This window comes from Cornus florida, unplaced genomic scaffold, assembly GCF_030987335.1.
Source record: "Cornus florida cultivar Cherokee Brave unplaced genomic scaffold, ASM3098733v1 CherokeeBrave_3.0.0_Hap2_Chr05, whole genome shotgun sequence".
In the NCBI taxonomy this organism is placed as follows: Eukaryota; Viridiplantae; Streptophyta; class Magnoliopsida; order Cornales; family Cornaceae; genus Cornus; species Cornus florida.
In genome coordinates this window covers 70,603,269-70,675,357 of record NW_026775575.1, presented here as the reverse complement: position 1 = coordinate 70,675,357, position 72,089 = coordinate 70,603,269, and the positions used below count along the sequence as shown (strand labels likewise).

General features: G+C 34.9%; 5 protein-coding genes and 1 long non-coding RNA gene across 6 annotated transcripts; all 6 read left to right on the top strand.

The window, feature by feature from the left end:
* The first annotated feature begins 1,933 nt into the window (after positions 1–1,933).
* LOC132310207 (ethylene-response factor C3-like) lies at positions 1,934–3,027 on the top strand. Its single transcript, XM_059808412.1, has one exon. It carries the CDS (start codon positions 2,079–2,081, stop codon positions 2,757–2,759), a length of 681 nt encoding a protein of 226 aa, XP_059664395.1. The 5' UTR covers positions 1,934–2,078; the 3' UTR covers positions 2,760–3,027.
* A 23,109-nt stretch (positions 3,028–26,136) lies between these two features.
* LOC132306802 (inorganic phosphate transporter 1-4) lies at positions 26,137–31,034 on the top strand. The gene is made up of 2 exons (XM_059804375.1): positions 26,137–26,266; positions 29,026–31,034. The coding sequence occupies exon 2, from the start codon at positions 29,088–29,090 to the stop codon at positions 30,717–30,719; it is 1,632 nt and encodes a 543-aa protein (XP_059660358.1). The 5' UTR covers positions 26,137–26,266; positions 29,026–29,087; the 3' UTR covers positions 30,720–31,034.
* A 1,241-nt stretch (positions 31,035–32,275) lies between these two features.
* Positions 32,276–38,940, top strand: LOC132306803 (uncharacterized). The gene is made up of 6 exons (XM_059804376.1): positions 32,276–32,379; positions 32,474–32,568; positions 34,597–34,697; positions 36,181–36,250; positions 38,243–38,295; positions 38,474–38,940. The coding sequence occupies exons 1-6, from the start codon at positions 32,367–32,369 to the stop codon at positions 38,577–38,579; spliced, it is 438 nt and encodes a 145-aa protein (XP_059660359.1). The 5' UTR covers positions 32,276–32,366; the 3' UTR covers positions 38,580–38,940.
* Positions 38,941–40,306: 1,366 nt separating this feature from the next.
* LOC132306801 (uncharacterized) lies at positions 40,307–42,544 on the top strand. The gene is made up of 2 exons (XR_009482103.1): positions 40,307–40,610; positions 41,749–42,544. It is a non-coding gene; the product is annotated as an uncharacterized LOC132306801 (long non-coding RNA).
* A 7,753-nt stretch (positions 42,545–50,297) lies between these two features.
* Positions 50,298–52,161, top strand: LOC132309437 (F-box/LRR-repeat protein At3g26922-like). Its single transcript, XM_059807746.1, has 4 exons — positions 50,298–51,224; positions 51,323–51,399; positions 51,487–51,547; positions 51,737–52,161. Exons 1-4 carry the CDS (start codon positions 50,438–50,440, stop codon positions 51,937–51,939), a joined length of 1,128 nt encoding a protein of 375 aa, XP_059663729.1. The 5' UTR covers positions 50,298–50,437; the 3' UTR covers positions 51,940–52,161.
* A 15,357-nt stretch (positions 52,162–67,518) lies between these two features.
* Positions 67,519–68,940, top strand: LOC132309436 (uncharacterized). The gene is made up of 4 exons (XM_059807745.1): positions 67,519–67,677; positions 68,080–68,341; positions 68,396–68,478; positions 68,614–68,940. The coding sequence occupies exons 1-4, from the start codon at positions 67,519–67,521 to the stop codon at positions 68,938–68,940; spliced, it is 831 nt and encodes a 276-aa protein (XP_059663728.1).
* The last annotated feature ends 3,149 nt before the right edge of the window (positions 68,941–72,089 follow it).

Below are 72,089 nucleotides of genomic sequence, written 5' to 3'. Positions count from 1 at the left end.
AATGGAAAATTGAGTTGGTGAGGTGTCTCTATCAAACTAGTGCAGTCCTTAATTGTGGGAGAGAGGGAGTTTCTTCAAGAAGTCACAAATTTTATCCTACTTGAGGAGAGACTTCGAATGGTGTCAAAAGGTCACCAAAGAGGGTGGCTGAATCTGGACCATTAACTTCCCTGTCAAACACAAGTGGGCTATCTACCTACGATGTACACCCCTCTATCTGTACCTTCAGTCCATTCCAGTTACATCTCTATAAGGTATAAACTAAATATTGAAATTCACACATCAATTTAATTACACTGTTGTTATTTGTTATATATATACACATATATATATACACACACACCGGAGCTTAAGATTGGCTGGGCAGCTCAATTTCTTCTAAACCCATGGAGCCTAGCTAGGGTTCCCCTTTACCAAGGCATTCACTTGCATAATACTGGGAACAGTGGGTTAAAAAAAGTAAAATCGTATTATTATTATTATACAAAAAATAATTGTTCTGTGATGTTCTCTCACAAACTTTTAACGGTATAATACTGATTAATGAAATAAAAAAAAAACACTTCACCGACACCTCATTTTTTAAAGTGAATGATGAAAGTTTGAGTCCCCAAAAAATAAAAATTTGTGTTTTTTACCAATAATAATAATATTAAATAAATAAACCAATCAATCCTTGTATTGACTATCAATCCAGGTAAAAAAAAAGTGTTTGCTTTTGTAAAACAAACCCTATGTAATTCTTTGAAAAATAGTTTTCTATCAAAATACTTTATCGGTTAGATTTTTATCCTTTGTATGCCCATAAAGGGAACTGAATTAACATAACCACATGTTCACGTATCATTCAATCTTTTTTGTATTAAATAAAAATAATAAATAATAAATCTTAACATATTATGTTACAAAGGCGTTATGTTGTAGCTGTATCTCATCAATTTTTTAAAATAAATGATAAGGGTTTGAGTCTCAGAAATTTAAAAGTATGTGTATTTTTTGTCAATAATAATAATAAATAAATAAACCAATTGATCCTTGACAATTATCATATAATTTGGGTGAATTGCATAAAACCTTATCAACCTTTTTTCTTTTTCTTTTTTTTTGATAATTCAAAAAACACTCTCTTAGTATTATCCTCACCCAAATCAAGAAAGATTGTATGCAATTTGACTGATTATATATAATATAATACATAGTATAAATAATATAATAAGTCAAAAAGTAACTCTTCCTATTAGTATGCTCTTTTTTCTTTTTCTTTTTTTATAAAAATACTTAAAATCAAAGTTTACAACAGAATGCTACGAGTCAATGCAATTTGTCTTAATAATTATTTTTAACTAACTCAAATTTAAAGGATCCGTCTACGAGTCAATGCAATTTGTCTTAATAATTAATTTTAACTAACTCAAATTTAAAGGATCCGTTTGATTAGTAAAAAATTGATGGTTGAAAAAAAAAAAAAAAAAAGGTGAAGTGAAGAAATTCGCCAATGTGTGTACACGGAGAATCTACGCAGCACAAGACCAAGATCCGGATTCTAAATCGAAAGACTAATCTCGGATCTAAAACAACTAAACTTTCAACTTGTCATCCTCATTTGCCGCTTACAACATTTTCCTTGCCCCGATTGACACGACAAAGACACACAAATCCAAAGGTGACACGTGGACAAATCGACAAATTAAATATGCTTACAAGTCAAAGATGACATCATCAGTTGACGTCATCCAGTCACCCCCATAATTTGGACCCTCGCCGCCTCGGGTCATTTGACCACACGTGCCTGAAAACGGACAACCCATCCACACTAGACTCGACCCACTTGATCAATTATCAACATAATAATACCAAAACATCCAATCTGCCCAAAAAATGTTCACCTCTCAACCTCTAATAAATTTAGTGATACCTTATATTAATCAAAATACGCACGCACATAATACAAAATCTTCCCTCGTATTTGTGTATATATAGGGTGGGTGTCTAAAACTTGTCCAAGGGAACACATTTCATATTTTGGTCACTAGGACCAACCAAAGCCAGAGAAACAAAGGAAACCATTCAGTCCAAACATGGACTATTCTTCCATCCCATACCCAAATTCCGAGCACTCGCCGGAATCCTCATTCGGATCGCCGGCCCAATCTCTCTCGTGGGACGAGCTTCTCTTCCACCACAATTCCCTCCCATTCAATTTCAATGACTCCGAGGAAATGCTTCTTTTCGATGTCCTGGCCGAGGGAGCAAGGGAAAGGGACTCGTCCGAGGCCAATTCCAATTCTTCCGGTGGAATTAAGGAAGAGGAAGTGACTTCCAACCCGGCGGAAAGGGAATTCAAGAAGGAAAAGTCGTACAGAGGGGTACGCAGGCGGCCTTGGGGGAAGTTTGCGGCGGAGATAAGGGATTCCACTAGGAATGGAATCCGGGTTTGGCTGGGAACGTTTGATAGCGCTGAGGCGGCCGCCTTGGCCTATGACCAAGCCGCCTTTTCGATGAGGGGAGCCAATGCCGTCCTCAATTTTCCGGTGGAGATGGTCAGGGAGTCCCTTAGAGACATGAAGTACGGTTGTGATGAAGATGGTTGCTCCCCTGTGGTGGCGCTAAAGAAGAGACACTCCATGAGAAAGAAATCAATGAGCAGAAAACACACAGTCAAAGAGGTGAAGGTAGAGAATGTGGTGGTGTTAGAGGACTTGGGTGCTGAATATTTAGAGGAGCTACTTAATTCTTCGGTGTGTGCTACTTCTTGGTGAATAAACACCACACCACCTCGATCTTCAAAATATTCCCTTTTTTTTTTTATGTATCAATCCTTAATTAGTTTCTTTGTTAATTACTTTTTCTTTTTTGCCTTTTTTTCCATTTTGATTTATCTTTGAGAAGCAAAGATTTCAAGTGGAGTTGATCCAATTCAAAGTTGGTTCTCCTTGATTTTTTATTATTATTATTTTTTCTTTTTCTTGTAAAGTGATCTGTAACATATTGGCTATTTCAAATTCTCAACTATTGGAGATTGAATTATTTTGCTCTGGTGACATATTTCTTTGTAAATTTAAATATAAGGAGTAGCACTTATTAAAAAAAAAAAAGTTGTTCATGATTAGAAATGGTTTAGTGGCTTCGTGATTCTTGGTTGTCACATCAGTTGCGATCGGCGCAATAAAATTGGGCAAAAATCGATGTAAATTGGCCGAATCAATTGATTTTTATGTAAATATATAATAGTATCGTATAGGGTGGTAAATTACGACACGACACAATATAAGTGAATTTGGATTGACCTTAAATAGGGTAACACGAATAACCTATTTATTTAACTGTGTCAGGTTAGAATTGAGAAGGTTTAACACGTGTAACCCGTTCATACACATTTAATTCAACATATCATAATCATGAATATGACATATGTAATATGTTACCTTGTTTAAACTCAATTACTATGGAGAGTTAAGTCGTTTTAACATAAATCTCAGCTACGCTGATTTTTTTTCTAATTTTGAATATTTTGATTAATTGTGATAAAAAAATTTTAATATTTATTATTTGATTGAATATTAAATGTCTCGTTTTGATAGACAAGTCATTAAACAAATTAATATATTAACTCGTTTAATAAACAAGTCGGATTAATGTTAAAAGTTCTTGACATGATTATTAAATAAATTAAATTTTATTTTATTTATTAAAATATTTTTAAATTGATACAATACTAATATAATTTACGAATACAAATTGTTGCCCCAACTACGGTATCCTTGAAATAGGGTTACGAACCTAACTATGCATACAACAAACCAGGGGGGCTTTGATATTGATGGAGCTGTCATTGTCTGACTAAAAGTCTAAAACGTATCGCGCAGGGGTAGCAAAAGAAACATGAAAACCAAGTACAAATGAATGATAAGATTCGTCAAACAAGTTGCATATCTCCATTAGTGAAAGTGGCACCAACTCACGAGCTATAGTCACTCGAAAACAAGGACCATCATTGTCCGAGTCGCTAGTCTTGCATAGTCCGCAAAAGTGGACGACTCAAACAAAACCTACAAGGACCAGGACCATTATTGTGGACGACTCGAGAACATGGCCGTTATTGTCCTTACCCGTCTTGCATAGAATAGTCAGAGAGGAGGACTCCAAACAAATCTTACATTTAACGTTATTTTACACAAAAACTTCAAACTTATACCCTCGTGCTTAATATTACCAGCATTTACCATTAATGCTACGATGACCCCATAATCCGTGAAAAGTTTTTGTTCTTTCATAATCTAATTTATAAGCAAAAATCTACAAGGCAGTTCTTAATTTTTTTAAATTCGGTAGCGTAATGCTGATTTTATTTTATAATTAATCTAGACAAAGTTCATGATCAAGCTAAAACTGAACTAGGATCATTTAAACAAGAGTGATTATAGAGAGTCCGACAGTACATTCTGACTAATTTTATGTAAGTAAGGACTGATGTTATCATGATATCATGCATATTAATGACGTCGTGATGATGTCAACCCTCACTCTCGTAGATCAGTTAAATTTGTCAAACTTTCGGACTCCAAATCATTATCATTTAAACAATCATGATACATATATATATATATATATATATATATATCAAAATTATAGGAATTTTCATGATAGTGAATTCCTTGTATTGCCTATATATGGAGCCCAATGTCAAACAGAATTAGACATAATAGAACTCAAGCCAAGGTTGGGGCGGATCAGGTTTGGTTTTTAATCGAGGCCCAACCCATTGATGGGCTTTGTACCAGTCTAAGCCCATTTCAGAGTCCAGAGGCTAAATCCAAACTTTTTAGGAACCCAACTTTCTTACATAATTAAAATCTAATAATACTCTGTGTGTGTGTGTGTGTGTGTGAGAGAGAGAGAATTTTAGAGTGGTTCGGTATTTTTAGAAGAATTTCTGTTTTTAACGAACTTAAAATAAATAAATAAAATACAAAAACATTTTTGATTCACAGTTTTCTAGAAACTCAATTGAGAAAAGGTTTGTTTTCACATTTTAGATAACATAGTTCTCATAAAATAGTTATCTATATATATATATATATAATTTATGTCTTAAAATTATTTTCAGAAAATTAAATCAAAAAGGTAGCCCAGTTAAAAAGGTTGCTTGTCGACATGTTGTGAACAGAATGCATAGGCATGGGCCTAGATGAAAAAGACCACAGACGTCCTGCGACACTGGGCTGGGTTGGGCTTTCATTTCAATCTGTTGGGCTGACCAATTTAACAACGCCACACCTTCTCACCATACAGAGGCCTATTAAATGTTAGACTAACAGGCCTCTGGAGTCTGGATACTACCTAGGAAGCACATATGCCTCTTTTAAGGTGCCGTAGATCCTCAGACTCTTCGCGAATATGTAGATACGGTTCAGACACGTGTTGAATATGATTAGAAGTATTTCATTTTTTGGTCCTGGACATGACAATGATACATTTTGGACACTTCACAATGAAGCAGAGTAATTTTGTAATTTTTTATACAAAAATGAAATTCAATGCAATTTAAAATATATTATGGGTTAATTAAAAAAATAATATAAAATTTAAAAATAAACAAATATCTTACTCTAAATTCTAAATTAGTGATTTATCTATGATTATATGGAGAAAATGGCAAAAAATACATTATATATTTAAATAAATGTCTATTATATTATATTTTTGACGTATCTATATTAGTATATTGTATTCGTATTTTATTTTTTAAAAATTTACCATATCACTGTGTCGTACTCGTACTCGTACTCGTATTCATATTTGTACTTCATTAAATACTACCCAATCAACTTTTTAGCATTCACCCAACCCAACATCATAACATTCATTTTCACCCGCACATAAATAAAACTGTGCAGCATAGTCAAGTTAGCTGAAATGGGAAAATGCACATTAGCTTCAACAGTGACTCCTTAAAGGATTCCCATTGGCCTCTAGTCACGTGGAGGGGGAAAAATCTATCTATATAATCAAACTTTCCCATTTGAAAGAAAACATCTGAATCATTTTCTTCATTCTATAAACATGAATGCATAAATAAATAAATAAATAAATAAAAACAATCTTACTTAGTTGGTACATCATCGTGACATGAATATAACATAAAACGTGCTACTTAGGCCCAATTCTTTAACTCTTCAGCCTAAGTGTTTAGATTGAAGAATGCTCTCGGTCCAACACTTGAGTTGAAGCGTTAACACGTGTACATAAGAAAAATTAAGAATAAAAGAGAAAAATTAAGAATGACTAATTACCATAAAGACAAATCGAATCCACAAATTCAAACAACATTTCCACATATATGCTGCAATGTTAAGCATGCATACAGAAAAATCCATAAAAATCATCAAAGTTCACAAAAATATCTGTGCGTAGTTGACAAATAATATGTGGTATGGTTATGATGATTATCAACAAAAATATCTTTCATTTTTGTATTGAGAGACACTGTGCTTGAGGACCCAAAGAAACAGCAAGTGACTTTAATGGAAAATCACATCCAATAATGGGGTGACACATATATCCAACATTGCCACCATCTCAAATTCAAATTCAAGCCTATCTCAATATATATATATATGGTTGATTGTCATTTGTCAATCAACCATCTCAATATATATATATATCATTTATCTCAAGTCTTAAGACCGGGTGACTGACAATGACTACAATTAAGTTGGCTTTCCTGTGAAAAATCATGTGTTGCACATGGGCCTTTATCATTATCTGAATCTGTGCGCCACATTTCTGACCTAAAAATAGGGCCATCCTCATCTCTATTGTGGTCTCCTTCAGTCAGATCCTATGCAACTGAGGTGTGTTCAGCCAATTAAAATCTCTTTTCAATGCCTTAGATTTACCTATTTTTATTCAGATTTGTTCTTAATACATTAAAACATATTTAAAGAAAATAATAAAATTGTCGAAATTCGACTATTCCGTATCTGATCATATAGTAGTGGATCCTGTTGAGAAATAATATATAAATAATAAGGGGTGCTAATTACAGTCGCGTCCATGACTATGAAATCTTAGTCGTTACTTTAGTTATTGACATGTGTATTTTCTTTCCCAATAATTAACTACTAGTTATCTGCTAACGTCATTTTGGGTCTCTCATTATGTATAATTACTATACTAGCCTCTTACCCTTAGAAAGAAAGGGAGAAACCATTCGCGAAAATTCTCTTTTCAGAAACTTCTACGGTTCCATCTTACTTTAAAATTTTCTTTTTTATAAAAGTCCATATCTAAATGTTTGAAATTCAACTCTAAAATTTTCTTTTTTTACAAAAGTCCATATCTAAATGTTTGAAATTCAAATCTGAATTTTTTCAGATCCATATTCTTTGTATTCGAAGTATTGCTCTGATTTTTCAAATTAAAAAAAATAAATAAAAAAAATCAGGTGAAAAAAGTACTATAATCTCGTTCTCTCTCTCAAATTTTCTTTATTCGAAGTTCAATGTTTGAAATTCAAATCTAATTTTTTCAGATCCCTATTCTCTATTTAGAAGTATTCCATTGTTTTTCAAATAAAAATAAAATTAACAAAACAGATGAAAAAAAATATAATCCGGTTTTCTTGTATCAATCATTTTCTCTCTAAAAAAACTAGCTTTCAGCTTCGATTTTCTTCAGATCTGATTTTTTCAGATTCATAGTCTCTGTATTCGAAGTATAGCTCTGGTTTTTCAGATCCAAAAGAAATCAGATGAAAATTGATGCGACCCGAGCGTGTGCACAAAATAATGCACAACACTTTGGTTTTGGAAATGGTATCAAGCGGGCATCATAGTTTACATTTGTAAACCGCTAGACACTTATACTATGTAGTATGAAGTGAGAAGGGATCGAACCCAAGGGATTGAACACGTGTTGGGACTAAACTTGATTTTAATGATAATTAGATTGTAAAAGAGAGAAGAGAGAGAGAGAGAGAAAGAGTGTGAGAGAAAAATATTTTGGTGGAGTGATTAAACTAAAATTCAATTAAAAGCATGAAAATAGAAATGACATTAAACTAAGAATTAAAGAGATAGGAAGAGAGTCTTAGGGTTAGGATTCACCACTAAGCCCATGCAATTAACCATATGCTTTCAATTAATGGGGAATTTATTAGTGTAATTATAGATGTGGTCACATTATCATCACAAATCACAATTGTAAGCATAGATTATCAACATCAAGAATGAATTGTCTACCTAATGACAATTAAACTAAAGTGTAAAACCCATTCAAGACTACGTCATAACCCACCATACACATTCACAAATGTATCCAATAAGAGCACACATCAATCAAGAAGATAATACTAATTGTAATTAGAAGCATAGATTAAAATAATCAAGCACAGATTGCCTACTTTACTACAATTAACTAATGACAAATAAGCTAATTTGTAAAACAATCTATCATGATTAAGCCTTTATCCATCAAATTAATTGACAATTGTATCAACTAAGTCTCATGCTATGGCCATCACTAAATACAACTAAAAGAAGTATCTAGTGTAGAGTATAATTCTAAATCAATCACACCTAGACATGCAATTTTCATATAGAATCAATGGAAGAATTAAATTCTAATCATCTAATGAAGAATAAAATCCCTAATTAATCATACATAGACATACAATCAATTGGAGATTTCAATGGAAGAATTTATCAATACAAACCCTAATTTATCAAATCAAGCATGTATATATTAAGAAATCACAAGGCCATACAATTTAATTACAACATAATAATTCCCCAAGAAAAGAAATACAAAGGTTAGGGTTACATGAACTTAGGGCTCATCCAAGCCCTAAGTGAAGAACTAGCTCATGGAGGAGATGATCATGGTGTCAACAAGTCCTATCTCCATCTTTTGGCCCTTCTTCTTCTTCCTTCAACTGTAGACAAAGCCTCTGTAAAAAAATATTCTTGAAACCCTCGCTTTTTTTTCTTCCTTTCGTTTTCTTCCAGAGAGAACAATATCACGATACAGATTAAAAAAAAAATCAAAACTTAATTCTTCAAATAATAAATCACTAAACTAATAAATACTAACCCTAAAAACAATGGGCCTCACTGGGCTTAAGTAATAAACCTAATAAAGCCCACTAGGTTACAAAATAAGCCCAAACATTAAAATAAAAATATGCAATGTTGCCAAGTCCTGGGGGATTGATCTCCCACCCTGGGGGATCGATCCCCCACAGTTAGAAAATTCCTTTAAGCCTTATTCAGCTCCATTTTTGCCCCGGGCTATTTGGTTTGCTTCTCCATCTTTGGGAACATCATCAAAGGCCCGAGATTGACCGTTTTGTGCCATTTTCTGAAAATATTTGCTTAACTCCAAAAAGGCTTAATTGGACCGTTCTTAGCTCATTTTAACTTTATTGCCCTGAAATACACATAAACATAAATTAGGACTAAAACATAAACTTAAGATAGATGCAAAGACTGAAATACCCTAGCTTAGGTGCTGAAATGTGCAACATTTAAGCACTTATCAAAAATTCATGTATATATCCCTTCTGTTCTTTTGGTTATGGTCTCTCTAACCAAACTTTTTTGTGTTGCCCAATTTCAGCAGTGTTTTGGTTAAGAACAACGATGCCACAATTGATTTCCATCGAATGCTCCGACTAAAAGTTGATAATATATCACGACACCTTTTGGTTGTGAATTATTATCTTTTTCTTATTTTTTTTTAATGAGTTCGTACTTCATACTGTAACAACATATTCTCTCTATATACCATGGAAGATAATGCTAAAATATATGGATGGTCTTCATTTTTTTTAGGAAAGGGTGGGAGGACAATGGAGTAATTACAGAAAATGAGAGACCCAATAAAATTCTGACATAGGAATTAACAATTCTTGGGGAAAGAAGATACACGCATTGGTCGCTAAAGTAGCGACTAAGATTCCACAGTCGCGCCAGCGACTTTGATTAGCATCCCTCATAAATAATTACCAAAGCAGCAAAAAACCAACCATTTATAGAAACAAATCACTTGGGAAACACACACAAGAGATATACCTGGTTTGGCAAAAACACCACGGAGGACAAGCTTTCCACTAGATTGTTAAATGTACAAGAATTTTCACTAAATTGTTAAATGTACAAGGATAGATTACAAGATATATCACTCCACACCCTCAACCCTTCCCTTTCACGTACCCCAATCACTCATAAAGAAAACATAATCTCTCAATCTCAACTTTCTCCACACAAAGTGTGTCCTTTTATATACAATAAAAATAGTCCCCTACACAAGAGTCATACCCTTTCAAAATACAATGAAAGTAATGTTAGGCGTTAAATGTTATGCATTTTAGCTCTTTAACTTGAATGTTTTATTCTCTTAATAGTAGTTTTATTTGTGATATTGTTTTAGTGTTTTTATTTATTTCAGGGCTTTAATTGAAATATCAGTCAAGGCCAATGATTTCGGGCTTTAAAAGTTGGTATCCAAGAAGTTAGAAGACCACATTCATTTGACCGAGTTATGATTAAGATCTGAGTCTAATAAGACTTAGAAAATAGTCCAAGAGAAGCCACAAGTTTATGAGAATGGAAACAAGAAGAAATGGAAGAATCCTTCTCTAACTAGGAAACTTTCTCCAAATTTGGTAACTTGAACCCGTTTTGGTAATCTGTCTGTATCTTTTTCCTCGAGTGTCAAAACAACTTAATTCTTGCATAAATAAAAAGTAAATTCGAAGATCTACAATTTTGTATTTCACGAGGATTTTGTAAAACATTGGTTTACCTTATCAAAACTGGACTGGAAGTTTATACAAATTTTGGAGTCCTTGTTTGGCAGAATTTCCATATATATCTTCTATTTGAAAAAGGGAATTTTAGGGTTGATCTTCTCTTATTTAAAGGGAGTTCTCTACATCATTGTGTTCATCTTACAAAGGAGCTTAAGGCTAAGATCAGAGAATAAGCATTCAGAAGAAAGAAAGGATCAATCCATGGAGGTGAAAATGTCTTCCTCTACCATAAAGAAGTCCATTCTAGTCATGAGTGGCTAAAAGCTTTGCTAGGGCTCTGATGTAACCCTAGCTTAGCACCACTAGTTTGATTATATTTATTTATTAGAGAACAATTATTTTCATGCATGATTGTGTAACCTAGAAGATTTTTAGTTGACTTTTCAATAGAAATTGGTTTTAAAGTTTTAATTTAATTACAAAGTATTTTCTATCTCGTCTTAGATATTTAAATCTTATGATTGAACAGAACTCATTTACTTCTTGTAGTTGTGAATAAAATGGTTATGCAATGGTTTTTCACTGAATATAATATTAGGGATTTGATAGATTATCCCTAAAAAAGATAAACCATACTACACCTTAGAGTAGAGTAATTAGGTAGATGATTTATGATAATCAAAGATAATCCATGCTAAGCTTTAATTTATATTATCTTCTTGTTGAATTAATATGTGCTTGTAGCCATGATTAATTCCTTATACATATTTTATATATATCTCTAATAAATTGATGCAATTAACTGGTGATGCGACATTAGTGGTGAAATTATGTCCCTAGTTTCTTCTTTCTTATTTTATTCATCTAGTTCAATTATTGCTTTTATTTAATTTTATACTTAGTTCATTAGATTAAAATCATCAAAACTTGTTTGTCCTATTTCAAGGTAATTGAGAATTTAAGAAATCTGTTATCAACTTCATTAATACAAGTCCCTTGGGTACAACACCCTTATAAGGAAGCCCTATCTGTAAAGATTCATGCACTTATAAGTGGTTACATCTAAAGCTTACAACAAGTAATCATGTACCAATCTCTCGTATGAGATAACCCAGAAGATAAAGAGGTTATCACCATTTTCACATCACATTACGTATGTTATAACGTGTATAACGTGGGTGGACCCAACAATTTCCCTCTCCCCCCACAAGGAAGAGAAATCACCGAGTACACCCGCCAAGTCCAAACCTCTTCAAGTCATTGGTTTCCCCTTGGATAGAGTTCACAAATCTCAATACACAAGACTCTTACTTACAAATGCACAAGCAGTCCATTGCCCTTCTGTATACCAGCTACACATAATCAAACCAAAGCTAAACTCTACTTTGATTCCATGACCAATGCATACGTTCAGCTAAACCAAGTCAACATGATCAAGTGACTCTGAAAGGGGACATCAAGGAGACACATTCATAAGTAGGAATTTTCAACTCATCATCATTTATCTAAAAACACGTCATCTTCGAGACTTGTCACAAGATATTGTTTTCACGTGCCCGTTTCCAATCAGCCATCGACGTTCGAGTACCATTGGTACCTCTCACCAAATGATATAATCCACCTCTTTTTTCTCCTCGCATCAATACCATGCAGCCTTTTGTAATCTTCATGACTCCCCCTGCAATGGAATACTTGCAGTCCATAGAATCCAAACAGCTTAAGGATATCAAATTACACCATAACTTTGGTATAGAGGCAATGTTCCCCAAAGTGCGTTCCACTTCATTTTGATTTTTACCATTCCCATAGTATTCACAATACACGTATCACAATTAGGCACAGTCAAAGAACTATCATAATCAAGTCCTTGAAACAAATCAAAATATTCTTTCACAGAGCAAATATTGTTCGTAGAATCCGAATCTAATATCCAGTCATGTCGAGTAAGAGTGTTACCTTTGGAAATTATGAGTACATCTCTAAAGTCTGAAGTATATGCTATAGATACATCATTCTCGCCACCATATTCCTTTCCCTTTCCAAGTTTATAGCCCTTTTTTTATGTGGCCCCGACATCTGTAACATTGCTTGCCCATTGATTTAGACCTGTTGTTGTTAATTCCACAATCGTTCCTCTTATCATTAGACAAGAGAGTAGATTCCCCATCTTTAATGTTTTCTTTGCACACGATTGTCACACCCAAAACATCTAACACCAAAGTTATGATAAAAAAATCTCAATCAATAATTTTTTATCAAACAACATGTGCAAGCTTATGGCTATGATATTGTAATGTCTCAGATTTTTTGGAAATTTTTTTCTCAATTTTTCTTTTATTTATTTTTCGTACCTCGTTTTGTGTGTCACGTAGGCCTCGAGGGCCGTTAAAATTATTTCATTGAACCGAGAGTTTTAGAAATGTATTTTTTATTATTTTAAGTCAATTTGAATTGGCAGGACCAATTTTAGAATATTTCAGAAGGCGGAACGATTTTTGGACTTTGGAACTTCTCCCGATTTTGCCATTTGTATTGAGGACATTATAGACATTTCACTCATATATACATATACATGTATCTATATATTAGAGGAGATATTTTGGGGACAAGCATGGCATTTTGATAGAAGAAGAAGGACAATATGGTAAGTTTGCTTAAAGTTAATAACCATAAGATGGTGACAAGTGGCACAATGAGGGCCACACACACATTTGCAAGACCAAACCCCTTTTTTTTTCTTTCCCCACTTCGGCCAATACATGTAATACCCCTAATTTTAAAACGATAGTCTCGGTATTTAATTTATGGTGTTATTGCATTTTTATTTGATTTATTTGGCTATTTGTTATATGTTTAATTGAATTTACTGTTTAAATTTGATTTGTGTGCTTAAATGATTTCTTTGTAATTTAATTGGTTAATTAAATGATGTGTGCTATTTGTTCTAAATGCTAGGTTTTTATTTTTAATTAATTGTCTAATTTAAATGTTTTATTTTATGTTATTTTATTTTATGAAATTGAATATGGATAGTAGTAATGGACCAACCATTGGGTTGCATGGACTACTTGGATAGGAGTATTGGTGGATACGGGTTATTACGCATGAATAGTTATACATATATATAGGGATATATATATATATAAGGATAGTTTATTAGTATTATTATTATTGTTAAATAATTAATAATAATGATATTATTTTAATAGCCAGTATATATATATATATATATAGTTGTAATATATATATATATATATATATATATAATCACGTTAGGTCTATAGTAAATATATATGTATTATTTATTTTATTTACTTTTATTTTTACCTTCCTTATAAACAGGCTTAGGGTGCAATTAGGACTAGGGTTGGATTATGTATAGCCTATATATATACATAGGATGGTCTGTAATAGGGTTCGTAAACCCTTATAGTTGTAGAGAGAGAAAGACGTGAGAATAGAAAGATACAGAGAGAGAAACCGAGAGAAGGCTAGGGTTTCGGCCAAGAAGGGGCTGGACAAATGAGGAGGAAGAAGAAAAGGTTGTTCAACCGGGGGGGGAGGGGGGGGGGGTTTAAGAACTAAGGACCAGAAAGTCTTAACGGCAGCCCATAGTCGCCGAAAAATCTAGGAAGAAGAAGATTAAGTTTCAATCTAAAACTTGAGGCAAGTTCTTATTCTAACTCTCTCCCTTATATTCATGTTCTATGCATGTCTAGGAAATTTCAGGGTTAATTAAATAATAAATTGACCATGTATGCGTGCTTAAATTGAATTAAAATGGATTTTACGTGTTTATACATGTTCTTACTTAATCTTGTTATTTATTGTATGAAACCTTGTCTGATTTGTGTTTAGATACATATTACCTTTATATAATTATTTAGGGTTAATTGGGACTTAGTTCAGACCTTTATGAACCCTAACGAAGGCGATCGGAGTGCCCAAAAGTCGCCGGAGACAAAGAAGATGGAGCAGAACAGGTTAGGAGGCGGCTCCCTCTTTGAGGGAGGCGGTTCCCTCTGCCGGGAGATGGCTCCCTCTTGGAGGGAGCCGGCTTTATAAAGGACAAAGGCGGCTCCCTCTTGGAGGGAGCCGGCTTTATAAAGGACAAAGGCGGCTCCCTCAAAGAGGGATGCGGCTCCCTTATGAAGAAAGCATGCTCCTCTTTTTGAGAGCATACTCCCTTATTGGACAATGCTATAGGACGTGTTTTGGCTTCTATTTTTGGATTTTGGGTTTCTAGGGTGAATTTAGATGAGTGTGGGGGTTTAAAATGATTAATATTAACATGTTAAAATCCCCGAATGCATAATTTATGTTAATATGCCATGGACTTAAGCAATATGAAGTTTTAAATAAATTTGCATGTTATTAACAAATGACTTAATTGCTTAATATTAATTTTAGCAATTAAAATGGATATTATATGATTCTAATCATGTATTTGTAGTATAATATAATCATAAACTGTATCTGATTTTGATTATACTTATTTCTGGAATTAATTGATGTATTATTTTATTTCTTTTATCAATTATTGGATTGTATGGATGTAATATACCATCACGGGATGGTGGCATTCTATTGACGGATTAACTAAAAAGGTTAAGTCCTGCCTATTTGGATTTATAAGGGAACGGATTAACTAGAAAATTAAATCCTACTTATTTTCATGTCAGGCCACTAAATAAATTATAATGGATATTTATTTTAAGCTTTAGATAGGATGGATTATATATATATATATGGATATATGCCATGATATGAGTTTGAATCTCAGGATCATGGTTAGGGTGCGTATATTGCATATGATGACTAACTAACTATAGTGGACTGTAGTGTGCCCTAGTAGATCTAGATACTTATGCCCATTATATGTGCGTTTTGCATGTTGCCTACTATTCAGGTTGAGGTCGCCCTATAGTTTAGTGAAAGCCCTTTTAGTGCGTATATATATATATATATATATATATATATATATATATATATATATATATATACGGACTATGTAGTTATTGTTGGATTGATTAGGATGTATACGTGTATCGGGTCTCTGTTTGGATTGTAGTAGAGTAGAAGTTGTTCATAGGCCTGACCCCCTATTATTTTTCAGGTGTTCGACAGTTCTAGTCATAGAGCTTGTTCGTGCCGAGCAAAGTCAGTCATTCACTCTTCCGACTCTACTTAGGACTCTTTTTCATGTTTTAACTTTGGAATTTATTTTAGTTTAGTTATTTTAGTTGGGATATTATTAGGGGTCCACTTGATGGATTCCCGAGTTGTAATGGTATCAGAAGTTTTGGATAATTTATTCTTGGAGGATTTTATTTTCGCTTATTTATTTATTTATTTATTTTTTGTACTCAATGCTTGTTAAATACTTTAATTGTTTGATATTTTCCTCGGGTTTGGGCTTGGGCCTGATCAACCCATGTCTCGGAGTCGAGGGGTATCACAATACACCATTTCTCTCTAGTTCTCCTATTTCTCTCTCTATATTTATATACACTTATACACGCATTGCTTCAAGCTTGATTTTGGAGAGTTTAGAGTGAGAATTTAAAGAAGAGCAAGAAGGGAGTTTTATTTTACTTAACAATGGCTATCTTTTTAGACCATTATTGCAAAGGGTTTGAGGATTTCAAATTTGGGGATTACATTAGGGCTTGTTTGGCTAGGCACACTTGAGGTAAGGGTTTTCTAAGACCTTGAACTTTGTCTTTCATTGAGTAATTAGGCCATAAATTCATCAAATTTCATTCCTTAGTGCAAAGTCATGAACATGATGATGTTGGCATGTTAATGTATGAGAAAATATGCTTATATGCGTTGAAAAAGTTGTTATTACAAGCTAAATGCTAAGTGTTAGCTTAATTGAGTTGATATGATTTATATGATGAGTATGTTATTGTTAAAGTTTGGAAAATACTATAATTTGTAGCAAATGCCATGATTATATCCATTGTATTGAGAATGACACGTTTATGTCATTATTGCTATATAGATGAAATTGAATTTGAGTTGATGAAAATGATACATTTGCATGACATGGCGGAAAAGTGAAGTAAGAAAGGGTTTGAAATGAAGTTTTTATTGAAAGAATCGGATTTCACTAGTCTGGTGCTAACTTTGAACAAGAGAGAGCGCGTGCCGGTTTAGGACGTGTAAAGTTGATTACTAGGCCCCAAATGGTCGTCGGTTTAGAGGTCAGGGATAGCTAATCAATCTTGCCTCGGTAAAGTCGGTTAGAGATTTTCGGTGTGAGTTAGAGTCGGTAGAGACTGAGTTTGGGAGTATTGCGTATTGCATTGCATTTTATGCACAATTGTGTTGAAATGTATTATTGTCATTGATGGAGATAAATGTGATGAAAAACCCAAATGCATGATCTCTGTTCCCTTTTTATTCCATTTATGTGTTATGTGGCTCAAGGGAGTCCAAAGTTGATGCCTTAGGCATCTTTTATTGAACCTCCGTACTCACCCCTTCCTCTAATATTTTTCAGGTCACGATAAGGAGGTAGTTTGATGATGTTCCTCCACAAGTGTAGTCAAAGTTGACTTAGTCATCTTTTGTAATCTTTTGTAACAATGCTTATTTTGAAGATGATCATTTGGTAATGGGACCATGATTCAATATGTTTTATAGAAAAATGATAAGCGCTGAAAAGTGTGCATTTAAACCCCTTAAGCTTGAATGTTCTAGGACCTTTATCTATCTCATTTTTCCGTTTTAGTTTAATTTCATGTTATCTCCCTTTTCAGACACTTATCCCCAAAAAAAGTCAATTCAGCTTAATTAGAGCATTAAAAGAAGCAATCTCAAGCCTAGTGGAAGAAGGGAGCAAAGTGGTGAAAAAGTTCTCTCCGATCGATCAGAACCAAGATACGATCAATCACACTGTGATCGTTCCAACCTTGCCATGATCGATTGAACCCCTTGTCCTTATCCTTAGGAAAATTTCCTGTTTGATCGATCCAACCTTTCATTCGATTGACCGAACTCTTTTGATCTTATCATCACCTACCACTTTTGTCATTTTCCCAACAATATCTCAGCTTGTCCTTATCCAAAAAGTGCACCGCTATGGTTCGATCGATCCGATTAACCATGTAATCAATCGAACTACCACAAATTGCGTGAAAAGCTGATTTTAAGCCAAATTAAATGTGTTCTCGTGGTGCAATCATTTGGAGGTCCTTGGCACGAGGTCTAACCATTGGGTGTGACATTTGAGCTACCTATATAATGATTTTAGCTAATTTTAGTAAGGAGGTTGGTTAGTTAGAGAAGGACTTGGTTAGAGATTAAAGAGAGAAACATACAATTTGGGAAAATTATTCCACTCATCTAGGGTTTCTACTAAGAATACAAGAGGAGGAAGATGAACTCTACCATGGAGTAGCCCTTGAGGGTTGGATGACAACATCAATGAGTGGCTAAACCATTCTCTTGGGGCTAGAGATAGCCCTAAGCATGCTTCCTAGACTTTGATGTTTTGTAATTAATGGGGATTTGTGTTGTATTTCTTGTCTTGATATTATATATATATAAATCTTGTTTCTACAATGATTTGTGTAGTTTAATACTTCCAATTAATCATTTAATTCTATCCATATGTCTATGTATGCTAGAATGGATGTTCAAGTGTTTATCTCTAGATTTTGTGACATTGATGCATGTCTATGTGTGTTGATATTATGAATCTAATGATGGTCAAGTCATGGTGCTTAAATGGATTACTCTTGTAGTTTATTTGATGGTTCATACTTATTTCTTGATGGATTGTGCCACCTCCTTAGTTTAATTAGTTTAATTTTCATGTTACTAGCTTAGTTGTAGTGTAATTGCCTTACTTTCTTAAATAGGTGGACAATCCATTCTTGTTGTTTGATATTCCATGCTTATGAATACAAGTGGTATATTTCTCTAATTTGTTGAGTGTGTATTAATTGTGGGCTTATAGAAAGATTAATGGCCTAATTTGATATGTTGTGTTATTTACTAGATTGACTAGACAATGTATGCTTACTTGACCATCCATGCTAATAATTCAATTAATGGTACATACTTTCATTTACAACACATAATCCCCCTAAAATATTGAATGTTTAGGAAGATAATGCTTAGTGGTGAACTCTATGACCTAAGACTCCTCTCTCATATTCTCTACACCTCATTTGTTTTAGTTGTTTTACATTGCATTTCTTAGTTTAAATTGTAGTATAATTCAACCAACAAACTATCTTTTAATCATTCGACCTACTAATCTAACAATTGATTCCAAAACGCGCTTCCTTTCCCTTGGGATGATCCTTACTTACTCTACCTACATCAATAGTTAGTAGTGGTAGTGGCATTCTATAAATTCAAACTAGCCATTTTTTCACACTTTTGTGCAACTCGGTTTGAGCGACACCAAAAAACATTGCAACAAAGGTCTCAAAGGGACTAAATTTGTAAAGCTATTCTTTTGGGCATGTAATTACTATTTTAAATTGTTCTTTTGTATCAAATGAATGGAATAGAATTGTTGGGAATGAAATGCATATATAGAGGTGTTTATGTCTTTTCGTCGTATTGTATGCTCGTAAATTATTTTGGTTATGTATCCTTGCATGTGGATACTTTGGGACAAGTTTTGAGTTGTATGAATGTGTACATTACCATAATTGCAAAGTAAGATCAAACCAGAGCTCCATTAGGAGTCAATGTCCACATTCTGGGTTCAGTCCGATCAATCGGATTTTTCGATATTTAGAATATTTTGAAAGCCTGCCAAAATCTGATCTCGGTCCGATCGATCGGATTTTCCCAGACTTAGAAAATTTTGAGGTTGTCTAAATTACTCGAGTTGACCAAACTTCAATTAATCATAACTTAGCTATTTCTAACCTAATTTAAGCCATTCTTAAGTCTAGATTTATGCATTTTGAGACAACTTTCCATTGGCATCAACCTCATTTTATGATTTTAACTTGAAATAACTATTTTAACCCTCGTGAGCCTAGGGTTCCGGCATGAACCCGGTCGGAGTTACCATTCTTAAACGATCCATTATGATTATATATGACTAGTATGACTTCATTATGATTCCTAACACATAATAAGGTAAATAATTACCATTTTGTCCTTAGTTGTCCCTGGGTCGGGGTAGGACCTGATTAGCTATCCGGACCCCCGAGTTTAGATCATTACAAATACCACGGGAAATAATATATAAACAATTACCTACGTAACAAATAACCAACCATTTATAGAAACAAATCACTTGGGAAACACACACATGAGATTTACGTAGTTTAACAAAAACACGCCTACGTCCACGAAGAACAATATTTTCACTAGATTGTAAAATATACAAGGATAGATTAGAACTAGAGATATCACTCCACACCCTCAACCCTTCACTTTCACATACCCAATCATTCATAAGGAAAACCTAATATCTCAATCTCAACTTTCTCCATGTAACGACCCATTCCACCACATGGTATGATATTGTCCGCTTTGGGCCTGAGCCCGCACGGTTTTGCTCTTGGGCTTCACCCCCAAAGCGGACAATATCATACCATGTGGTGGAGTGGGTCGTTACAAATGGTATCAGAGCCTGACCCAGCCGGAAGTGTGCCGACGGGGACGTCGGGCCTCCAAGGGGGGTGGATTGTGATGACCTTGTGGGCGGGTGTGCCGTGGGCGGGTGCAAGAGACACTGTCAGGCTACCACATTGGCGAGTTACAGGGTGCACAAGTCCCACGTCGCCTGGGTAGAGGAAATGTGAAGTGCTTATATGTAAGTGCATCATCTCCAATTGGTATGAGGCCTTTTGGGGTGAAGCCCAAGAGCAAATCCGTGCGGGCTCAGGCCCCAAGCGGACAATATCATACCATGTGGTGGAGCGGATCGTTACACTCCACATAACGTTTATCCTTTTATATACAAATAAAGTACTCATTTGTACAAGAGTCGCACCGTTTCAAAATACAACGAAAGTAATCATGTATAAGATAACTCAGAAGATAAAGAGTTTATCACCGTCTTCACATCACATTACGTATGTTATAACATGTATAACGTGGGTGGACCCCAACAGATCCCACCAAAGCTGTTGTGGTATCGATTTTTGCGTTGTGAGATACTCCACTAACCAGGCTGTTAGTTATAATAGCACTGCTCCATATTTAATTATGTTAAAGAAAAATTACAAGAAGCGTTGCGGAACCTGAAACTAGGGGTGGCAAAGTTTGACACGACCCACCAACACGACTCGAACACGACACGAGTTAAATAGGTTTGGGTTGATCTTAAACGGGTTTGGGTGGTAAATGGGTCGACACGATTAACCCGTTTAGTTAATCGTGTCGTGTTTGGATTGAGGGATTCAACCCGTGTACCCGTTTATACCTGGTTAACTATACGTGTCATTGTATGGATTGAGGAGTTCAACCCGTGTAACTATATGTGTAATAAGTAAATTTCTAATTAAATTTTAAAATAACTATTTAAACTTGTATCTTATAATTTTTTTTATTTATTATTTTATAGATTAGAGGTTATTTAGTAATTTGGTTAGATTGAAATTTATATTTTTCTAGTATTTAATGTTTGATCTAGTATTATTAATAATTTAAATAACAAAATATTTGATTTTATTAAACAGGTCATTAAACGGGTTACACGTGTAATCCGTTTAATAAATAGGTTGGGTTAGGGTTGAGGGTTCCTGACAAGATTATTAAACAAGTCTTGTTCGGATTGAACTGTTTAGTAAAATACCCTTAAATCGACACGACACGATTACAATCCGCGAACACAAATTCCACCCCTACCTGAAACCACAGAGGATATGCCTCTTTCTTACGAGAGAATATTCATGTTTGTATCCATAAATTTTCAATTCCCAAAGTAGATGCAATCATTTTTTTATTAGGAGCCACTTATTTAGTATGATTAAAAAAAATATGATACTACAAATTCAAACTCGAAAGTACACTTTTCGATGGATCAACAATGAATAATGAATGCGAGATTGCAATAAGAAAATTCTTTTAAGAAAAAGATATTTAAGTTTATTTGTTTAATCAATTTGCTTCCAACCACCTTAATGCATCCCACGCATGGAATGCATTTGGACCACCATTTCGATTGAAATGATGGACTTGTGTAGCATCATAACTCATTCTTTTAAGACATAAAAAAAACTAAAACAGTGAGCTGAACTAATTTGCAGTTCACTATTTGGCTCACTGTTTCTGTTTCTTTTAACTGTCCATTTAGCATATTTCTTGTTTTAATATAGATAAGAGGGGCATCACATCTAAGAGGAAAAAATGTGGTCCTTGGTTCAATTACCAATCTCATTGTTGGCGGGCAACAGGTTTTTTTTTTTTTTTTTGAATAATAATAATAATCACTGTTGACAAAAACAGTTCCCTTTCCCACCAAAATTGACCATACAGTCATCGAGCACTTTCAATTACACCACTTCTACTTTTTATAGGCACAAAAGTTTAACAAAGCACTTTTGCGGGAGTTTCCAAGAACCCCAATTAAATGAGCCCACTAATTTGTTTGTTAAATAAGGAAAATATAGAGGGAGGCATTGCAGTTATGGTGGTTGTGCGACTATCTTGGACAAGCCTTTTTGTTATGTTCCCCACTCAAAAATGGTGGGGTGTAAGTTAGAAAGGTTCAAAGAATCATCCTAATTTTCTTACTTTTGATCAACAAACACATATATACATATACACATACTTATACATATATATATATATATATATATATATATATATCATAGGATAAATTACATGAAATTTTTTTATATTTTGTCATAATTACAGAGACTTCTTATATGGTTTTAAAAATTACTTAGACCTCACCTAAAAATAAAATTAACCTACACGAACCTCCCTTTTATGACAATCAACGCGAGTCAATGACGATTTTTGCTAATGTCATATACTTAATTACTTAAAATTCCTATGATACCCTTCACGCTTACTCAAAAGCATCTAGTATTTTAGTAATTTAAGCTAGCAACATGAGGGCATTTTAGTAAATTAGACAAGTTCGTTATTGCACTTGACAATCTGTCACTAGGAAAAGAGGTGCTAGTTCCTTTTTTAGGGAAGGTTCCAATAATTTCTGAAATTATTGGAGAGATCCCTGTAATTTACCTAATATTATATTACTAAAAGTGAGAGATTTTCAAAGTTTGGCTAGTGATTCACGGTGAGCCAAAAAAAAAAAAAAAGGAAAGAAAGATCCAGGAAGCTCTACTTTAAACCAGGGCCCTTCAGATTGGACTTGCACTAGTGTATACATATTTATGGAAGCACATGCACACAATATCATAGTGGTGGGGATTGTGAGAGTAGGATAATTTTTTTTTTTTTGGTGAAATTCATTGGCTTTAGAATGAGACCACCTTCGTGGCACTATCAGAAAGGATATAATTTCTTCCACTACAAACCTAGAATGCCCTCATCCATTAGAACTGTATCCTTTTTGAAATATTTATTAATTTAAAGTCAAAATAAATCTACTAGATCGCACTTACTTTGATTTTATTGATTAAAGGAATATTGCGACAGTAAAAAATAAAGTCAAAAATAAACTTTATGCAGGTCGTAACCGCGGGGACGGTTGGCTACTATAGTTCCCACTTTTCTTGTCTATTATATAATTATTAAAAACATAATAAAGTACAAAAGTCACACAATTTTGATTGATTTAGCTAGGTGGGAATTAACCTCACAATATTTTTATATTCCTGGCGTTATTATGACATTAGTTTATTTTCACATAAAATTAGTTGAATTTATATATCCGATAGTGGAACTCCCCTATCACTACCTTATTAAAAAGTACTCACCTAGGAAGAACCTGTTCTTTACAACTAATATGTGGTATGATATGATTCCGACCAAAAAGACGAGTACCATTAGAAATTTGACATTTTGTTATTGTTACTACATTAGCATAATTAATTAATTATTGAATGGTGCTGGCAGAATGCATCCAGCTAGGGACAGAGTCAGGAATCTGATTCAGGAGGGCATATTAACACTGACAAAATAATTTTTTTTCAAACAGGCCAAAAATATAATAGTGTAACAAAAGTGCATTAAAATAAGTGAATAAAAAGATAAAAAAGAAAAATAAAGTTATTGCACATAAATTATGCATGAGTGCAAGAAAAAAGAAATTTTTAAGAAGAAAATGAATTTTTTAAGAAGAAAATGAAATAAAAAGAAAAAATATGAGAAAATTTTGATGGAAAAAATAGATTTTAATTGTAGAAAGAGAATACAAAAGTTTTTGAAGATGACAAAAAGAAATTTGAAGAATAAGAAGGAAAAAGAATAAAGAATTAAAGACGTTTTTAGAAATAGATAATTTTATGGGAATAATTTATAAATTTTATGAGAGTGTTTTATAGAATACAAAAGTTTTTTAAGATGACAAAAAGAAATTTGAAGAATAAGAAGGAAAAGGAATAAAGAATTAAAGACGTTTTTAGAAATAGATAATTTTATGGGAATAATTTATAAATTTTATGGGAGTGTTTTATAAATATTTACAAATTATACGCATAAAATAAAATAAAATTTAGTAAATTCAGGAACAGAGGGACCATTTTAATAATTTCAGGGAGGACATTTTATCAATATTTACAAATTTATGGATAAAAAAAAATTATAATGGGGCATCATGGGCAGGGGGCAGTTGCCCCTCGGGCACATGCTGCCTTCGCCACTAATCCCAACCATAGGATACATTCAAGTGGGTCCAATGCATTCTATGGCTGGGATGTTCCGATTGAAATGATAGTCTTACTAATCATTTTCTTTAATTATTTAATCTCTAGCTACCGCGAAAGCATCAATGAATGGCTTTTATTGGAAAAATTATTCTCAACCTTTGATAGGAGATATTATTGTAAGAACTCCAAACTCGGATTTTTTTTTATATCATTTTATTCTACATGTCTAGTTTATGTAACAATTCATATTGCTTATTCATATGTTGTACGATGTAATGTGTTGTACTAATCATATACAATATCGTGAGCGGTTTAGGTATTCCTCCACATAAAGGGATTCAGATTCATTATTGTAAACTACTATGTAACATTTTTCATCACGGAATATTTGTGGTTTGCCAAATCAATGAAACAAATGTGAAGAAAAAAGAAAGGTTGGTACATGCATAGGCTGCTCGTAGTTGTGACATAATTAGCCCACAAACAATGTATAGGATTGATCATCGTGTGCCATATTTGATATTTCATGTAGTTGATCTTAAGTAATTGAGAAAAAATTTAAACATTGTTTTACGGATAAGTAATCAAAAAATTTCTGTAATAAATTATTTTTATTTTTATATATATATTTTTTGTAATACCCTAATAAAAAAGGGCAGACTTTGGCATAAAGCCTCCAGAATGTACTTAGAAAATTGGTCGACCCGACAACATAATAGAACCTTACCGACAAAGAAAAACTTTGATTCTATGATAAAATTGTTTCGACTTATCAAATGTTGTTATAGTCAAATTAAGGAAATTTGTACTCGACTGAATCGCAGGGTTCAAATTCAATCTGGGAATTTGCATGTGCTTAAATGGTAACTAAAGAAAAAGGATATACTTATTCTTTAAAATTATTCTCATACTCCATAAGGAAATTGGAGGGAAAACGAGGGATTCACTAACGCCTATTCTGCTGCCCTCTTAAGAAGGAAGGAAATATGAGGAATACCAAATTTAATGAAAATTTAATAATACTGATTTTATCCTTAAATTAAATTTTTTTTTTTTTTGACTGAATCCTTAAATTTATTTGACAAAATCAAATTACTACTCATTTCATTTAAATGTAAAACCATAAAGTGACAAATTTAATACAAAAAAATTCCATTCTAATAACAAATAATTAATTCACCCCTTAGCCACATGTAATTTTCAAACCGGCTTAATTATCATAAATCACATGCATCATTTAATTCGAGGCCCCACTTTTAATAAGGCTCAAATCATACATGGACTTAAAGTTGCCGTACAACTATATATATATATATATATTTCAGTTCTCACTCCAAAATTGATTAACACTTCCATTTTCTTTCTTTTTTCTCTTTAATCAAAATAAATAAATTAATTTCCACTCATGCTGTATTTTATTTATTTATTTTTCTAATGCTGTATTACAGATCAAATTGGATACTTCCATCCCAACCAATTAATTTGTAAAATGACGAGATTGCCCTTACCAATTAATCCACAAATGAACCATGCCAGACGCGTTGACAGCTTGACTCAGATTCGAAAACTCTGCTGTTAATTCCACAGATGCGAGAAAAAGGGGGGAATATACCCGCAGATGCCCCTTTCTTGGTTCTCTCCGTTGCATATAAATCCTCAACCCTCTCCAAAACCCAACTTTCATCTCAAACCAGCTTTCCCTCTCTCTCCTACTCATATTCTAAAAAACCATACAAACAAACAGGTCAGTAGTCACAAACTCATTTGTCTGTGTCTTTTTCATTTTTAATACCAATTGTCTCTGTCTTTTCCATTGTTATTGTTTCTATTATTCTTTATCAAAACTCATTATTCTCCTTTTTAAAGAATCTTTCTTTCACACACACCCACAACACTCTGTCTCTCTCTCTCTCTCTCACACACACACACACATTCTTTTTGTAATTTGTATTGTTGCATGCAAAGGTGGTGTTCTCTACATTGTTGGAATCGTTGTATAACTTTTCTTTGAAATTTTTGTATCTAATAATTAATTTTGTTGCCTATGTGAATGAATCATAAGATAGATCTCAATTTTTGTCAACACTAAATCAAAACTCGCTTTTTTATTTTTTATTTTATTAGGTAAGTACTTACATACATTTTACAAATTGATCACCTCAGATTCGAACCCCTCAACTCTCCTGTGAGAACTCGAAAAAAAAAAAAAACAAGAAAAGAAAGAAAAAGAGAAGAAGAAGAAGAAAAATACCCCGATGGAATCCTAACCCCATAAGAAGCAAGACAACAACAAAATGGACAGCCCTAAGTCTAACTGTTACGAGACATCAACAATAAAACCCCCAAACCAAGATGCCAACAAGTTCGATAGGAACAGGATTCTACCAAAACCCTAACACAACGCCCCCAAAAAAAAAAAAAAAAAGGTTATACTAGTATACCATTGTGCTAATTACTCATTGGTTAAATGAAACCCCTTTTACCTTGATGGGCACTGGTCAGATGGCATGTTCTTTTCAAGGAGAGATTGAGTGTTGGAGTCCCATTCGAGCCTTGCACGTGGTTGGGTGCGTGTTTGTTTGAACTTTTCAAAAAAAAAAAAAAAAAAAAAAAAAATTGATGAAACCCTTTTACTCTGTTTCAAGATTAAAGTTGGTAGTTCAATATCATAGTAATTTTTGTATCTAATTATTGATTTTGTCACCTCTGTGATCAGATCATAAGATAGATCTCAATTTTTGTCTTAACTAAATCAAAAACCCTTTTTTTTCTGTGGTTAGGTGAGTAGTTAAACACACATTTCACAAATTGCTCATTACGTCTTTTAAGGGACGAGAGGTTATACTATTAGGCTAATAGTTAATGAAACCTTTTACCTTGAGGGCATTAGCTCAGGTGTAGGATAGATTGAGTACTCTGAGTCCTTTTTGAGCCTTGTGACGGTGTGCGTTTACTTGAACTTTCAAAAAGAAAAAAATAATAAATGAAACCCTTTTACTCAGTTTCAAGATTGAAGTTGGTAGTTTAATATCATAGTAATTTTTTAAGGTATCTCATCATTCCACCTTTGTTTTTTTTTTTTTTCCTTCTTGCATGCAAAGGATGCCTTCTTTTACATTAGCGACAACTTAGAGCTTTTCTATGAGTTTTCTTTATTATATCTTTGATTGTGTCCCATCTATAAACGAGTCATATGGTAAAAATCAGTGCAATATTAAATGATTGAAACCCTTTTTTCTTTTCTTTTTCAAGATTGAAAGGTACAATTTCACTTCCTTATCTTTTCAATTTTGTCTGTATATATGTCATTCTGAAGGTATTTTTTTATTCTATCTTTGTAATTTTTTTCCCTTAACATAACTATTTTCCTCTATTTTGTAATTTAACACTAGTATGAACTAAAACTTTGTTTGGTAGATGCTAATATTGCCGAAATTATTGCCGGTTCAACAGCCATATCTTGTTCTCCTGAGGAGTGTGTGACTGTATTAGTGCTCTAAAAGGTTTAAATCTTGCTTTAATGAAGCTGTTGTTTGTAACATAGATCTTTGCCATTACATGTCTCTATATGAGGATGGTTGGTTGTAAACCAGTTTGTTTCTTACTAGCAATTTAAATTATCTCATAACATGAGTTCGGTTTTGATTTTAATTCAACCTCAATAATTATGATACAACGATCAGCTTGATAATTTTATTTTAATTCCCCAATATTGGTAGGTGTAAAAGGTGTGTTGGTTTAGATTTTTAATGATTTCTAGTGGTATTGTTCTTGTAAATGCCTTGTATTTTTCACTTTGAATTCTTATTAATTCATTTACATATAAATACATTGTTTGATTTCTTACTCGGGTTCTTTCTTTTTAATCATTTTTACGAAAATATGAGGCTCTTCTATTCATGTTTTTAATTTTCTGTATATGAATTTCTGGTCATGGTAATCTATTTTTTGCTTATGTGAGGTAGTGAGATACAAAAATGTGGTTAGAATAAAATGAAGTCACTCACTCCACATTGGACATCCAAATGGGGCTTTTTTTCCCATTTAAATATTAGGAAAAGGGTTCATTAATCTTTTCTGTATGCTTTTACTAATGTTTTTATTTTTTTTTATTTTTTTATTTTTTCCTATTTTCATATAGTGATGTAGTTTTTGCTTTTCTGAATAATTAGAGGACTTTTTCGAGTATTATGTATTTGGAGGGAATAAATCATCCTTTTTAGAAATTTGAATAACACTGGCTCTTTTTTCATGTCAAATTGTTGATATTGTTGACTCCTACACACTCTTTTTCTTATCTTGTGATTTTCTTTTTTAGTGGAATTGAATTTAAACACTATTGAGTTGTGGTAAGGTTATTTTACTTTATTGCAAAAGGAATGCTTATTTTTAATTCAATTCAGTGTCACCATTCATAAGGAGTCAAACCTTGATATTTGATAATCAGTTCTCATTATTTGGTAATGACACACATTCTTATCACTCTTTTTTCAATTCTTGCAGAAAAAACTCCAAGAAAGAAGTAGGTGAGTAAGGGAGTGAGCTATTAAAAAAGATAGCTAGCCATGGCCGGCGAACAATTGCAGGTGCTTAATGCACTCGATGTGGCAAAGACACAATGGTATCATTTCACTGCAATCATTATTGCCGGCATGGGTTTCTTTACCGATGCATATGATCTCTTCTGCGTATCCTTGGTCACCAAATTGCTCGGTCGCATATACTACCATGTTGAAGGTGCAGATAAACCTGGCTCTTTACCTCCCAATGTATCAGCTGCTGTCAATGGCGTAGCTTTCTGTGGAACTCTTACGGGGCAACTCTTCTTTGGCTGGCTTGGTGATAAAATGGGCAGGAAGCGAGTCTATGGCATGACTCTCATGCTCATGTGTCTTTGCTCGGTTGCTTCAGGCCTTTCTTTCGGGAAGGATGCAAAAGCAGTCATGTCCACCCTTTGCTTCTTTCGGTTCTGGCTTGGATTTGGCATTGGGGGTGACTATCCTCTCTCTGCCACCATCATGTCTGAATATGCAAACAAGAAGACTCGCGGTGCCTTCATCGCTGCTGTGTTTGCTATGCAAGGGTTCGGAATTTTAGCAGGTGGCATATTTGCCATTATAATATCGTCTGCATTTGAGGCCAGGTTTAAAGCTCCAGCATATGCAGTTGACCCCATTGGCTCAACTGTCCCGCAAGCAGATTATGTTTGGAGGATAATTGTGATGGTTGGAGCGATTCCTGCTGCACTCACTTACTACTGGCGGATGAAGATGCCAGAAACTGCTCGTTACACAGCTCTTGTCGCGAAGAATGCAAAACAGGCTGCAGCAGATATGTCAAAGATCTTGAAAGTTGACATTGAGGCCGGGCAGCAAAAGGTTCAGCAGATAGCTGAGAAGCCAGCCAATTCATTCGGTTTGCTCTCCAAAGAATTTTTCAGTCGCCATGGGCTTCACTTGCTTGGAACGACAAGCACTTGGTTCTTGCTGGACATTGCATTTTACAGTCAAAATCTGTTCCAAAAGGACATCTTTAGCGCTATTGGATGGATTCCTCCTGCAAAGACTATGAATGCCATACAGGAGGTCTATAAGATAGCAAGGGCGCAAACTCTTATAGCTCTATGCAGTACTGTCCCAGGCTACTGGTTCACAGTGGCATTCATCGATAGGATGGGAAGATTTGCTATTCAGTTGATGGGATTCTTCATGATGACAGTGTTCATGTTCGCGCTGGCCTTTCCTTACCACCACTGGACTCACAAAGACAATCGGATTGGATTTGTGGCGATATACTCACTGACCTTCTTCTTTGCCAATTTTGGACCCAATGCCACAACATTTGTTGTGCCAGCTGAGATTTTCCCAGCCAGGTTCCGGTCCACTTGCCATGGGATATCTGCTGCAGCAGGGAAGTTAGGAGCAATTGTTGGTGCTTTCGGGTTCTTGTATCTGGCTCAGAACCAGGACAAGGCCAAGGCAGATGCAGGGTATCCAGCAGGTATTGGGGTGAAGAACGCGCTCATTGTATTGGGCGTGATCAACTTCTTGGGCATGTTGTTTACCTTCTTGGTGCCCGAATCAAAGGGGAGGTCCCTGGAGGACATGTCGGGTGAGAATGAGGATTCAAATGGTGCAACAGTGGGGGAGTCAGATCAGCCGCCTTCTTATAATGGCAGGACAGCTCCAGATAGTTAGGCGTTTCGTGTAGTTTCTAAGCATAATGCTGGAATAGTCTTCTTTCCATTGAAAGGGAGAGGCTGTAATGTTCGATTTTCTTTTTCTCTTACTACTTGTTATGTATTTTTGTAGGTTTTGTTTTCTATCTGTTCTTGCAAAATCGGAGAAATTCTAGCAGTCCTTTCCTTTTTAATCTGCTGTGATTTAGTTTTTTAAGAGTACATTGGTACATATAAATGGAGTCAGTTTCATAATTTCACTGAAATGACTTTATTCGAAATTATAGGTCTGTAGATGTAATTATGTATAAAACATGAAGTGCATTTCAATTTCCATTTCACATTTAAGGATATCTGAAGATTTCTGTTAAGACTGATGAGAGTTCATTTCAGATCATTGGTCATCCTTTTGTTCGAGCTAAATTAAAGATAATGTTGGATGCGAAGCAGAAATTGCTCGGTGCAATGGTAAAAGTTCAGACGAACAAGTGTGAGGAAGTTATTCACAAACAATTCTAAAATCTCACAACGAACATCAATTTTTGTCAATTATTAGTATCGCATGGTACAACGATAAAAGTTTGGACTGACAAGTATGAGAAAGTTTAGAGCAAATGATTATGAAATCCCAGGACGAACATCACTCCAGGTGCGAATTATTTTTTTAAAATGACATGAATAATAAAACGTACTGGCAATATTCTTCACAGTTGGTCCCTTGCCCTTGCCAAAGGTTTGTAAAATGTATAAGGCCTTCCATAATCTACCATGTGCCATTCGATTGGCAGAATACAATTCCAAAACTTACATTTCCTACTTGTTTTTCCAAGCAACCAAACACCGCATGGATATAAAAATTCTACCAAATCATAAATGTTGATATAATTACGAGAAAAATCCTTTTGTTTTAATATTTTTTATTCAATAATAATAAAACTGATGACACTTTACTGTCGGTGTCTCACGAGATGTCTCACATAGTCGTAAACTAATGACAATCGTTGTAGTGTCGACTCCATATTTTGTGAGATATTGACCTAACTAATCGAGTGTTGGTTACAATAGCAGTGCTCTTCAACAAATAGTTCGGATTAAATTAATAATTACTAAGAAAAAAATACTAGTAATAACAATTTAGTTCCAAAATTTATTTTCTAATTATTTTATATGAACTCTTTTTCTTTTCTTTTCCTTTTATTTTATTTTTATTTTTGTGCTTTTAGGTTCAACAAGGAAATGGAAAAGTACTGAATTCCGATGCTGATGGTGAATTTTACTTGGTGAATTTTGGTATTATAATTGTGAAATTTATTCATTTATGAAAATGAACTTTGAGTTGTTTTCCGGGAAAAAAAAACACACACACAAAAAAAAAAACAAAAAAGAAAAAGAAAAAGAAAAAACCGAAACAAAACAAAAATAAATAAAGTACTGAAAAGTACCGATGATGTGTCAAAATCTGATTAGTGACAGCAGAAAATATCGCTGTGGTTCGGATGACTAGTCAAACTCCTGCCTAACGTGAAGCCTTTTTCAACAATAACCTATATATATGTATATGTATATATAGTCCGTGATCGAGAGGGTTTACACGAAGGGACAAGTGTGCCCTAGCTATTTTTATCGAACATCTGATCAATCAACTTTAAATTTTCGCGGCAAAACAATGGAACCAGAAGGTAGCCGTTGGACGACCCCACCATTTGCTTCGTCTCTGAATTTGAAATTCCCTTTACACATAAATTCGATGATCCTCCTTTTTGCTTCTTTCAGGGCAACGAACTTCTTCGAACCCATCAGCAATGCTCGCCGCTCTTCTAAGCAAAAGGGCCAAACTTCACGAGGAACTTCGAAGCATTGAAAAACAAGTGATCTCTTCATCTTTCTTTCCTTCCTTTTTGATGATCTCTATTTGTAATCTCTATTTATAATTTGCATTTTCATTTTCTGGGTTTTGTTAATTTTGTTTGTTATATTAATATAAGCTTGTTGATTTTATCAAGTTAGTTTATTGATGGATTTGGGTTCATATATTAATGAATTGTTCAAGAAATAGGGCTGAAAGTTTCTGAATAATTGTTTGAATGTGTGTGATTTTGGTAAGATGAAGCAATGAATTAAAACTGTGTTCATGGTGAAGAATTTTGGGTTGTTTCTTTCTGCTAGTGTTTGTTTGTGAAATGGGGTTGAGGCAACTTCACATGTATAATCAAATCAAGTTGAAGTTTGTAGAAGTTTCAATTGAAGGTGGTGTTGTGGGTATTTAGAGATAAGTTTTTGTTGTGGATAAAATCCAATAAATTTTAGCTCATGCTTAATCAGTTTTCTAGTTCCATGTCCTTTTTGTGTTAAGACTCGAGTGTTCTTGTGATATGGAATCTGGATCGATGGTTTGCAGAATCAGCACAGTTCTAGAACATTGAGTTTAGGGGTCCTTTCCCCTCTCATAGCACAACATATGTTTTATTACATTGAAACCTGATACAATTGAGGTCTTTTGAGCTTGGCGATATGTTGTTCATGACTAGTTTGTCACTATCTAGAAGTTTTTAGATTAATTATCCCTTGTAGTATAATTCAGCAACTCAACAAATTCGTGGTCCAATTACATGAGGTCCGCTATATGAATCCTATTAACTATCCACTGTATATATGTCTCTGAATCACAGTACTATTCTTTGAGGTAAAAATGTCTTAGTGCATTTGAATTACTTTGTTATGCTCAAATTGAGTTGCCTAAATGAACATACCCCCATTCCATTTTAAGCAGCACGAGACATTCTAGTCCATGTACCTTAGAAATCCACTTTCAGTTAAAACTCTTTGATTCCCTTAAGAAATGAATAGTGATGATTCTTAGGGAAGGAATCACAAGAATGTGTCAAGAGAAAAAGCCGAGACTTATCCATTATTTTTTCTTCTTATTTTCCTAGAGATCAATTTGTGAAGTGTTTACAATAAAAATTACTCCACTGGCCAGCAGCACCTGTTGCCCCTGTCAAGCTTCTTTCTGCTAAATGCTTTTCACTATCTATATGTTCCATCAAAACAATTTACATAGAGGATTTTCTTTAACAGAATATATCAAATATACAAATATATTTTTCTTTACTTTTACGTCAAATTCTTAAACTTGGTGCAACTGCTCAGAGAGCTTAACTTCTTTATACCATATCGGAATGGAGTGATCCGCTGCAATCATCAACACCACCATGCCAAGATTATTGCTGAGCTGCTACAGAAAATTAGAAAGACAATAGTCTGAGGCTAAGTCTTTTATGAGATTTACCTTGAATTTTGCCCACAGTAACTTTGACTTGGTCCCTGAAGTGACTTTGGCACTTGAACCTTTCTTTCCCTGAAGTGTCTTATAGTGGGCTTAGCTTGGAATTTGGCTTGTTGTGACCTGGTTCTTGGTGCCTTTAGTGGCATCCCCATTTTCTTCTTCATCATTGGCACATTATAGTCTTATTCCTTTCTCTATGATTGTTATCATGGAACTTCTACCCATAGTGTTAAATCTATTTCTGTCAGCATCTACTTATGAATAGTTATCCAAAATTTTCTAGTGTTTGAGGGAAAGTAGGATAAAGAAGCAGATTATGAAATGGAAAATAAAGAGGATATAGGAATAAATCCAAGTAGTATATCTTGCATTACGGATGGAGTTACCTTCTTTATTGTTATCATGTTCAATCGATTTAATGTTGTCCAGTTTCTATGAAATTGTAAAGACATATCTCGTAGTATGTATGTACTTTCAAAGATTAAAAACTAATGTGATTGCCAAATTAGCAATAGAAAATTGGTTAAAATGGAACATCGAACTATATCTTTATAATTTTGAAGCTCTTTATTATTTCCCTTTGGAGCCTAACATTTCATTTGAATTCCAGGTCTACGATATGGAAACAAGTTATTTGCAGGATCCAAGCCAGTGTGGCAATGTATTGAAAGGTTTTGAAGGGTTTTTGTCATCAACTAAAAGCACCACTCTGTAAATCCGCAAACTTTTTCCTTCCATATTGTCGATGTTTTCGTGTGCCCTTAATGTTTATCCTTTATATGAAGTAATTCATTTTACGTATTCTGAGCAATTGGCAGGTATCATGTTTTGTTCTTTTGATAATATAATATCTGAAATCATGTTCTGCAGTTATTTATTATTATCATGGTCCCTCATCAGTTAATGTTCCTTCTGCTGTTTTCCATAGTGTTGTTTTTCAAAGGAAGGGAACCTGTGATGTATCAATATATACACATCTACTTTCTTCACTCAAATGTATCCTTGTTCATATTTTTGGTCTCTCCATTTGAAGTAATTTGGAATGCTGCAATCCTCCTGTTAACCCTTTTGCACCAAACTTGCATGTGATTCCCTATAGCCGTAGAAGAGAACCACTTCAACAAATTCATTCATTTAGATCTAAATGGGCCAATTTTGGAGATGAATCCATCTATTATCTATTTTTATGTCATTCAAATTCCTACTGAATGCACAAAAATTGGCAATTGCTTTAATCACCATGTTATTTTTAACCCTAAAATGGCCTTATTCTAACAAGTTTCAAGGAACACAATTTGGCTCACTTGAAATAAAATGGAATTATTAAAAATGCCATATAAATTAAATCACGTTTAATTGATTAAAATTAAGATGGTATGCTACCATGCAATGAAGTCCAATAAATTCTCAAAAAAGAAGAGTAAAGAAATTTAAGTTGTACTAGGAAAAGAGGTAATTGAAATGAGCATTGGTGAAGGTAGTGAGAAGAAACAGTATAGTTGATTACTGAAAAGAGTACATTTTTAGATGGTTAAATGAGGAGAAAGAATTTATGAAACCAAGTTGAGTATTCAATATTTTGTTATGTTGTAGTTATTTGATTGATCATATTTTCACAAAAAAAAAAAAAAAAAAAGAAGAAGGAAGGAGAGAAGATAGAGGGGGAGAGATAAGAACATCATGTTGGATATGGTACCTTGCGAGTTTTAACTTTTTTAAGTATGTGTCCTGCCCTGGAGGACATTGGCTTTTTCTGCTTTTCTTTATATTAGTATATACATACATACATACATATATATATATATATATATATAATGTGCAATCTTCATCTTTTGATTCACTATAGTCTATTCAAGCAAAAAATGACCTAAGTGGACAGTAATCACATTCATACAGTCAGCATCTGAGAGGAAGCCAACTTGATTAGAATGTTAGATTTGGAAGGATAAAGTCTTTCCAAGGGGTTTGATAGGTCTTAATCACTGATTTAAATTTTGATTTTGGAAGATAACTTTTAGATTAATTTATTCCAATAAATGCAGTAATAGCAATCACTTTGCTGTTAGACATCTTAAAACTAGATTTGTCTTAATAGCAATCACTTTGATCATAGATACTCTAGATTTGTCTTTTGATGGATTATTATCTCCATCAATTATCAATAACAGGAACTTTTTCAATATTGTGGCTGCAGCTTAAAGCGATCCCGGAAGTTTCAGCCTGAAGACAGACTCTTTTCGTTATCCTCAGTCACCTCACCAGCAGTAAGCATTCTGAACCCTTACTTACATTTGTGCTGCATTTGGTAGGAGAGTATGGAACTTCCAGAATTTTCCTTGCATACCTATGTTGTTTTCATGCACTCATGAAGTGGTTATACTTTTTGTTCTTTTTGCAAAGAAGTAATCATTTCATTATTATTTTTGTGAAGGTGTTATAATCTAGAATTTATACGAGAGAAAGTGAATTGCTGGATTGAGTTTATCAAAATTTATCTCACATAGAGTACTTGTTCAGGATTTAAGATAATGTCCATTAAATTTGTTGTTACTGCTCCAGACATTACCTTGAATGAGATTGCATGGGTAATAGTTGTATTTTTGGGATAATGATGACTTTTGAAAATTAGAAGGTCACAGTTCACCTTCTTATTGCCTTTTTGCGGAGGGGATGTTGTGTGCGGGATGGTGATGGGGTTGCAGTAAGGGAGAGGATGTATGATATCATCTTTTCTAAAACCATCATACAGCAGCAGGGAAGATGTGGAAAGACAAGCATATCGAGTGAAAAATAATTTCAGGTCACTTTTGTGCAAATCTTGGGCATGGTGGTAGAGAGGTGTCTGTTAACAACTTATTCCTTGTCACAAAGTTGCAATGTAGAGAGAGAGAGATGCTGATTAGCTCTCTTAACACACATTACAACTATGTTCTCAGACTATTCTCCTCCTTAAATGCTAAGCCAGCTCGTGTGTAACGGTCCACAGTTAGCTTGTAATGTTATTATTGCACTCAGTTGCACCTTCTGACGTAGAATATGTAAACATTTCATCTCGAATAATTCCTGCAAAATAATTTGGAGCTCCTGAATGATAATCAACTTCAGAGGGAAACTTTGCTACAGTTGCCACTGTTTTAACTTCTCAAGCATCCTTTTTCTTATGAAATAGATAATACCTGAACTTCAGATCGAGTGAGCAACATGCAGGACTATACCTGTATTGACCAGCTTTCTGACTGTGAAAACGTTCATCTCTTTAAATGACTATGTTTAAAATTATTCAGCCTATTGAGGGGACCGCTTTATCGTCATCTCCTCCAACCATTCCTCGTGCCATGCTTGTTTTGAGATTCAACATTAAGTGGAATGGTTTTTCCATAATTTATGTTGCGAGTGTCTGGCAAATCCTGAACTAAAGTCCAACAATATTTTTACTTTGTCCATCATGTTGTGCCACAGGGCTGATAGTCTACATAAAAAATATTGAATATGGTTTCTGCAACATCCATTGATGACAAGTTGAATATAAATTAGGGATAGGTTGGCACATGATATCTGGCCTTTATACTCATTTCCCTGGGGGATATTGTATGTGAGTAAATTCACAAGTCACGAATTTCATTAGCTCGCAAATGTATTATGAAACAAGTCCTTTTTGTTCTAGCACAACATGCTTCCATGATGGATGTGGATTAGTGTTTTGGTTTATTTGCAGCTTGATGTTGAATAATGAATTAATTCTGTTTTCCACTGTCGTTAGAAATAAAACGACAAATAGTTTTCGAGTCTTTGCTATTTTGATCAAGTGATTTAGGGTTTGTTAGTGCAAATTGAAAGTTGATGACTTGACCATCAGAAATCAAGGATCCTTTATTAATTTTGTTCTTCCTTTGCAAATCGTCTGAATCCAAAAAGTAATTATTTGGGAATGTTCTAGTTTTTCATTTCAGAAATACTGAATAAACACAAGCTCATTACTTTAATGTAAAAATGTGCGTGTTGTGTGTGTGTGTGTGGGTGTGGGGTGGGGGAGGGGTTGAGAGAACAATAATATTGAGATGAGATCTGTGAAAAGTCAAATGAATTATTAATCTCTTATTAGCGGTCAACAAGGAAAGCTCATAGCTCTTTTCTGGACACTACTGTCTTAATAGCCTTACTCTTCTTGCAGAAGGCTCTCCTCCATAAGAGGAGGTCATATCTAACTTGCAGTTTGAATTTCTCCTCTACTTTTCTGGGACTTGCGCTTATTTCAGGCTGAGGAGCAAGCTGTTGGACGAGATGGTGGAGGTATAGCAGCAAGCACACAGTAAGTACTCCAATTTTTCATTCTTACAATCTAGTACCATGTCAAATGATGAAAGTTTTAAGCTTAATAGAATCCATAAGCATAATCTAGTTATTAAATATAATGTAGTTTCGTTGTTGATTCGAAACCCTTGGGTTGAAGTAGCCACTTTTATTCACATGGATGAGTATCTTTGCAGGGGAAAACCAAGGAAGGGAAGACCAGGGCCAAGAGATGCAAAGAGGAGCAGGCATTCAAGTGAGCCGGACTATGACTATGAAGATGATCCTGACATAATTATGTAAGAATCATTTTAAGGGTGACAGAACCTACCATGGCAGGACCAGAACTGGGTGATGTCATTTTTTGTGTCAGTGGACCTATCGGAAATAAGCTTTGAACAATTTAAGAACTTGCAATAGGGAATTTTTTTTTTTTTTTTTTTTTTTTTTTTTCTCCTGAAATCATGTAAATGACTAGTATCAATGGAGCCCCTTCTGGCTTAAACATTATGGGAAGCTTGAACTGCCTCCACAAAATTATCTATAAGGTTTTTGTGCCTGTGTATATCATGTCATTTTGAATATGTTCTATAAGAATTTGCTCAAAAAATATGATTTTAATTCTTCTTTAGATATTGCTGATGATTGCTATGCATTATTTCGTCACTTCAACACTTCTATTGTTCTTTCAAAAAAAATTCTAGTCAATTGATTTTTGTGTTGATTATATATATGATGCTGACTTGTTTGAAGCCCCATACCTGTTGTTGACCCTTACGTCATATAAGCCTCGTATGAGTCGTATCTTCCTATTCATCAACCGATGTGGAACTCGTTTAACTGTGAACAAGATTAATATTGAGACGGCTAGAAGAGACTTTCCAATCTTGCCAAGGGGATGGAGAATGTGCTTTAAAATCTCCCCTTGATGAAATCTAGTTGTCTCACACCAGCAATATATGTTTTTACCATGGCCTAGTCCACTTGAATCGCTTCCATAAAAGAGTTCTTAGGGAAATATTTCCCTCAAAAAACAATTGGAACTTTCAACTATAAGCATCTTATATCCTATTAGTTATTAATAAAAATAAATAAATAATTTTTATTATTGATGTTGTTGGGTTTAGTTTTAAGTTTTAACAAGCCCACCCGGTATTTGTCATTATATAGATAATCAATTCATTTGATTGAAAATTTATTTATTTATTTATTTATTTTTATTAATGGCTAATAAGATATAATCATATAATATGTTTGTAGCCATCCAGTGCTCTAATCTACGAGGCCTATTCTGTCTCTGTATATTGAATTAGTTTTCGCACGAATATCCTATAAAAAATAAAAAATAAAAAATAAAATAATAGTAATAAATAACATTTCCTCACTTTTGGCCATGACCAGCGATATCTACAAGGCTCGAAAATAAATTCATTGTTGAATAACTTGATTGGATTTATGAACTTTTTCTTTTATAATAAATAAAAGAATACTAAAAATTCTAGTCATACAATTTCTCAATTTTGACACAAGGTATTAGATCGAATTAAGACATTCAATTTAGTAAAATAGTTAATATCACAAAGAGAAATTGTACTTTATAAATTGATTACACGAGATTGTCCTTGACTCACACGAGATTATAATTATAATTCTTCCAATTCATGGCCCAAGTAAAATTCATTCGTTTATAAAAATTTCTCACAATTACTAACCAAGCCAATGAATTAACTAACTAATCTAAGAGGATTATGGTTGGTACTAAAATACTGTAAGTTTGTTTGGACAATTGATGAGTAATATTAATTTTGAATTGGAAAATAACTTTTATAGAAATCTCTTAATTAGATGAGATTTTTTTTTTTTTAAATATTAGATTTAGAATTAAAAATAAATTATTGATTTTTGTATGAATAAAATATAGATCTACAAATTGAATTAAATAGGTTAAATTAATTCCATGAAAAAGTTTATTATCTTCAATCAAATACACGGAGTATTTGCAACAAATTTAATTTTGTTCTGAAAATATTTCCCGCCCCAGAAAAAAAGGTTTTTAGCGCCAAATCCGTTGAATACCCTTTCAGCTTCCCTCTCTCTCACACGAGTCCCACCCCACCCTTATCAATCCAGTCTCTCCCCTCCTACATTTCCTCTCCCGTTAAAACAAAGACCCAAACAACACTCTCTCTGTCAACGTCACCGGCGAAATTCGAGTTCTTGAATAGTAGCCGTTCGACTTCATGAAGGGGGATTCAAGGACGATTTTGGGATTGTTTTTGCCGCAATTTGAAGAACAATCAACTTCCATCAAGCTATTTGAATCTTCATCACAAGGTTGGTATCCGTAATATTTGTTTAAATTTTGGAATTTCTGCCGAATTAGGGTTTCTTGTTTGTGTTTTTGGGAGGGGATTTTGTGTCAAGATATATTGTTTTTGTTTTTGGTTGCATTCACTACAACAAAAATGATTGTTTACAACCAGGTATTTACAAGGCGCAAAATTCATCAATTTTCGTCTTTGGATTTCAAGCCCTAAATATAGAGCTCTTATTCTCACCAATCTATCACACAACAAAGAGTTTGAATCAGTGTTTGGCCATCAACAATTTGCATTTTAGTAGCATCTGATAGAGCCCCCTTCACTTTCTCACAGTAATTATGGCAGATCTTTTAACAAAAGAACAAATATTTTGGATCATATAATTGGTCATTGTTTGGTTTAACAAAATTCAAAGATTGTCGTTTACTAATTGATCATTTTTTATTAGGAAATCTCTACTCATAAAATGTGATACCCAGTATTATCTTCTATTTGGTTAATTGCATTAACAGGGATTTAAAATAGAGAAACCGAACAGTATAGGCCTATATGCGCATAAGAAATCATGCTTCAGTGGTTAATTTTTTATTAATTGATATATCCGGAATGGGATTGATTTCGTTGGATAGTGTTGAATATTCTGGCTCAAAAGCAAATTGCCAACTCAGCATCTTATCACCCATTACATCATGGTCAACTTGTCTTTCAAGATGAGTGATCAGCAAGTAGGCCTGATCACCAAGCTGTGGTTGAAAAGTTTTTTTGTACCAGCCATCCATGCGTGATCAGCAAGCCTTGGTTGATGTTTTTGGCTATAAATAGCCACGTAGCTCTTTCATTCCACATCATCCAAGTTTGAGTGTGTTTGCTCAATATCAGTAAAAGGAAAGTGAGCGTTTTGGGTGTAATTTAGGTTTTGTGTGTAAGCTACTTAGTCTTGTATCTCTTTATTTTCATAGTAAAATATTGTTCAATCTTCTCCCCGTGGACGTAGGCATAACCGAACCACTTAAATCCTTATCTCGTTTGTGTGTGTGCTATTTTATTTTTTCTTATAATTTATTTTTTTTTCTTGTTCTTATAAACTCTTATTCGATCATTTTTTTCATAACAAACTGGTATCAAAGCTTGGGTTCGTGTATTGTGTACAGATACTGTTCACAAATATGGTACTATTCACCGAGAAATTTTTTGGGGAGTTTTTTGAGATGTTGACCAAATACGAGATTGAGAAATTTGATTGCAAGATTAGTTTCAGTCTTTAGCGCATTAAGATGCAGACTCTACTGACTCAACAAGGTCTAAAGAAAGTGTTGTTTGGGAAAGACAAGTTGCCAACAACTATGTTCAATGAAGACAAGGATGAGGTCGATGAAAAGGCGCACAGTGCGATTCTCCTGAATCTAGCTGATGAGGTGCTGCGTGAAGTTATTGATGAAAACATGGCAGCAAAGTTGTGGCTGAAATTGGAAAGTGACGAAGTCTCTCACCAACAGACTTTATCTAAAACAGAGATTTTACGCCCTTCATATGAAGGAAGATATGCCTCTTAAGGAACGTGTTGTTAATTTCAATTCTATTATTATGGATTTAAAAAATACTAATATTAAAATTGATGATGAAGATCAAGCTCTTATTTGTTGTGTTCTTTGCCTCCTTCTTATGAGCATTTTGTTACCACATTACTTTATGGAAAAGACACCATTAGTATAGAGGATGTTAAATCCTCACTGAACTTTCAAGAGTTAAGAAAAAAGGTGTCTAGGTTATAACGGAGATGAACAGGCCGAGGATCTGGTTGTGAGGGGAAGAAGTGAGAAAAATGGTTCTGGTAGTAGGGGCAAATCGAGATCTAAATCTAGGTTTTATAAAGATACTGAATGTTATTTTTGTCACAAAAAAGGACACATTAAGTGGAATTGTCCAAAATTGAAAAATAAAAAGAAAGATAAAAAGAAATCTAAGGATAAATCCACTAGTAATTCTTCTGATGTTGCTGGGGTTGCTGAGGAAAGTTCCTCGGATGTCGAAAATGTTCTTTCAGTTTCTGTCAGTGATTGTCACTCTAGTAGTGAATGGGTTCTTGATTCTGGTTGTTCCTATCATATGTGTCCTAATAGGGACTGGTTTTCTACTTACTATTCTATTGATGGTGGTACTATCTTAATGGGGAATGACAATCCCTATAAGACTGTTGGCATAGGTACAATCTAAATTAAGATGCATGATGGTATTGTTAGAACATTAATTGATGTTCGGCATGTTCCAGATTTGAAAAAGAATTTGATTTCTCTTGGTACTCTTGACTCTAATGGTTGCAAGTTTTCAGCTGAATGTGGAGTTTTGAGAGTTTTTAAAGGTGCTATTGTTATGCTTAAGGGAAAACAAAGAAAAAATCTTTATTTTTTGCAAGGTAGTACTGTGACAGGTGTTGAATCAATATCTTCTTCAGTTGATCAAGATTCAGAAACTACCCATCTATTGCATATGCGTTTAGGGCATATGAGTGAGAGGGGTTTGACAAAATTGAGCAAACGCGGTTTGCTAGGTGGACAGAAGACGGGAAAGTTGGACTTTTACGAGCATTATGTCTTTGGCAAGAGAAAAGACTCAAGTTCAATACAGCAGTTCACATGTCCAAAGGCACTGTTGATTACATTCATTCAGATCTTTGGGAACCTTCTAGAGTTCCCTCTCTTGGTGATTCTGGATATATGTTGACCTTCATTGATGACTTCTCTAGGAAAGTCTGGATCTATATCTTGAAGCAAAAACATGAAGTGTTCCTTAAGTTTAAGCAGTGGAAGGCCATGGTTGAAAAACAGACCGGAACGAAGATCAAACGTCTCAGAACAGCTAAAGGTTTAGAATTTTGCTCAGGAGAGTTTGACGAGTTCTGCATAAATAAAGGCATTGTCAGATACCATACAGTTCGAAAGACTCCACAACAGAATGGTGTAGCAGAACACATGAATAGAACTCTCTTGGAAAGAGCTCGTTGTATGCTTTTCAATGCTGCGTTGTCTAAGGGATTTTGGGTTGAAGCAGTCAACACAGCTTGCTATTTGGTGAACAGGTCACCATCGACTGCTATTGAGTGCAAAACACCTGAAGAGGTATGGTCTGGTACTCCTACTGATTACTCTAATTTAAGAGTTTTTGGATGTCTTGCTTGTGCTCATGTTAATGAAGAAAAACTTGAGCCTAGAGCCAAGAAATGCATTTTTATTGGCTATGCATCTAGGGTGAAGGGATATATGTTGTGGTGTCCTGATCCTAAGTCACCTAAGTTTATTACCAGCAGAGATGTTATTTTTGATGAGTTTGCTTTACTTCACCCGAGAAATGAGTCTTTTGTTACAAGTGAATCTCAGGGTGTTAAGTAGCAGGTGGAGCATGACTTTGAAACTCTAGAGAAACAAGTCAACACTCTAGTTCATCCCAATGTTGAAGAGGTGTAGGATGATCAAGTACTAGATGAGCAACAGTACAATATTGCTATAGGGAGACAGAAAAGGCAGATTAAACCACCTCAGAGGTATGCTTATGCAGATTTAGTTGCTTATGCTTTGTCTGTGGCAGAAAATATTGAAGATAAAGAGCCTTCCACCTACCAAGAAGCTGTTACAGGAAATGAATCTGCCAAGTGAATTGTTGCTATGAATGAGGAGATTGAATCTCTGCATAAGAATCAAACATGGGAGTTAGTGAAACCTCCTAAAGGCCAGAAGATTGTTGGTTGTAAATGGGTCTTCAAGAAAAAGGAAGGAACTCCAGGTGTTGAAGATGCAAGGTACAAAGCACGTTTGGTGGCAAAGGGCTATATTCAGAGAGAATGTGTGGACTTCAATGAATTATTCTCACCAGTTGTGAAACACACCTCTATTCGCGTGTTGCTTGCCAGGTTGCTCTATTTGACTTAGAGCTTGAGCAATTTGATGTCAAAACAGCTTTTCTACATGGTAAGCTTGAAGAAGAAATTTATATGCATCAGCCAGAGGGGTTCGTTGTTCAGGGAAAGGAATACCACGTTTGTTTGTTGAAGAAATCCTTGTATAATTGAAACAATCTCCAAGGCAGTGGTACAAGAGGTTCGACACTTTTATGGTTGGACATGGCTACTTGAGAAGTAGCTATGACAGTTGTGTCTATTACCGGAAGTTCTTAGATGGTTCTTTTGTATACTTGTTGTTATATGTTGATGACATGCTTATTGCTACAAAAGACATGTCAGAAATTAACAAGTTAAAATCTCAGTTGAATACTGAATTTAAGATGAAAGATCTTGGTGCAGCGAAAAAGATTTTGGGCATGGCAATTCAGAGGGATAGTCAGGCTGGCAGGTTGAGTTTGTCACAAAAGAGTTATATTGAGAAAGTGCTTGAGCGGTTCAACATGCAGAATTCCAAGCCCGTGAGCACACCATTTGTTGTTTATTTTTGCCTTTTTGCAGCTTTATCACCGCAGTCCGAAGAAGAGAAGGAGCACATCTCATGTGTTTCTTATGCTAGTGCAATTGGTAGCTTGATGTATGCAATGGTTTGCACTCGCCTTGAAATTTCACATGCAATCAATGTAGTAGTAGATATATGGATAATCCAGGAAAAGAACATTGGCTAGCTGTGAAGTGGATTCTTCGGTATTTGAAGGGTACTGCAGAAATTGGCTTAATTTATCAGAAGAGCCGTGATGATTTTGGTAGGGTTGTTGGTTTTGTGGACTCCGATTATGCTGGTGATTTAAATCAAAGAAGATCTCTGACAGGATAAGTCTTTACTCTCTCAGGTTGTGCAATTAGTTGGAAAACAACTTTGTAATCTACAATTGCTTTCTTTACTACAGAAGCAGAATATATGACGGCCACTGAAGCAGTGAAGGAAGCCATTTGGTTGAAAGGTTTGGTTAATGTTTTAGGTTTGCAACAGAGCTTAACTGTTATTTATTGTGACAGTTAGAGTGATATATTTGACCAAAAATCAAATGTATCACGAGAGAACCAAACACATTAATGTCAGATATCATTTTATTCGAAATGTCATATCAGAAGGCATTACTACATTGAAAAAAATTGGCACAGCTGAAAATCCGGCGGATATGATGACAAAGTCCATTCCGGCTCTCAAGTTCAAGCATTGCTTGGACTTGGTATTCTTAAATGTTGAAATTGCCTTTAGGGGCTTTGTGGAGAAGACAGTTTGTTTAGCAGAGATACAGTGGCTCATTTGAATTTTCGCCAAGGTGGAGATTTGTTGAATATTCTGGCTCAAAAACAAATTGCCAACTCAGCATGTTATCACCCATTATATCATCATCAACTTGTCCTTCAAGATGAGTGATCAGCAAGTATGCGTGATCACCAAGTTGTGGTTGAAAAGTTTTTTGTACCAGTTATCCATGCGTGATCAGCAAGCCTTAGTTGATGTTTTTGGTTATAAATAGCCATGTAGCTCTTTCATTCCACATCATCCATGTATGAGTGTGTTTGCTCAATATCAGTAAAAGGAAAGTGTGAGAGTTTTGGATGTAATTTGGGTTTTGGATGTGAGCCACTTAGTCTTGTATCTCTTTATTTCCATAGTGAAATATTGTTCTGTCTTCTTCCCGTGGATGTAGGCATAATCGAACCACGTAAATCCTTGTCTCGTTTGTGTGCGCTATTTTATTTTTTGTTGTCATTTATTTTTTCTCTTGTTCTAATAAACTCCTATTCGATCTTTTTTTTTTTTCATAACAGATAGTAAGTTAATGGATAATGGTTTTAGCAAACTTTTGAATCAAGTATAGAATAGGTTCGGGAGAATTGAATGGACTTCGATGCCTTTTTGCCAACAGAATTCACACTACCTAAGCAACTAGATTTTAAATACAATGGAAGTATCTAGGGTTAAGTGCAGAAAGGATCTCTCTACTATGCTTACAGTGCATATCAACTTCCACGTGTTCACAAAACACCCCCAAAGTTTCAAAATGTGCAAATAAGTCCTACTTGACACATTAAAGTTAGAGTTTGGCCAAATTATCCTACATACACATTTTACACATTATTTAAAAAAAGATGGTTATGTGAAATGACAAAAGAGGATGCTCCCTAATGTCTCTCTCTCTTTTTCATCAATAAACCCTAATCTCTCTCTCTCTCTCTACTTTGGCTGGACTGAGCATAACAAGTATGCTTCTGCTGATTTTGAATCTTCTTTATAAATGCAATGTGGAACATTTTAAGGGTATAGTTATCTGTTGTCTTCACATCTATATGAGCCTCAATCAATGTTTGCCACTTGCGAAACCTCAATCTGTCTGCAGTAAAATCCATCCCCTGAAAGTAGGCTAGGACAAATCCTAGTTTCATATTTACATTTAATCAATGCATTATTAGCATAATTCATTATCTGATCTCTTAGAGCTTCCTTTAAAAGATTAATTAAAACTGTTATCATACCCAAAAATTGGTGAGCACACCTACGTGACTATTTGAATCTTCCTTAGTTTCATCGTCATTGTCTACAACAAGTACATCCTCGATCACAAGCTCTATAAATGCCCTTTCCCATTCTCTCTCATCATTATCCACATGGCCTTCTGCTCCACTCTCGTCTTCCTTGCCGTTTGCGTCTTCTCCCTCATTGAACCCGTCTCCATTTTTCGCGATCTCTACCTCTCATCCGTCATCCCCATTGGAGCCCTATATTCCCTCAGGTGTTTCGTTTTTTTTTTTTTTTGCTTGTGGGGAAGACCTTGGCGTTGACCATGAATGTGGTCTTATGCTTTTGCATTGAATTTTTTCTTTTGCTCCGGTAGAATCTTCTTATAGGCTCGATCCTCATCCTTCTGAAGATCTGCGAGATTAACCTCAAAAACACGATGTTTGAATCCTTCAAAAGCAATTTGTAAGATAATGATCAGAGCAAGAAAATCACTAATGCAATCGTGTGATGGTAATTGCAACATGAAGGGATCTGATCGTGCTTTGTTGTTCAACTTAGATTAATTGTAATTTATGAGAATCTATTTTTGAGAGTGGATGTGAAGTCTAGAAGTCCATACTTAAAAGTGGGTTAAATAGGGTTGATGTGCAGTAACACCCCCCAAAACAAAGCAAATAAATAATACACGCCCTAAGGCATACAAGGAAATGATTTACATAATTTCTTAATACTTTAAGGGAGCTATGTGCAAAAATAAAAGTTAAGAAGAATAATCTATGAAATTATGAAAGTTGAGGAGTTCTTTTTGCAGTTTATCCAATATATATTATTGTTTTTCCCCTTGTTGCCTTAGGCCCAGATTAGTTGGGAGGACATGGAAGGAAAAGAAAAGAAAGGAATTAGAGGGATACCATTTTTTGTGTTCGGTATAGAATTTTGGAAGGAAAAAAAAGGGAATGGAATGATTTGGAGGGATTCACTAAAATTTTATTTTATTTACCTGGCAAGAAGCAAACTTACACATCCACTTTACCCGTATAGGGACTTGAACTCTCAACCTTCTACTTTGGAAGGTAAGCAAGTACTACTAGGCTACAACCTTTGGTGGTTGGGGTACATTAAAGGTTGATGAGTTGGTTTTGTTATCCTCTTGAAAATGGAAGGAAAGGCTAGCATTTTAATGAAACTTTATTAGTACTAAATTTACCTCTTTTTTTATTTATAAAAGACAAAATCTATAGAAAATGGTATAGTAGTAAATTCATAAAAATAGTTTCATTTTCTTTCCTTCCCAAAACATGATTATTTTCCTTTCATTTCTCTTCCTTCATTAATCAACCAAGCATGATTAACACTACCCTCTCCTCTCCTTTCTTTTCTTTTATCTCGTATCCTTTGTTTTCTTTTCCACCGTATCAAACATAGCCTTGAGGAATTGTACTGAAAATTTTGTTTAGAAACCACCATTTCTAGGTTGCCAAACTTAGCTTCTTCAATGTACCATTGCACTAAAAAAATAGAAGCACAGAGAAATTGAAGAGTGTTTCAAACTTCCAATATAGAAAGAGACATAGAATAGAATTCTGGAACAAGAGAAAATAGAGAGAAAAAAAATCGTGGAAGTGGGTGAGAGGAGGGAAGAGAAATTGAAGCGTCTTGACAGATAGTCTCTGGTGATCTTCTCCAATGAAGTGTTTAATCGTGGGCATGAGACCAGAAAATCAATAAAGCTTTGAAATATCGCACTCTCCTTTATCGATACTGCAGATGAAGCACACCTTTGCTACTCCGGTATTCTTATCCTCGATTAGTTACTTATTGCTTCATTCTTCAGGTGACTCTAATTTTTCTTAAAACCTAGCTGATTTTTGCATAGGTAATTGTTATTCTCTTAAACCTGGCAGATTTCCTAAGCTTTCTTTAATTCATTCACATTTTGCAACTATCCTTTGGAAGTTCTATGAAACACAACAATAGCATGTAAAACTCCACGCGAGATCTTCTCCAATTTGATTTAGTTATCTGAAAATAATTTTCAATTATTTATTTTTAACCAAAAAGTATAAGAAGCAATTCTCAAAATTGATGAATTTTTTAACTCTGTTTTAGTATACAATTATAAATAGAGTGTGTGTCTTTATCCTTTTTACTTTTCATTTGGAACATAACCAATGTACTTTTATGTGGCTAGTAATGTATGCAGTTTATGTTTTAGACATATTTTGCTTTGTTCGGTAGGGAAGAAAAAAATTGAATGGAAGGGAGAGAAGAAGGGATGGATGATACATCCCGAGGGAAGAGATTGTGTCCTTCCCTCTTTTTGTTGGATTGGATGGAAGAGCAGAGAACAAGCTCACAAGTTACTGTGTTCATTAGGAGAGAAGGGAAGAGAGAGTTTTAATTTAAGATAGTAGTAATTTACTGTCTTTGTATAATTTATGATAGTAGTAATTTAAAACTTCTATAATAGCCCCACTTGTTTTCCCTCCTTTCTTCCGCCTATATTTGGAGGGATGAAAATTAGTAAAGGAGGAAGGATGATTCATCCCTCCTATTATCCTTTCTGTCCTTGTCTCCTCTCTACCGAATGAAGGATGTTAGTTTCTTCCTTCCTATCTTCCCTCCACACCTTTTCCTTCATTCCTACCAAACAAAGCAAAAGTCATCAATTCTGTGTCTAATGTGTCACACATAGTCAAAGTGCATGTATTGGCAAATTTTGTTTTATAAAACAGTATCAAGGGTACTATTGATTTAACTGAGTAGTGTTCAAGCAAAGCTTTAGGCCCAGTTTGGTTGGAGAGAAATGGACGGAAATGGTTTTTTGTGTTTGGTATAAAATTGTGTAAGGATTTGGAGGGATACATTAAAGCTCTAACATTTTTAATGAAACTTTATTAATACCAAACGTTGATTGGAAGTGTCAAAAAAAATGTTTTCAGAAACTTAGGGCAAATTTTCAAAGTGTTCTTCTGGCGTTTTAAGCAAAACAGTGACATGTGCACTGATACACCTTTAAATGTTCCCAAAATTTTATTCCAGAAACTTGTACATGGTGTACTTGGAAACTATACTGGCACATTCTGCCCTGAGTTTTGAAAAATTTCAGAACAAAAACATCTGCACCGGCACATTTTTATCTGGAGAGTAGTATACTTTTTAGCCTATTATGGAAAATAGGAGTTTCTGATTTCAAAATCACTCTATGAAATTAAAATACACACACGTATACATCAATGTTATGTTCATGCCAGTTACTTAACCATTGTGTAAAATCAATGGGTCCAAAACCCTCTTAGGCTTATAACTGTAGAAACTCTTCAAACTGTCAAGAAATTTAGGGGGGAAAAATGTTGAGAAATTTGTTTTATCAATTCACGTATGTATTTATTTTGTTGATACCATTGCAAAAATTATGGGTTCAATTTCGAAATGCCAAAAGCTTTCAAAGGAAAGCAATATCAAGAGAAGTGAAGAAGACAGGATAAGCATTTTACCAAGCTGTGTAATTGGGCATATCATCTCCTTCCTTCCAACGAAAGATGCAGTGGCAACTTGCATCTTGTCCACCAAATGGACACATCACTGGAGGTCCATCTCTATTCTTGAGTTTGATGATAGTGGACATTCTCAAAATAGAAATAGACAAAGTCTTCAGTCACTCGAAGAAAGCTTCAAAAATTTTGTCTACCGGGTTATTATGCTGAATGTATCAGATTTGCAGAAATTTCAACTGAGATGTTTTCTAGATTATGATGTTTCACATATCAATTTATGGGTTTATGCTGCACTGTCACGTAATGTCCGTGAAATGAGACTCACCGTCTTAATGAATTCTCATAAGTTGGCACCTCGTGAGCTTTTTACTTGTAATACTTTGGTGGTACTAAAACTGCGTGGCGTATTTGTTCTCAATGTTCCAACTTTGGTTCATCTACAGAAACTTAAAATCCTATGTCTTGATTCAATTGAATTTTCCGATGATGAATCGGTTGAAAGGTTTTTTCCCGGCTGCCCTGTGCTTGAAGACTTGTGGATAATAGGATGCCTGTGGAGGAACATCACTGTTTTTAATATTTGTGCTCCTGTTCTCAGGATTTTGACTATACACGGTGATAGCACTAATATTGATTGGAAGTGCAAGATTGTGCTCAACACACCAAATCTTCAAACCTTCACTTATGATGACTGTCTGGTTGAAGGTTATTTATTGAATAACTTAAATTCTCTAGTAAGAGCGGACATTAGTTTTTAACCAGCAAGACGGGGACAGTTAGCCCTGTTCGTGATCAACCTGTAGAAGAACTTGCTGTAGCAAACTTTGTTGAAGGAATATCTAAAGTTCAGAGGCTTCATTTATCTGATGGTTCAGTAGAGGTTAGCTTGCTTAACTCTTTTTATGCCTTTTTGGGATGTATGTTAATGATTATATATCTACTGATGTAGTTTACTTTTTGCATGAAGACCCTTCAGTTGTGCAGCCATCCACTGCCAGATTTTCCCCATTTAACTTATTTGGAGCTTGGTTATGCTTTAGACATTGGATCCGGAATACTACTGAATTTTCTTGAGAGCTCGCCACAATTGGAAACTCTTATCTTTCCGGTAAAGCACTAACAAATGTTTTGGTCACACCACTATGTTTTGGTGGAAAATAAATTACTTGAGCAACTAAATGCGAGCTGGTACTATTAATATTTCTTTTCTGATTAAGGACTTCTCCAAGATGAAACCTGCCGTTGGAGTCCACCTGAGAATGTGCCTTCGTGTTTGTTGCTTCATCTCGAGGAAATTAGAATTGAATTCTTTCGAGGGAAGAGAGATGAGATGCGAATGGCAAGGTATTTCTTGATGAATTCAAAGGTTCTGAAGAAATTAACGATTTGCCCTGACGGTGATGAGTTGGGAGGTTTGTAAGAAAGTATTGATGTTTCCAAAGGGCTCCAAGAGTTGTCAAGTTGAGTTTAAGCAAGATTTTTGAAATTTTCTTGTGTTTCCTTTCTTAGGAATTTTATCTTGTTATCTCTTTTTGCTATGAACAATGTTTTACAAGCCTAATCGGCATTAATATGACCCCTATCTATAATTGTTGTAGGGGGGAAGAGTTGTTATGATAGTGTCTCTTAGGGTTTTCCTTCAGGGTTTCATTGGCTCATATATCTCTGCAGTTTTTATGTCAGTCTTTTAATGCCATTCAGAACTTATCAGTTGTTAAATTATCTTCAATTACTTGTACTGTGATATTCAGGAGATACCAGCAATTTGAACTGATTTGCATATAGGAGCAAGCCAGCCAAATTTCCAATCATAGTTGGAGCATGAGAGCAACAAATAGTATGCAAAGATTGAGAAAGTCTTAATTAAAATAAATAATTTATATGAAATTATTCACTCTCCTTTCTATAATTTCATAAATAATTTTCTGAAACTATGATTAAGTATTCATAATCTTGGTTTGGTTAGCATAATTTTACTTCTGGTTAATGTAGTATCTTCACTATTCTCTTTCTGGTAGGAGATGGTTTCATATTGGTTCCCCACCCCTGTTTGAAGCCAACAGGAAGTGACAAACTTGGCTTCAAACTAGTAAAGAGCAAAACTGACTTATTGTGGATATAGAGAGTTCAGGCTGCTTTGGCCTTTTTTGTCCTAAAATAAAAAAATTGTTATATATATGGTGTCCACTAATTAGGTATAGTATTGAATTAATGGTGCACTAAATAAGTGATAAATGCATTTGGTTAATGGTGCAATAAATAAGAGGTAAATGCACTTGGTTAATGGTGACCTATGGGTGGTGAATAAGGCATGAGTTTTGGCTATAAATATGGGTTGTTCTTTGCCATATTTATGTACAAAAGATTTTGAGAAGTAAATAAAATCTCTCTCTTCATTTCTATATTCTTCTCTTTATTGTGGGTATCTCTTAATATTCTATATTTTCTCTATATTCATAACACGTTATCAGTACGAGTCTCTAACCAACTGAGACTTGAACGAGAAGCCCTCGCTCCCTCTCTTTATTTCAACTCATATATCTCACTTGTGATATTAATTTTGATAATTTTTTTTCCCTAAAATAATTTTTCTAAATTATTGAGTTTGTTTGCTTCTCTAAACACAATAGAGAAAATTTTATTTTCTTCCTTACCTCAAAGAATAGCTAATAGAGTAGAGATGAGAGAGGTCAACAGAGATCAGAAGTACAATAAAGATAAGAGAGGTCAAAGGTACTTAGTGCCATGGTTGATCATGAAACTTCTTCAATATGGATTACCATTACTCCATTAGGTATTAATTACTTCTCATTAATAACGACAATTGATAATATATATTAGGATAACATGTATCAAGAATTGAGCTTTTATCTTTATATATTGGATTCACCAAATTTTCATAATTTGAAGGATTTGTTGATATTGAATCAATTCTTATTCTCGCACACACAGATATATGTATATATTATTATATTGTTACGAGGGAATGTATATGTATAGTTGAGAGAAAGACAGAAATGGAGTGATTGGTCAAGAAGAGTTGAAAGGTAACTGGGTTGTTCATGAATTTAGTAGCCTTGTCTAATTGGTGATGATGACAAAAGTAATATGCCATTAATGACCCAAACCATTGTAGTCTTCTCTCCCAGAATGGACAAATTAAGCCTTCGAATTTAAGTCCCATTTTTCTCTTCCACGAAAATATATTAAATCCAACTTTATGTTATAGTTGTTATAGATATATATAGGATTCACTCCCTATTAATATGTTTAGTGCATTGTCTATATAATTGTATGAAGCATGTATAAGTAGAGTTATTATTACTGGGCATGAATTATATATGTATACGTTTCATATGTGATATATAAAGTAATCTAAGTGGGTAACATAAAGACCCACCTTATCATATATATTTATATATATAGATCAATATGCGTATATTGTAAGTGGTGTTTACTCAGACAATTCGTTTATATATTGATCTTTAATACATAATATTTTAGTTATCTCTAATGAATCATATATTGTTTGATCAATTAAAACGTTTTTCTTATTAACAGATTACTTATATAATATAGTAATCAACTAAGCATATATATACTATATGTGTACATAATCAATAAGTTAGTTTTTTCTGTCTTATTGCTCTATGACTGGTTTTACTATCATTACAATTTCATTAATTCAGGTAAGGTTTTACCACATTTTGTTTACTAATTTATTGAGTGTTTTTTATGATTCATTCAAATTTAGGAAATGTTTTGTCCCATGACAAAGGCTTGATAATATTGTGGGCATAATTATTTTTGATGAAATCCATTTTATGATATTGAGATTACAAATAAATTGAGAAATCAAAAGTCCTTGCAGGACTGCACAAAAGTAATGATTCATGATAACTTGAAAATTGAATATCTCACGGTATAAGACCCACTTATCTTATGGTAAAAATCACAAAGTACTGTGATCTTTCTAAAAAGCTCAGTATGAATGGATACAACTGTGGTTGCAGGATTATGAAATTATTGGCGAATATAATTCGGCCTTGTTAATAATCAGTTATATTGAAATAATGTGGAGAAATAATTACTCATGAGTATATGTTGAAAATAATATATCATCCATTTATTACGTCAAGGGCGTATATTTATGAAATACTTGATGTGAAGTAAATGTTATTGAAAGTCATATATTGATAAAGAGATACTCCACTGATCACGTTGAATGCATGGATTTATGTAAAGCTGATATCATTGTGACAGAGTAAAATAATGAGCTTTTATTGAGATATTACCATTACCACTAGATCGAAAACGATTTCTAAAGCGAAATCTGCTCATTTCACGGTGTTCATGGTCGTGGGTATAGTCATGGTAGAATTAACTACCAACGTCATGGAAGTTATCTCTATAATTTCATATTGTATCCCTAAAGGTGGGATCACAATAATATGAAACAAGCAAAGGAGGAGAATTTGCCTCAACCTTTATAGCACGTGTTGCTTGTTATTAATGTAAAATTGATCGGTGTGTCGATGAAAATTTGATCAACGTGAAATTACTTATTATCAGTGTAACATCGAAGAGGAAAAGGTTGCATAATCTACTTCTAAAGTATTTATCTGATTCTTACCATATGCTTCAAAACATTTAATTGATCTTTACTAAGTCACAATCTAAGAAAATAGGACAAAGATAGAAATGAATTTTATATGATACTTGTGGATATTTCAGCTTTTATGAGGTAACTAATCTTTTGATTAGTAATATCCACACTGCTTATTTATACTTCCTTTTATCATCTATTTTATGAAGCCTGTTTTATTTTTTATGTCAAAGTTAAAATGAAGTTTGCAGGTGCACAAAATTACATTAACTCAAGGTAATGATATATGTCTTGTGGACAGTAAGACCAACAATCCTTCATTATTGAAAATATTTTCCGTAACAAAATAAAGGTAATATAGAATATATCTGTCTCACTGTCATTAAGAAATATATATTAGAAAAACTTTATTTTCTTATGCATATTATTATATCACCAAAAGCATGTTTATTTATTTTATATTCACAGTAAATTCTTCTATTATTTGCTTATAAAATATATTGATCCCCAGACATAAGTTTTCTTTATTGCACGATGTGTTGATTATCATTTAAATAAGATTATTTTCCCACCTTGAGGGGGAGAAAGGGTAAGATCAGAAATGCCAAATGATATTACTTGGAATACTTTGAAATTATATATTTGATCCTTGTATAAAGAAATATGAACAAAAAGTTCAAAAGATCATTTTCAAAAATGTTGCAAACGCTCATTGACATAGAGAAATATCATTATGAGTGCCAATTGATAAAATGTCAGGAAGAATTAAAGTTCTGATGGGACATATTGTCAGTATTGCAAATGCATCAAAAGTTTGCGTGACATACCAGTCGGTGCAAAAGATTCTGTTCTACGAAAGTGAAAAGTACTAGAAAGAATGCATAATAAAATACACGCTCTTGATAAGGCCAATTAGCTAACAATGCTAAAGTAGCCCTTGATGAGGCAGAAACACTTAATGTGGTACATGTAAACGAATATGATGAAATGGGTGCTCTTATATAGACCCAGTTAGCTAAAAGTGATATAATGAGGTAAATATCAAAGAGCATGATGAATGATGAAAATGGTACTCTTGAAGAGACCCAGTTAGCTAACAATGATAAAGTTGTCATTGATAAAACACATACCCTTGATGTGGCAAAGGGACCTGACGAGGCCCAAGGACCTGACGAGGTCAAGTTAGCTAACTCTGATAATATCGTAAAGGTACCTGAAAATCAGTGAGATCTCAATAATTTATAAAAAGAGATGGAATAGAAATGAAGTTGTCATGGACAACATATTCTCATATACAATTGCTCTTCATATAAACAATAAGGATCCAGAACCTAGAAACGAAAATGTTGAAGCCAAAATGGAAAGAAGCAATACACGCAGAGCTAAATTCATTAGCTAAACGTGAAGTATTTGGACCTGTAGTCCAAACACCTGAGGGTGAAGAGCCTGTTGAGTACAAATGGGTATTTGTACGAAAATGAAATAAGAAAAATAAAATTATAAGATATAAAGCCCGACAGGTAGCTCAAGGTTTCTTACAGAGACTTGGTATTGATTATAATGAATAATACTCTCCAGTGATGGATGCAACTACATTTCGATTCATAATACATTTAGCAGTCACAGAAAGATTGCATATGCGTCTAATGGACGTGGAAATGACATATTTATATGGATTGTTGGATAGTGATATTTATATGAAAATCATAGAAAGATTTCAACTCGATCAAATTACAACGATCTTTATATGGATTGAAACAATCTGGGCGCATGTGGTACAATCGCCTTCGCGACTACTTGATAAAAGAAAGGTATGTGAATAATCATATTTGTCCATGCATTTTTATTAACAAGTCAATATATGGTTTTGCTATTATTTCAGTATATGTTGATGATCTGAATATTGTGGGAATGTTGGACGAAATTGAAAAGGCAGCCACTTATTTAAAGAAAGAATTTCAGATGATAGATCTCAGAAAAACAAAATTTTGTCTTGGTCTGCAGATTGAACATTTATCAAGTGGATTCCTCGTCCACTAGTCAACATATACAGAAAAGATTTTGAAGCGATTCTATATAGATAAAGCGCACCCATTGAGCCCCCAAATGGTTGTCCGATCACTTGACATCAAGAGAGATCATTTTCGTCCTCGAGAGGATGATGAAGCACTCCTTGGTCCTGAAGTGCCATATCTCAGTGCAATTGGTGCTCTTATGTATCTTGCAAATTGCATACGGCCAGACATAGCATTTTCAGTCAATTTATTAGTAAGATATAGTTTTGCACCAACCCGCAAACATTGGAATGGAATCAAGCATATATTACGATATATTCGTCGTACAATTGATATAAGATTGTTTTATTCAAAAGAATCAAACTCCCAATTAATTGGATATGCAGATGTTGGCTATCTTTCTGATTCACACAAAGTTTATTCACAAATAGGATATGTGTTTACCTGTGGTGGCACTGTTATATTATGTCAATCTATAAAACAAACAATGATTGCAACTTTTTTCAAATCATTCAGAGATACTCGTAATTCATGAGGCAAGTAGAGAATGCATTTGGTTGAGATCTATGATCCAATATATTCGAACAACATGTGGTCTCTCATCCATAAAAGATAACCCAACAGTATTATATGAAGATAATGTTGCATGCATTGCATAGATGAAAAAAGGGTTATATCAAAAGTGATAAGACTAAGCACATCTCACCAAAATTCTTTTTTGCATGTGAACGTCAGAAGAATGGTGATATTGATATTCAACAGATACATTCAAATGAAAATTTAGCAAACATGTTCACTAAAGCACTACTAACTACAACGTTCAAAGGTTGGTACACAATATTGGAATGCGTCAACTCAAGGATCTTTAGTATTGAACTAATGCAACAATCAGGGAGTGCACTAAATTGAAAAGATATTGGCATACTGTACTCTTTTTCCTTCGCTCAGGTTTTGTCCAACTGGGTTTTCTTGACAAGGTTTTAATAAGGCAATTTTAACCTGTATAATACTATTTTCATATAAATAAGAATATTGTACTCTTTTCCCCTTTGCTAAGTTTTTATCCCACTGAGTTTTTCTTAACAAGGTTTTAACGAGGCATATTCTTAGTGTTGTATAGTGGACCCCAAGGGGGAGTGTTATATATATGGTGTCCACTAATTTTGTATAGTGTTGAATTAATGGTGCACTAAATAAGTGGTAAATGCATTTAGTTGATGGTGCAATAAATAAGAGGTAAATGCACTTGGTTAATAGTGAACTATGGGTGGTGATTAAGGCATGAGTTTTGGCTATAAATATGGATATGGTGTCCACTAATTAGGTATAGTGTTGAATTAATGGTGCACTAAATACGTGGTAAATGCATTTGGTTAATGGTGCAATAAATAAGAGGTAAATACACTTGGTTAATAGTGAACTATGGGTGGTGATTAAGGCATGAGTTTTGGCTATAAATATGGGTTGCTCTTTGCCATATTTATGTATAAAAGATTTTGAGAAGTAAATAAAATCTCTCTCTTCATTTCTATATTCTTCTCTCTATTGTGGGTATCACTTAGTGTTCTATATTTTCTCTATATTCATAACAAAAATAAATTAAAAGCCAAAGAGTTTGCGAAGGCTCTCAAGAAAAAAAAATTATTAAAAAATGATTCTTTATTAAGCAAGCTCTCCACAAGCCTCAAGAAGTCACTCATATCTCATCCGGGGCATCTAGGCACATTTTGTAGGCTATTAAGTTCATGAACTTGGCCTTTGTTGCATCGTCAACAGTTATTGGAGGAACCCTCAAGCGCCTAAAAAGGCCAATACAAGGACATAATGGTCCATATAGTGGTATGAACAGCTTGCTGCCACACTGCTATGCGGTCTGTCAGAGAGAAATGTGTATGAATGTTCATTGGCTGCAGTGACAAGGCCTTATCCACAGTAGGGTTTCATTGAGAACACCATTGCATGATCTCCATTATTAATGTCAAAAAGCCCTTATGCCGCCATCTCGTCCATTAATAATGGGTTGAGAATAATTATATCTAAGACAAGGTAATAATTACTCAAAGACATGTTTAGGATACGTGACTATGTGTTAGTTTATATGATAATAGAAATGATGTATATTTGTTTATCATGCTAGTATTCTTGAACCAGTTCAGTCCTGTGGAACTGGTTCAAGAGCTCTAGTCTTGAAACATACAGTGCAATTTTGGAAAAAAAATTTCTTTCAATTTATCCAGAATTTTTTCTAACACATCCGTTAAAAAAAAAAATCAACAAAGAAAAAACTTAATTACGCAAACACCCTGAAAAACAAAAATATTTCCAAAGAAACTATGCATCCATACTCCAATAAATAAATAAATAAACAAAAAATTGAAAAATGTCGAAATGGCAAACGATGCATTTCTTAGAGTTCCAAACTTGTAGAAATGCCCCAACTAACACTCGGATCCCATCCAGCACACCCTATTGGAGTTATGCTCGAACACAGGGATGTGCTTGAGCACAAGGGGTTGTGCTTGAGCTCTGGGAATCTATTTGCTTCAAAAGTGTTCCGAATGACCCCGATTTGGCAACGTATGGCGAGCCTACAAAAAAAATTAAAAATAAAAAAATAAAAAATATTGCGTGGGGCTCACCACATCAACACCAACACCTAAGTTTTGCTATATTTCCCCTCCCTTCTTATTTTTGGTTGCATAATGAGGTAGGAATGATAACGAGACGGGTATGACACATTTATTTAGACCTATATCCGTCCCGAGAATCCTATATTCAAGATGGGTTGATTTATCAATACCCACATCTGCTCCATTAAGTGAACCCGTGCTCGGCAAATTTTTATTTATTTTTCATTCTAGGCCTAAGGCTCAATAACCATTTAGCTAACAAAATAAATAGCAACCGAAAAAATAAAAAAATGTAAATAAAAACCCATTGGAGAGCAACCAAAAGAACTATTAAAAATTGATTAGTGAGTAAGTTAGGAAACTTTATATATATATATATATATATATATATATATATATATATATAATGGGGCGATGAGTTTTTATCAAACTCCATCTTACTTTATAACAAGAAATGACCAATATGAAAGTTAAATGAATGAAATTTATTAAAAAAGAAAGAAAGAAAGAAAGGGGAAAAGTTGTCTGAAAACTATTTGATAATCTCCAATTATTAAAGTATTCGACAAGTAATAATAATTAAAAAAAAAAAAAAAAAAAAACCTGTGTAGTACCACCAATCTTAGTCCCAGGTCACCAATTTTAATTCATCTTTTATTCTAATAATATATACTAGAATTTTTATTAAGGCTCCGTTTATTTCAACGTAAAATATTTTTTTCAAAAAATATTTTCACTTTTTAGGTAAAATATTTTTTTTATTTGTACTTTTCGATGTTTGACAAAGGTCTAGGTCGAGTCCTTTGTGTGGGATATATAAAATAACTTACCAAAAATTAATGGATAAATTATTTTTGTAAAATTTTATTATATTTTTTGTTCGTAAATATTTTATGACAACCAAACACCAGAAAATAAAAATAAAAAATTTTTGAAAAATATTTTACATTCAAACAAACCGAACCTAAGGCTCCGTTTGTTTCGACGTAAAATATTTTTTTAAAAAAATATATATTTTTTTTCCAGATAAAATATTCTTTTATTTTTACTTGAGCGGAGCATTTAAAATAACTTGTCGAAAATTGATGGATAATTTATTTTTGTAAAATTTTTATTTTTATTTTCTTCGTAAATATTTTACAACAACCAAACACCAAAAAATAAAAAAATATTTTACGTTCAAATAAACGGAGCCTAAAAGAAAATTATTTTACTATTCATAATTTTAAAATATACATATAATTTTCATATTAGTATCTTGGCCTTTCACAAGTACATCATATTTCTGGATCCGCCCGATTTGTGAAGAAATTAACTGAACTTTTTAATTCAAGAAAAATAATTTTAGGTTAATTTCACTCACACCCCCTTAAGTTTGGCTATATTACACCCTCAAACATCTTTTGAAAATAACTATCAATTAGGTCCATTTCTATATTACCAATATAAAATTACTTAAATACCCATTATACCCCTACACCCACCTACCACCACCACATCCATCACCATGGTCGCCGCCACCAGTCCTCTTTTCTCTCTCTAACCTCCTACCACCACCCACAATCGGCACTACCACCCACAATCGGCACCACACTACCACCCACAATTGTTACCTTATAGTTTTGAAATAAATAAAGAACAGAGAAGCGAGCACGGTTGCTAGATGGGTTGGAGAAGGCCACACAAAGAGTGGAATCGGCCATGAGAGAGCTCGTAAAGATCCAAAAAAACAGAGGAATTACGTCAACCAACTTGAAACCAGAGCCTTCGAAGTACTTTATGTACACACTAGACCAGAGCTTCCATGGTGGCGGTGGAGGTGGTTATGGTGGTGTTGGCACCAAAACTTGGCAGCCACTTCAGCAGCGACGTGGACCAATGGGAAGCCAATAAGTGTTAAGCATGTCCAAGAATGGTCGGCCAATGGAGAAATAGTAGGAGAAGATTTAGGAAGATATCTATATATTCAGCCACCTCACCAAAAGGGTTGTTACTAAACAACCGAGACTTGTGTTAATTTCAAAAGAAAATTTCATTAGAAATAGAACGTTGGGAGAAGTTAGCTAAGGTGACATAATTAAGTTCCTATAAAATAGGGATTTAGTTATGAGAATGGAAATTGAATCCTTATGGAAATGAAATTCAAAAGGAAGGGGCAGCCACGTGAGTGTATGGGTCAAGGCTATAAATGGTCTTCTAGTCATTTAAGGGAAATATTTCAGTCAAGCTTGAAGAAAGAAGTTGCTAAAAATCAGCAACTTACTAGCAATCTTCCAGCAGCTTTCTACCGACTTCTTAGCAATCAATATTTTCTTCAACAAAGGTATTCTATTTGAAGCAAGACGAAACAAGAGGAGAAGAGACGTGAAAGACTACTGGAGTACGACCTATTTTCAGCAACAAAGTAAAGCAAATCAAGGAAAAGAGAGATTTCAGTAAAGACTTTCCCATTGAAACTGGAGCATCGATATTGAAGGCGAGGAATGTTGGGCCATAGCTCAGTTTGAATTTCAAAAGAAAATGATTGAAGCAAGAGAGATTTTAGCAAGAAATAATTAGAAATTAGTTGGTTTTAGAACTTCTATAAATAGAAGTATTGTATTCCATTTTTAACTTGTCCAGCACCACCACAAAACATGCATTTCAACTAAAAATGTTTTCAATTGACTCTACGTCATTTTCCTATCAATTTCTTTATTTCAATTTAATGGCAATTGATTAAATCCTCGTCAACTATTTCGATTCAACCATTTACTTTCTTTCAATTTCAATTATGCCAATTTTAATTACGCAATTTTAGTTAAGCTTTCAATTCAATGGCAATTGATTAAATTCTTGCCATTGAATCGTAGTGACAATTGATTAAATTCTTGTCATTACTTGGCTGATGGCAATTGATTAAATTCTTGCTATCACGTTTCAGTGGCGATCGATTAAATTCTTGCCATTGTATTTGGCTGGTGGCGATCGATTAAATTCTTGCCATTGTGTTTGGCTGATGGTGATTGATTAAGTTCTCGCCATCTGTCTTCACTCGGCCATTCCATCCATTCAAACATTCATCAGCCGTTGCATTTCTTTAGACACTCTAAAAAGTCCTTGCTACAAACAAGGCATAAAAGAACCTTGCTGGGAGTTCTTACTAGTCTCTCTTCCACACAATCGCCTGAGAGTCAGCCATCGGAAAAAGGGATAGGCTGGTGTTCAATTACATATTTTGGGTATTTTGTACAAATACTCTGGCACGCCCGCGAAGAGTCCATCGACCGGCGTAGGGAACAAAAACCGCGCGAACACGTTTTGGCACGCCCGGTGGGACCACTACTAGAGTGTTATAAAAGAGGCAAATATGCCGCGGCCCACAAAAAATTCTAAGGCCGTGGCTACTGATGAAGATTTGGAGGAAGGCGATCAGCCAGTACAGGCTGAGAACTCTGCAGCAGGTCCTACTGATGAGTTAGCCGTACTTTAAGCACAGGTTAGCTCCTTGGTAGATGCAATGGGAAGGATGGGAGCACGCTACAACGACTTGCATGAAAATATGTCCCAACTCTCAGCCTTTATTTTGAACAAGCCGACTCAAGCTAGCAGCTCCAACAATCAGGAATCGGCTTCTCAGCCGAATCTATCACAAGCTGCTCGGCCAGAGAGGGCCATTAAAACATCACAGCCATGGCCGCCAGTAGTGACACTCCAACCAGGTGCAACATCAAGTCAGCCGGTTCATACGCTACTCACCTGGGCAGAAAGCTATCCTCAGCCTACGTTGGCAGGTTCTAATCAGCCACCAGTAGCAGGTTCGCGGCCACAGGTAATTCCACCAAACCCTCCTCGGATGCCTTTTAACTCGGGGGGCAATCAGATCAGGTGGAGGCCACCGAACCCACTGTATACTCATGTGCCGCCACAAGTAGGGCTCGGGGGGCAGAATATGGCTAATCAGCCATATGATTGGCCGAATTGCTATCAACCAGCGGCTAATCAGCCGCCAGTTTTTAATCAGGTACCACCAATATTAAATCAGCCACCTCAAGTCATGTTAGATAGAAGACAATTAGCTGATTTACTCACAGAAGAATATGGCCTGGAACTTAGAGGTGCCGGCCGACCAATTTATAGAACTCCTTATCCAGAAGTGGTAGACCAAGTTGAGTTCCCTAGAGGATATAAAGTCCCTGATTTTGTAACCTTTAGTGGAGAGGGGAATCAATCGACCGTGGAACACATTGGCCGATTCACGGTTCAATGTGGAGAGGCCAGTGTTAGCCCGTGGTTGAAATTGAGACTTTTTCCTAACTCTTTGACAGGGGCAACTTTTTCATGGTATATTCGTCTACCTCCTAACTCTGTTTTTAATTGGCCACAGATGGAGGAATTATTCCACAATCAGTTCTACCGTACGGAGACAGAACCTACTCTGGCCGATTTATCCAGGCTAAGTCAATTGCCTAGTGAATCGGTCGAGACATTCATTGCAAGATTCAGGAGAGTAAGATTAAGATGTCGTGTACCTCTTCCAGAACAGGAGTACATTCGTTTGGCTTTGAACGGCCTTGATTTTGAACTTCGGAAGAGGTTTGAAGGAGTTCCATTTCGTGACATGTATGACCTGGCCGAGAAAGCTACCAGGTATGAGTTGGTTCTCAAAGAGGAGAAAGAACGAAAAAATTCCTCTAAAGGTACGTACTATAGGGACCCCAACTATGAAGTTTATTCAACTGATGTGGTTGAAGAGGAAGATTTTGAAGCTAATTTAGCCGAAGTCATTCTAAAGAAGCCTTATGTATGTGACGCTTTAACAAAACCAAATGTATCCACCAGTGGTACTCAGCCATCGACTTCATCAGCCAGGAAGGGTACGACTGATACTGGTAAGGTTTATACGTTTGATCTGGCCAAAACAGAACAAATTTTTGATCATTTGTTGGCCGACAAACAAATCGTTTTGCCAAAAGGACACAATATACCATCGACCAATGATTTAAAAGGAAGAGAGTTCTGCAAATTTCATAATTCATAGAATCATACTACTAACAATTGTTATGTATTTAGAAATGTATTGCAGAAATCTATCGATGAAGGTGTATTGAAATTCCCTGAAAAGAAGCCAGATGTAATGGGGGTCGATGGCGATCCATTTCCTAATATTGTCAGTACCAATGTAATCAGCCTGACAACTGAAAAAGCCGCTGATAATGGTAGACAGGAAAGATTACCAAAAGTTCTTAGTAGTTCATCGGCCAGTAATGATGAACAGAAAGTTAAGGACTTGGAAATTCAGTTAAGAGAAGCTCAAATTGCCCTCATCAACCATGGTTGTTGTCCAACTTGCAAAGGCCGAAGGAATGACTCAGACAAGAGGGGCTATTTCCAATCAACCAGAAAGCGCAGTGTCCATGAAAGGTTAGGCCATCAGCCTAGACAGAATCACGAAGAAATCAATCGATCAATATTTAGAGAAAATGGGCCGAGGGCAGTGAGAATCATTCGGTCATCGGTGGCCGATAGAGTCCTGCCAGAACAACATTTTTATCCTAGTTTCAAAAGGAAACCAACAATTCAGTCAGAAATATGGGTTCAAAAAGGAGAAGAATCTAGCCGTGTAAGAACGGTTAGACCTCCTTTGGTTGACCATGGCAGATGGACTCGAGTAAGTCACCCAAAGTTTCCTAAGCAACCTCCTACACGTACTCAAAAAAGGAAGATGTAAAGAAAAAATGCAGAACTCAAAAGGAAAGAAGACAAGATCGACCATGATCAACTAGAAAGAAAAAATGAACCAGTGGTGGCTGAAGACATGGAGGTCGCTACATCCTTTGAGAATAAGGCATGCTTTTATGAAGAAAAAGAAGATCAGCCAGACCAGGATCCAAAGCATGCGGCCAAGTACAGAATTCGTTTTGGTTCTCTCCCAGATGAGGTAAATTGTAACATGGTATTTGTTTTGCCTTCTGTGTTTGAAGCAAGGATAAAACCAACGATGAACAGGGATGTTGAGTCAGCCAAGCAGGAGGAAAAGGCTGAATCTTCAGAAATTAAGAACGATTCGACAAGTTCATCGGCCGGGATAGGATTGATCTCTCAGGATCAGCCATCTAAGGCCGATAAAATCATTTTCGAAAAACCACCTTTGTCCATGACACAGCAGTTGAGGCCGTTGTATGTTAAAGTATGGGTTGAGGGTCAGCCAATCAATAGGGTTTTGGTTGACAATGGTTCGGTGGTGAATGTCATTCCAGCAACTACTTTAAAGAAATTGGGTAAAACCATGGACGATGTAGTTCCAACCGACGTGGCCATCAGTGGTTTTAATGGAGGATCTAGTAACACTAAAGGTATTCTACCTTTGGAAATTACTATTGGCGGTAAGACATCCTTTACGGCTTTCTTTATCATTGATTCAACTGCGGCCTATAATCTCCTTTTAGGCCGAGATTGGATTCATCCTAACATGTGCATCCCATCAACCTTGCATCAAATGGTGATTTTTTGGGATGAAAATGAGGTAAAAATTGTTGAGGCCGATAACAAACCTTTTATAGCTAGGGTGTATTCGGCTGAGGCTGCACTTTATGAAGAAACTGTTGTACCTATCAAATTTGTTGGCATTAACAGGATGGGACGACCAGCAGCGGCAACAATGAAGAAGAATTTAATTAATGCTAATATTAAAGAATTATTGTCAGAAGCAGCTCAGCCGAAAATTGATATTTTCAGGTCGACCATCAAGGACATTGAAGATGTTACTGATGGATCACAAAACCAATGAAGAAAAGAAGCAGCAAGCTTTCAGGGCCGCTTGCATAAGACTGAAAGCATATCTGGCTGAGAAGAGATTGGCTAGAGAAGAACAGCTATATGAAGAGGTATCGGCCAGCACGGCCGATATAATTGAAGAAGGTTTCGAAAAACTAGATGTAATCCAACTTGAAGATTTGGAGTCAGCCCCTTCCAGGATGGAAGATAATAAAGCAGAGGTGCAAGATCCTTTATTGGAAATAAATGTTGGTACTAAAAAAGATAATCGGCCATTATTTGTTAGTGTTTTGCTTAAGCCTAAATTCCAGGCCGATTTGATTAAATTATTAAATGAATATAAGGATTGTTTTGCTTGGAGTTATGAAAAGATGCCTGGCCTGTCTAGAAAATTGGTAGAACATAGATTACCGATCAAGAAAGATTTTCAGCCATATAAACAACCACCAAGAAGGATGTCTTCGGAAGTAATGCTCAAAATTAAAGAAGAAATTGAGAGACTTCTTAAGGCAGGATTTATTCGAACAGTTAGGTATGTTGAATGGCTGTCTAATGTTGTTCCGGTAATGAAGAAGAATGGCAAACTTAGAGTTTGTGTGGATTTTCGCAATTTAAATAATGCCACTCCAAAAGATGAATATCCAATGCCTGTGGCCGATCAACTTATTGATTCGGCCGCTAAGCATGAAATATTGTCTTTTATGGACGGCCATTCAGGTTATAATCAAATCTATTTAGCCGAGGAAGATATTCATAAAATGGCTTTTAGATGTCCTGGGTCAATTGGTACTTTTGAGTGGATTGTGATGCCATTTGGCCTAAAAAATGCTGGGGCTACTTATCAAAGGGCAATGAATTCTATCTTTCATGATATGATTGGCCGATTGATGGAAATTTATATAGATGATGTAGTTGTGAAATCATCGGCCAAGAGATAGCATTTGGAACACTTGAAAAGGGCCTTTGAAAGGATGAGGATTCACAAATTGAAAATGAACCCATTGAAGTGTGCATTTGGAGTTTCAGCCGGGAATTTCTTGGGGTTCTTGGTACACAAACGAGGTATTGAAGTTGATCAGAACAAGGTCAAAGCTATTATAAATGCTAGGGCCCCAGCCAACAAAAAACAAGTGCAAAGGTTCCTCGGCCAGGTAAGTTTTCTTAGAAGATTTATTTCTAACCATGCTGGCCGAGTGCATGTCTTTTCGACTTTAGTGAAATTAAAGTCACATGAGAAATTTCATTGGGACGAATCCCATCAGAAGGCCTTTGACAAAATAAAAGAGTATTTGGCAAACCCCCCGGTTGTAATGCCTCCAAGAAAGAAGTGGCCGTTAAAGCTTTATTTATCGGCCGCAGAAGAATCAATTGGTAGTATGCTCGCACAAGACAATGAACATGGAAATGAGTAGGCTGTCTACTACCTGAGTAGAGTACTAACTGATGTAGAATGCAGATATTCCTCAATTGAGAAGCTTTGTTTATCTTTGTACTATTCGGCCATGAAGTTGAGAGTATACATGCGGCCTGTTGATGTTTACATTCTTTATCAGACTAACGTGATCAAGTATATGCTATCAAGGCCATTGATCACTGGCCGAATAGGTAAGTGGGCTTTGGCTTTGATGGAATTCAATTTTATCTACGTCCCACAAAAATCAGTAAAAGGAAGGGTTCTGGCTAATTTTTTGGCCGATCATCCTTCAACTGATATTGATCCATGGGTTTATGATGAATTGGAGTCATCAGCTATATTCTTAACTCCTTGGATCTTGATGTTTGATGGATCAAGCACGGCTGATGGAGCAGGAGCAGGTATTGTTATTATTTCGCCAGCTGGCAGAAAGGCTTCATTCTCTTTTTTTTTAGATTTTAAATGTTCAAATAATCAGGCCGAATATGAAGCGCTTATAATCGGCCTGGAGATTTTTATTGAAATGGCTGTTAGAGATGTAAAGATTTTGGGAGATTCAAACTTAGTCCTTAGCCAAATTTCTGAAGATTTTAAATGCCTAAGTTGGCAATTAAGGCCGTTTCATTCTCTGGCCACTTCATTAATCAATCAATTTGATAATGTTCAACTTAAGTTCTGGCCGAGAGGGCAGAATAAGGAGGCCAACAGCATGGCCCAAGCAGCCTCTGGAATAAGAGTACCAGTCGGAATAGAAAATCAGTTGATAAAGATAACACGAAGATCTTTGCCATCGGCCGAATTGAGAAATACTATGTTGTTTGATACTTGGACAACTGATGTAGAAGATTTGGCCGACGATGACTGGAGGATACAATTTATAATGTTTCTTCGAAATCCAAACATCAAGGCTGATAGAAGTATTAAAAGAAAAGCGATCAACTTTGTGCTTCTAGATGGGGATCTATACAGAAAAGGGTTAGAAGATGGGCTCCTATTATAATGCATAAGCAAGGAGGAATCACTTCAGGTTATGGCCGAGGTACATGAGGGCAGCTGTGGGGCTCACCAAGCTGGGATTAAAATGAGATGGCTGATTCGCAGGTATGGATATTATTGGCCGAGGATGAGGAAAGATTGCATAGATTACTCAAAAGGTTGTCAAGCTTGTCAAAGACACGGGCCGATTCAAAATGTACCAGCAAAAGAATTACAGCCAATAATCAAACTTTGGCCATTCAGAGGTTGGGGCCTTGACCTTATTGGTAAAATTAATCCACCATCAAGCGAAGGCCATCACTGGGTGATTGTTGCCACATATTATTTTACTAAATGGATTGAGGCCAAGGCTTGCAAAGCGGTTGATCAGCAAACAATGATTAATTTCATGGAACAAAACATCATCTACAGATTTGGGATTCCAAAAACACTTGTTTCAGACAATGCAACAGTATTTAGGGCAACTGATGTACTACAATTCGGCCACAACATGAATATTCATATGTCAGCCTCTACGCCATACTATGCTCAAGCAAATGGCCAGGCCGAATCTTCAAACAAAATTTTAATAGAGATCATTGAAAAAATGATCAAAGATAAGCCAAGAAGGTGGCATGAGACTTTGTCTGAAGCTTTATGGGCCTATAGGAACTCAAAAAGAACAGGCATAGGAGTTTCACCATACATGTTAACTTATGCTTATGATGCTGTTCTGCCTATGGAAATGAAGGTTAAATCAGCCAGAGTTGCTTTTCAAAATAATCTAACTCCAGCTGATTATACTCAAGCAATGTTGGTAGAATTGGAAGATTTGGATGAAGTTAGAAGGGATGCTTTGGATCATATCATTGCTCACAAGAAGAAGGTGATGAGGATCTACAACAAGAGGGTAAAACCTAAGTCTTTTGCTGAAGAAGATTTGGTTTGGAGAGTTGTTTTGCCAGTGGGTAAAGTCGATAGGAAATATGGGAAGTGGTCCCAAAAATGGGACGGGCCATACTTAGTCCATCAAGTCTTAAGTGGAGGAGCATATAGGCTGAAGTATTTCAGTGGCCGATTACATGACTACCCCATTAATGGCAAGTACCTCAAGAGGTACGTACCAGCAATCTTTGAAAGGGAAAATTAGTGTTAGCTAGTACTTATGGCTGACCATGTGTACCTTTATATAATAAAATTCGGCCTATTTTTCTAGGCTGATTTGGTTATTTTAATAAAAAATTTCTTGCTAAAATGTTGATACTTGTTTGGAGTAACAAAAGAGGCCATTTATTCATTGAAGTGTAAAAGATTACATCATTTAAAGATCATACACTAAGATGGCCACAAAAGGAAGCTAATATAAAAAGATTCATATGCTTGCAAATTTTTCCTTGAAATCGGCCCAAATAACTAAGGACCGATTGAAGGCCACCATGGCCTGCCTCTTTGACTCTTCCAACTGAGGTAATTCTCCACGAAGATTTACATGCTCGTGAGCAAGGTCTTGAGCTTCAAACTGCAATGTGGCAGCTTCAGCAGACAAGATGGCCTTACGAGCATGGATCTGGTCGATCTCTTTCTGAAGGACATGTTCTCTTTCTTCAAGGCCGATGAACTCTGTATTCACTCTTTCAAAGGAGGAAGCTTGAGTTAACAATTGGTTAGCAAGGGTATCCTTCCTGTTCTTACTCTTGTTGAATTAGTTGATTGCTTCATTGGCCTGGAAAATATCATCGGTCAGAGTTGGTAGTTGGCCTTTAAAGGTAGCAATAGTGGCTTGAAGTTCAACCGGAAAGTCTGGGTACTGGCTGAGTGTAGAAAGCACTACTGTGAGCTCACTTTCAAATTGAGGAAGATCAGCAACATCTCTTTTCAAGATCTCAAGTAAAGATTTTTTGGTTTTTTCTAAGGATTGTATAGGGATATTGGCTGAAGTGACTGGAGTGGCTCCAGAAGATTCACTTTCTTTCTCTTCGGTCACTGAAGCTACCACATCCTTAAAGAAATTGCTCAAGGCCAATAGAGATGAAGCAGAAGCTTTTTGTGGAGGAAATAAAGGAACAATTTGAGTTTTCTCATACACAACCTGACAAAATGAGGAAAGATTAGATCTTAAAATTTTTGGGGTTATGAGATAGTCAATACCTTGGATGATTCGGCCATGTCTGTCACCAAGAGTGGCTGATGACTAGTTACTGGAGGAGTAAATTCTGGCTGAACCACTGTGTTATCTCCTTGGGATGAAGTTTTAGCAGGAGTGACTTGAACATTGAAGGGCACCTCAATGGGATCATGAAAATCCTTCAGAGGGCTGAAATTTCTAACCGGACTATAGACCAAGTCAAGAAGAGGAGATTGCTGCAAAAGAGAAGAGATTAAGGATGTTATTAATTGAAAAGTTTGGAAAGTTCAAGTACAGTTATCTTTACTTCTTTTTCATCTGAGGAATGATCAGAAGGATCGTCAGCCACATTAATTACAGGATCATCGGCCACGTCTCTTGTAGGATGAGGGTTTTCTAGATTTTCTTCTACTTCATGTTTCTTACTTTTGCTCAATCTTGTCTTTTTTAAAGTACCATGAGCAGTTGATTTCTTTCTTTTTCTTTGGAGATGGAAGCTTTATTAAAGTTTGTCTCGGCCAATAATAGTTGTGGCCAAGAATTAGAAATCAATATTGGCCAAGTATTTTAATAATAGGGCCGATATGATTATCATCGTATGTTAATGGATAAAAACTTTTACCTTTGGAGGGGCTGGAGGAACATCAGGGATGACGACTGATTCAGTTGATGTAGGCTGAGGAGGTTGGCTTGAGTAAATTTCATCATCTTGGGGCTCAACGTTCTCTGGATTAGGCGAGGCTGATAAAGTTCCACTGTCTGAATCTGCAAAAAAAAAAAAAAAAAAAAAAAAAAAAAAGGTGTAAGAGAAATTCAATTAAAAGTTCTTTTAAAAATATATATATATATGCAAGTAAAGGAAGATTGTACCTTTGAGAAGGCTGGCAGTAACTTTGGCCTTAGCTTTTCTCTCTTTATTGATCCTTGTTGGAGCATCTGCTGGCTGAGAGAAAGGGAGTTTCTTGACCATTTGTTTTTTACCTTTGGGAGGATCCTTTTGAGGCACCTTCTTTGGGGTAACGGCCCGGGAAATTACGAATACCCCTTCA

Excerpts from the sequence above, each read along its gene's own strand:
- LOC132310207 (XM_059808412.1), top strand. The coding sequence starts at position 2,079 with ATGGACTATTCTTCCATCCCATACCCAAATTCCGAGCACTCGCCGGAA.
- LOC132306802 (XM_059804375.1), top strand. The coding sequence starts at position 29,088 with ATGGCCGGCGAACAATTGCAGGTGCTTAATGCACTCGATGTGGCAAAG.
- LOC132306803 (XM_059804376.1), top strand. Across the intron at positions 34,698-36,180 it reads TCAACTAAAAGCACCACTCT|CTTAAAGCGATCCCGGAAGT; the intron begins GTAAATCCGCAA and ends TTGTGGCTGCAG. Across the intron at positions 36,251-38,242 it reads CCTCAGTCACCTCACCAGCA|GCTGAGGAGCAAGCTGTTGG; the intron begins GTAAGCATTCTG and ends CGCTTATTTCAG.
- LOC132309437 (XM_059807746.1), top strand. The coding sequence starts at position 50,438 with ATGGGTTCAATTTCGAAATGCCAAAAGCTTTCAAAGGAAAGCAATATC. Across the intron at positions 51,225-51,322 it reads TGATGACTGTCTGGTTGAAG|AAGAACTTGCTGTAGCAAAC; the intron begins GTTATTTATTGA and ends ATCAACCTGTAG. Across the intron at positions 51,400-51,486 it reads TATCTGATGGTTCAGTAGAG|ACCCTTCAGTTGTGCAGCCA; the intron begins GTTAGCTTGCTT and ends TTTTGCATGAAG.
- LOC132309436 (XM_059807745.1), top strand. The coding sequence starts at position 67,519 with ATGAACCCATTGAAGTGTGCATTTGGAGTTTCAGCCGGGAATTTCTTG. Across the intron at positions 67,678-68,079 it reads TGCAAAGGTTCCTCGGCCAG|ACTAACGTGATCAAGTATAT; the intron begins GTAAGTTTTCTT and ends ATTCTTTATCAG. Across the intron at positions 68,479-68,613 it reads TTGAAATGGCTGTTAGAGAT|TTCTGGCCGAGAGGGCAGAA; the intron begins GTAAAGATTTTG and ends GTTCAACTTAAG.